The sequence below is a fragment of the Elaeis guineensis genome, chromosome 13, assembly GCF_000442705.2.
Source record: "Elaeis guineensis isolate ETL-2024a chromosome 13, EG11, whole genome shotgun sequence".
NCBI lineage: Eukaryota > Viridiplantae > Streptophyta > Magnoliopsida > Arecales > Arecaceae > Elaeis > Elaeis guineensis.
In genome coordinates this window covers 48674999-48747087 of record NC_026005.2, presented here as the reverse complement: position 1 = coordinate 48747087, position 72089 = coordinate 48674999, and the positions used below count along the sequence as shown (strand labels likewise).

Here is a 72089-nt window from a genome sequence, read left to right as displayed (position 1 = left end):
CCTGACCTCCAAAATATAATGAGAAAAGTAGAAGAGATAGAGGTGATTCATCTCAATAATTAAAAGATAAAAATTAAAAAATTATAAATATAAAAAATTAATAATTAAAAATTTTATTAATCATCGTATATTGATAGTGTTTATGTCATCTTCATCATCAGATGTTGTATCATGTCCACCTTTATCTTAAAGTTTTGTCTCGACATCTAATCAATTTTTGAAGTAGAGCAGTATCTCAATTATTTTATAAATTATTTTATTTATTTTTTCATCTAGAACATGTCGATCAACAATAAAAGTAGATTCTGATGTTACTGTGGACATCGATACGATTAAGATATCACGTGCAATGACGAACATTACAGGATATTAATTTTTAACATTTTTCTACCAAGCTAACACATCAAGACTCTCTATTTGATTTTTATTATATACAGATTGAAGATTATTTCGCAAATAAAATTTAAGTTTACTACTTAAAGATGAAGATGTAGATGAACTTGAAGAAGCATGTGTATGTCTCTTATATGCAATGAATGAGAAAATAGATGATGAATAAGAAATACTAGAAGAAGAGACAGAGGTTTGTGAATGAGAAACACTAGATTTATAAATCTTTTCATCATATAAAGCATAAATATCATAAAGAAGTTGATTTACCTCAGCTTTAGTGGATTCAGGTTCTTGATTCATATTTTCACAATATACATTAAATAAAATTAGCACATCACTTAATTTAATATGTGGATCAAATACAGTAACTAAGTTATGCATAGAGCATATCCTGTCCCAATACTCATTCTATTAAGATTTAATTTCATAAGTAATAGGCTCTAAAATATCATCATATCTAGGTTATATAAATTTTTGGCTAATAAGATATGTTTATTGTAAACATGAATAAGAGGTTGGATAATAAATATCAGAAAGAATATTAGTAGCATTATAAAAACTAACCAAAAGTTCTTCCAAAATTTTATCTTTGTTCCAATCATTTTCAATCAATATAAAATCTAATCCATGATCATTAATATATATAATTAATAAATTTTTATATGGATATGTATTATGTATCATAATATATATTGAGTTTCAATGAGTAACTATATTAAGTTTAATTTTTTTAAAGCATCTACCATGATCTATATACATTTACTTAAATTCTTAAAGTCTTGCTCTTAAAACATGAATAAAAAAAATTATATTTCTAATTTTTATCATAACATCTTGAACCATACCCATGCTAGATTGAATAGATAATTTAAAATATGATATGCACATCTAATATGTAATAAATTTTTATTTAGAATGAGATGTAATGAGTCCTTCAATAATCTGATAGCAAAATTATTATTAAATATATTATCAAAAGCAATAGACATAATTTTATCATTAATACCATATGAATATGCAATTTGATAAATAGCATTAGAAATTTGTTGCCTAAAATGTAGAAAATCAAAAGAATGAAAAGCAAAAATAGATTCATTTAATAGCCAATCATCAATATAATGAGCAGTAACAGCAATAGAATAATACCTACCAATAGATGCTATCTAAATATTAGAATAATACCTACCAATAGATGCTATCTAAATATTAGAAGTTAATGATACTTTTGAATGTAGGATAAAGAGAGTTTTAATTAAATTTTATTTTATTATCAAAAAATTAGTCATAGCTATTTTTCTAAATATATGTCTACTAGTTCTTTTGTAAGTAGCTTATGGAGCTAATTGAATATACTCTTCAAAATTAAAAGACTCACGTAAGTTAAAAAATAATTCATCCTTAACTATCTATTTTATCAATATATTTTTTTTAATTTTTATGATTATGTGTAAAATTACCTACAAGACTATCCCCTTGTATATTAAGGATGCTTTGAAGATGAGCATCATTCATCATATGATTCTCTTGATGTCTCTTTAAATGGTCAGTTTCCCTGCTACTAGTACAACTATATAATTTGACATATTTTTTATATTTTATTTTTAAAATTATATCTATCATTACTCTTTCAAAATCATTCCATACAATACTAGTCCTCTTATAGGAAGAAGAGGTAGAGCCTTGACATTCGATATTGGTTTTAGAGGAAGCAAGAATAGTAATTTTTTCTCCCTCAAAAATCAAGAGAATGCCAAAATGACTCTCATCAAAAGATACCATATCTAAATATGAGTTATACAAATAATAAAAATTAATCAAATGAAAAAATTGCGTAGAGATAGGCGAAGATTTGTGAGCTTCTTCTTGTGCTCCTTAGGACCTCAACAAGAACCTCTAAGGCTCCAATAGGTGGACTAATCTTTCTCTTGTATAGTTCTTGAACACTTGCTAATTACTAATTATTAAATATTGAATACTTGCTAAATATTGCTAGAAGAAGAGGAGAAGTAGTTGAGAAGGAGAGAAAAATTGATTTGTTGTGATGAAAATAGAAGAAGAGGAGGATATTTATAGGAATCTTAATATTTTTATTTTTTTAAATGATCCTTTGGCTTAAATGGGCCTGCAAGGCACGGCCCGTTTGGGCTATTTTTTTTAAAAAAAAAGAAAAAAAAAAGACCATTCATCAGGCCCGCTGGCCTAAGGGGCCATGTGCCGTGCCTAGCATGGCCTGCCAGACCCCGAGCCTAAGGTCGTGCCAGGCTAGGGTTCTGGCTAAACAGGCCATGCCTGGCATAGCCTATTTGGATATTGGCTCGATGGGCCTGGGTCAGGCTGTGCCAGGCATGGCCCAGTGCCCATGACTAAAGATGAAGTGGCAAACTAAATAGTAAATGACTTTATATTTGTAATAATTTTAATTAATATTTAATATTACCCTAAAGTCCTCCCTCCCAATCAAATGGTAACGAGGGTTTCTTCACTCATCCACCAAGGTTGCCACCTGGTTGATGAATTTCCCCCTACCTATCCCCTTCTGAAATGCAGCCATTGGCGTAAAGAAAGGAATGGCACCATTCATTATTGAGTTTTCACAAATCAATATGATGGCCACAACAATATCAAAGTTGAAAGGTATGATGTCATGGAACAAGTAGGATTTATCACTACATATATAGTTTGAAAAAGTACCATAAATATGTAGCATAAAGTGATATTTTGCAATATCCTTGTTATTTACAAAAATATATTTTTCAATTTAAATAGGTCATTTTATAATTATTTAGCAGACCCTCTATGTCTAGTTTAGGATCCTGCATTAAATGCTGACATATATGCTAAAAAATTCATGATATAATTTTATAATGGACCCCTTATTTCTAGTTTAAGGCCCTATATTAGATGCTGATGTGCTAAAAAATTTTAAAAAAATTATAAAAATACCCCTCCAAGTATGATTGTTTTATATTTAGACTCCAAAAGCTTAAAAAGTATCAATTAGCCATCAAAATTTTAAATTTTTTGTAATATGATCCAGTTATCTATCTCTGTTATAAAATATTATCATGTGAGGATCACATGATGACTAATTCTTTATAAAATTTCAGAACTGCCTTTTCACCTAGGGGCTCTTATTTTGGTAGGAATTAAAAGGAAGAAGAAAAAAGATAGTACTTTGAGATCTATGCTAGTAGATGAATGACTTCATCTTTTGAGATCTATGTAGGCAGATGGATGATAAAGTATGAGGTATTTTAAGATCTGTGCGAATGCTTGAATGATAGAGGATAGAATATTTTGAAATTTGTGCATATAGATAAATAGTAAAGGATGGAATGCTTTAAGATCTGTGCAGGTACATGAATGATAGTAGATGGAGTGCTTTATGATTGGTGCATGCCAATAGATGATAGATGGTAGAGTGCTTTGAGATTTATATAGATTGATAAATAATAGAGGATATAGTACTTTGAGATCTATATAGATATATGGATGGAGGATAGATCATTTTGAGATTTGTACAAATAGATAGATGACAAAAGATGGAGCACTTTGAAATCCATATAGATGGATGAATGATAGAGCATGGAGTGCTTTGAGATCTATATAGATGGATGAATGATAGAGGATAAAGTACTTTGAGATATGTACAGATAGATAGATGATAGAGAATGGAGCGCTTCGAGATTTATCCAAGTAGATAGATGATAGAGGACATAGTGCTTTAAGATATATGCAGGTATATGAATACTAATGATAGAGTATTTTAAGATATGTGCACACTGATAGATGATAGAAGATGAAGTAAGTTAAGATTTATGTGGATGAATAGATGATAGAGGATTAAATGCTTTGAGATCCATGTAGGCGAATGGATCACAGATAGAGTGGCTTGAGATTTGTGTAAGTAAATAGATCACAAATGGAGTACTTTATGATCTATGCAGGTGGATGAATAACAAAGAATGAAGCTCTTTAAAATTTATGTTTGTGGATGGATGATTGAGGTTGGAGTACTTTAAGATTTGTGCTGGCAAATGTATGATAAAGGATGGGGCATTTTAAGATCAATGCACATGGATGAGTGATGGAGAATAGAGCACTTTGAGATTCGCATAGACAGATGAAGGACAAAGAATGGCCTCTCTGAGACAAAGATATTTTTATCTTTTTTATTCGATTAATGGTGTTAGGATCTAGATAGACTAGAGGGCCATATTGTAATAAATTTGAATTTTTGGTGGCTAATTGATACTTTGAGATCTAAGTATAAATAGCTCAAACCTAAAGGGATGTCCCTATATTTTTTTCAAAAAATTATTATATAATAGTTTAGTGAACCCCTAATGTCTAGTCTAAGGTTTTGCATTGAATGTTGGTCAATATCTAATGGTTTAGTGGACCTATTATGTGTATTTAAGATTTCCTTTTGTGTTTATATATATAGCTTTTATGTTTACATGAATTTCTTTTATCTTTTGTAGCATGGATGCAGTTATGATTGTTGTTATACATCATGGTAGCCCATTTGTTTCAACCTTCCTGCATTCCATTATGTAGGCCAATCAATGATAGAGGTAGAGAATATTGATATAGATAGTGTATCAAATCTTGGCATCATTTATAAGTTAAATAAGCTAGGTTACACTAATGTGGCAAAAGTGTATTATGGGGTATCAGGAAAGACTTTCAACATAGCTTTAGAGTTTTATATGATGACCAATAGGTTTTTGAGATATTTAGCTAAGACAACTATAGGGGTATAGTACATCTTTATACTAAACATTACATGGATACATCTAAAGTTATAGACATTACTTAATGTGCAAGTACATTTGGGACGACAAAGAATGTGGGTGCTAGTGATAATGTTGGTAATGCTAATAACATCGATAATGCAAATAATGTTGATGATGATGCCGATAGTGATGTTGATAATGATAGTGATACTGATGTTGATAGTGATGTCGATAATACTGTCTTTGATAATATTTAATGGTTGTGAAGGGAATTAATGACAGTAGTGACTGTGATAGTGATTTTGAGTTAGAGATGCATAGCTACAAAGATATAGGCCTTTCTAAGGATATGAAAAAAGAAAATATGTTTGGATTTGATTTTTTCTAATTTTAATGGTGACAGTGATGGTGTTACGAGAAGTGGTAGAAAGTTTGAGAATTTTAATATTAGGATAGATTTGATGGACCCAAAATTCTCAAATAGAACGAAATTCAATAATCATAAGGAGTCTAGATGCTGTAAGGATATACGAGACATTGAGTGGATATAATATTAAGTTCAAAAAGAATGCTAATTCTTATTGTTGTTGTATGTGCTATTGGGTGCTTATGGAGAATATTTACTTCATAGATGAGTACAAAAATATCCTTCCTAGTTAAGTACTATTGTCCTGAACATAAATACTGTAGCAACTATAAAAATAGCTAGATAAAGTGATCATGACTTGCTAGGAACTATTTAGAAAAGTTAGAATAAATCTTGATTTTAAGGCTAAGGAGCTACAGGATGATGTTCACAAGAATCTGATTGTCATCGAGGAAAAATGAGGGCACTTAGAAAAATTCAAGGATCTTATAAGCTATAATATGTAAAGACTGCTTAACTATGCTCAAGGATTAAGAAGGTTAAACCCTAACAATATAGTTACTATGCATGAATGGAGACCAGAAGTTGAGGTAAAGCCTATGTTCCAAAGATTCTATGTATGCTTTGAAGCTTGTAAGAAAGGATTTCTTACTGGTTGCAGGCTTATAATATATTTAGATGGATATTTCTTTTTAAGTTAGTTTACTAAGGATATTTTTTGGTAGCGATTAGTAAAGATGGCAATAAGGAGATGTTTCTGATTGTTTTGGATGGTAATAAAGGTAGAAATAAGAGAGCCATGGGAGTGATTTCTAATTTTGCTCTAAAAGAATATTAGCTTTGCATAGGAGAAAGGTTGGGTGTTCATGTCAAATCAGCAAAAGTTAATGATATGACTTAATTGCTTGAACTATTTTTCATATGGTAATAAGTTTGTTTATTACAATTACATAATTTGTGCTTTTTCTTACAATGTAGGGTGTGGCTCCATACCTCTAGCAAGTTTTGGGAGGTGTTAAGTACAATTTGTATGAGGCACATGCAAAGTAATTTTCAGAAGAAGTATAAAGACGAGATTCTTAAAAATATAATATAGAAGGTAGTACTTGCCTATACAACATATGAGTATGAGATTGTACTGAAATACTTGAAAAAACTAAGTGAAGAGGCCTACAAGGATGTTCTAAATAATAGGAATGCTTCTCCTCAAATATGGACTAGTGTTTTTTTTATAAAGAGATTATATATTGATGTTGTGTAAACAATATGGCAGAATATTTTAACTCATACATCTTAAAGCAATAGCCAAGCCTATTATCATGATACTGGAGTAGATCAATCTTTATGATAATCAAGTTCAGACAAAAAAAAGAATAATTAAAAAATTACAGTAGTGATTTCATATGTTCGAACATTTAAATAAAGATAGAGAAAGTCAATCTGGATAGTAAATATTATCTTTTATCTATAATGGGGCAAGTGATTATGAAGTGAGTTATGGGGTTGATAGTTGGATTATAGATTCGATAAAAAGAATTTGCAGCTATATAGTGTAACAGCTTTTTAGAATTCAATGCCCTCATGCAGATATTGATATGGTTCAATAGGCAAAGTGTGAAAGATTATGTGGTACATTGGTTTAAAACTAAAACTTATATGAATATATATGATCATACAAAAGAGTCAATTAATAGACTAAAACTATGGTAAAGTTTAGATGTGATCCACTATAACCACTACTACTTAGAAGACCCTCTGATATACACAAAAGGTAGGGGAGGAGAGACCTAGATGAGTCTAAAAATCTATATCCGTTGCCTAAGAAGAAGAAAAATTTTTTTGCTCCAAGTGTCCATGATTGGTCATAATAAAAGTACATACAAATACTACTATAATTTAGATTTCTAGCAACAAAAAATTTGATCACAAACTTTTCTACTTTCATCAAAATTTTTAATGATCACAAATATTTCATCACTAGATGGTCATTAAAGGTATCGTGGCAAAAAATTTTAGTGATGTAAATATAAAATCATAAGAAAAAAATTACTATATTTAATGATAAAATATAAATGATCATTAAAGATAAATATTAGTGACGATTATATTGTAGCAAAAGATTAAAAAAATAATTGTTAAAGTTTTAAAAATGATGACTTGATAAGAAATTAATGACCAAAAATAAATTTTAATATCATCACTAAAATATCTATTATAATGAATTTTTATTTAAAGATAAGCATTTGTAATAATTTTTTTTTGCGATAAAAGATTTAAATTTTTTTGAAAATAATCTACTAAAATAAAATTTATTTATTATAAATTAAGATTGTACCATCTCTATTTGTATTTATTTCAACTAGATTTGAATAGAGATCTAATTAATCTATTATACGTTTATTTTTAATATATAAGTCTCTATAAAAGATTGAACCGAAAACCTATTAAATATTTATCTATTACCTAACTATTATGACAATGTTAGCTTTTGTTATGAACTCATGGCTTATTATACTTATTTAAATTTTTTATATTATAAATACTATCATTTCAAATATATTATGATAAATTTTATTTTTTACTAATTAATTTTTTATAACAATTTAATCATTTTTTTCAAAGCCCTTTACAAGTAGATAATTTATTACTCTTTTTATTTATGCTATAATTAATAAGGAATAGTATTTAATATAGAATACTTTTTAATACTTTGTATTATATATTTTATTTAAGTTAGATTGATGATCTAAATTCTTAATTTAATCAATCTTCATGAAAGATTTTAGTAATTATGTTTTAAACTATTACATGATTTTTTGTGCATTACTTCAAATATTGATGGTACATTTTATAGTAAAAATTATATTTTTTTAATTATTAAAATATAATTTATTCATTAAATAGATTGGATCAAATTAAGTTAAAAATAAATATTTGATTCATCAAAAAATACTAGCTAAATATAAATATGTATTCAATTTTATTAAATTGAATCCTGATAGGTCATATGAATTTTTATAGTTTAATATATTTAAAAAATCTATCAAGTTTTTAGTTAAAATTATATGATATTAGGTACACCTTATCATTCACTAATTTTACTCCAATTTTCGTGATGATTGGCTTTATTTTGATAATATACTAAGTACAAAGTTAAGATCCACATATTATTTTAGTGATTAATATATATATTATTTAAATATTAATATAATTAATATTTTTGTTAATGATATCATTATTTCATCATACTATACAAGATTATAGTAATAACATAATAATTAGTACTAAATTTTAATTTTTAATGATCACTACATAGTTTCGTCCTCAATATTATATACTTACAGTGACTATTTTAAAAAATCATCATAAAAAAATATACTTTAGTGATGAATAATAATATTATTATTAATATATTGATCAATATTTATTTTGATAATCATTTTATCAGTTCATCATTAAAAGATATATACATATAGTAATCATTTTAAAATATCATCATTAATGACATAAGTTTTAGTGATGAATTGTAAAATTATCATTAGTGATTTGACCAACATCGATGTTGATACTAAAATTATGATAATATAATATATTATCACTAAAAATATAGACTTTTAATGATTACTCTATAATTTTTGTTATTAAAAATATATATCTATAGTGACCATTTTAAAATATCATCACTAAAGAGAAAAGTTTTAGTTATCTCTTTAGTGATAAATTATAAAATTATCACTAATGAATTGATCAAAATTAATTTTGATGCTAAAATTATTTTTCATCATAAAAAATTTTATTTAATGATGAATTATTTATGATAAATTGAATCATAGTCACAAGAGATATATATCTTATGATAAAATCTTATTTCATCATTAAGGATATTAATTAAAATATTTTTTTTGACCATTTCTTATTATCGTCACTAAATATGAGGCTTTAGTGACTAGATTTATATTTTACCACTAAAAGTTCGTCAATAAAAGTCTAAATTCTCGTAATGAAATATCTAATTGAAGTTATTATTACTAGCCAATGGAGGAAGAAAAATCAAGATGTAAATAATAGAATATGTATCAAGAACTCTCATAAAGCTAAAAATGCAGTAGTCCACTAGTCTTAAGAGGTAGTGCATGTGTATGACTATCCTTTTCAATTTATAATAGTGTGGTATGTATTTTAAAATTTATCTGACTTATGTATTTTTGTTGATCAACACCGCTACAATCTGGACAACACCTATCTCTGATACCAATCACACACCCTGGTACCATCTGGCCTGAACCAATTGTCGGAGAGATTTGGTACCAATTGTTGCAGCAGAAAAAAAGAAAAAATAAAAGAGACACAATCAAATATGCGGATCAGCCCAAGACTTACCTCCATAGGGCTTACAAGCTTTATTTATGAGAAAGAAAAAAATACAAGAGAAGAACACACACTCTCAACTCTCATATACCAATTCTCTCTCTCAACCTAGAAGCACTCATCCTCACAAAAGCTCTCACAAAATCTCCTAAGGAGATCCCCTCACAGACTTACCGAGTCAGGATCTTCGATGCCCCTAGATACTTTCTGTGATCTAAACCGCAACATTATGCCTCAGCCTCTGCCCCTACACTCATGGTCACTCCCACGACCATTCCGAGACACTCTTGGCTGCCTCTACAGCTGCTCACGTCAAGTTGCTCTCGATTGGTCAGACTGCTGCTTATGCCAAGCCACTTCCTCCTGACACTCTCAGGATACTCACGGTCTCTTTTTGTCTCTTACTGAGATGCGCTGAGACATGCTCTCCTTCACAGATTGTTAGGTCTCTTTTATAGAGCTAGAAATCTAATCTGGATCGAAATCATCCTTTCAAAAGGACTCAACACCCTTTCTGACCGTTGGATCTTCCCCACAGAGCCTCTTGAGCCATCCGATCATGCTTGATCATGCTCGCACCATTGCCTGCCGTCCGATCATGACGCGAGCCCTCTTGGCTGCTGGATCGTGCAAAAGACTTTCGTGCACCGTGATTTTTTGTATGTAGACCGCGACGATCCACGACGGATGCGTGGCTCGTGATCCACCATGGATCATGATTTTTCCTACGATCCACCATCGACCCCATCACTTGTTCGCGCACAGGGTCGTGCATGCCCGTCTGGACTGCCTTTTCATGCCTAGGCTGCATGACTGCACGCTGGCCTAGTGCACAGTAGTGGCCTGGGTCGCGTGCTGCAGGCCCCCCTGGGTCGGGCGCTGTAGGCCCCGGGCCATGTTTTCGGACTCCTCCCATTTGGATTTCTCTGCATCTGAACTTCTCTCTTATTGTGGGTCAAATTTGAGGTGCCAAATTCTAATAATCTCTATTTCAACTCGACATTTAGCCTCTACCTGACTTTGAAAATTTTTGGATCTTCTCGTCCTCATGCTGTGGGGTATACGCCTGCTACTCATGGATGGACAAATATGAGAGTCAAGCCAGACCGCTCGATTCCATTTTCATCCTGCATGACCTAAGACCTGCTCGAAGTAGCCTCCTGGCGACATCGCATATCATCCTTCCGAGTCTCTCGTCGCATGCCCGATCCATCTCTACTTGGAGCTCCACCTTACACTGGACTTCCACTGGCATCCTCCATGATAGACAGCTACTTGCATAAGAGAGTATCGATTAACCCTCACGGTTGATCTCCATCTTGATTACGTCTGTTTTCACCATCTTCTTCAATCTTGATCAATATTGTTGGGACAACTTGGCTTTGATACCAAATTATTGATCAACACTGCTGCAACCTGGGCAACACCTGTCTTTGATACCAATCACGCATTTTGGTACCACTTGGCTCTGATACCAATTATCGGAGAGATTTGGTACCAATTGTTGCAACAGAAAGAAAAAAGAAATAAAAGAGACACATAATCAAATATGTAGATCAGAAATCAAGACATACCTCCATGGGGCATACAAGCTTTACTTATAAGAAAAAAATAAATACAAGAGGAAAATATACACTCAACTCTCATATACCAATCTTCTTTCTCAACCTAGAAGCACTCACCCTCACAAAAGCTCTTATAAAATCTTCCAAGAAGATCCTCTCATAGGCTTGCCAATCCAGGATCCTTGATGCCCCTGGATGCTTTCTATGATTCAAGTTGTTATATCATGTCTCAACCTCTACCTCTATACTCATGGCCACTCTCATGATTGTTTTGGGATACTTTTGGCTGCCTCTATAGCTGCTTTCAACTGGTCTGCCTATTGCTTACGCCAAGCTGCTTCTTCCTAGCGCTCTCAGGATGCTCACGGTCTCTCTCTGACCCTCATTGAGACGCGCTCTCTTCCATAGGCTGCCAAGCCTCTTTCATAGAGCCAAAAATCCAATTTGGATCGAAATCCTCCTTTCAAAAGGACTCAATACCCTTTCTGACTGTTGGATCTTCTCCGTAAAGTCGTAGAGCCTCCTGAGCCATCCGATCATGCTTGATCACGCCCGTGCACATTGTCTGCCATCTAATCATGACCACGAGCCCTCTTGGCCATTGGATCATGCAAAAGACTTTCATGCACTATGATTTTTTGCGTGTAGACCGCGGCAGTCATGACGGATATGTAGACCATGATTTTTTCCATAGTCCACTGTGGGCCACATCACCTGTTCGCGCATAGGGCTGCGCATGTGCCCGTCTGGGCTGTGTACCCTTGTTGGGCTGCACCCCCACCCAACATGCTGTGGGCCCCCTGGGCCCGTGCTGCGGGCCTTTGGGCTGCGTTTCGGGCTCCTCGTGTCTGAATTTCTCCACACTAGGCTTCTCTCCTGCTGTAGGTTGATTCGAGATGCCAAATTTCAACAATTTTCTGCATCAGTCTTTTTATCAGATTGAACCTCAGAGCATTTATGATAGGATTAAATCAATGCCAATCATTCAAGCCAAATATCATATACAACTGATCTAAAATTTTCAGGCTTTTGATTTTGTCACCGTATTAGACTTTTGTTTATCTTAATATGTATGAAAGGTTTTAATTGTAGTTGAACTTGTATCTTGAACGTGCTTTTATTTAGATGGCACTATTATATTTTGCCAATTGATATTAGAGATATGTTGATATTTAGTATTAGAACTATAACCATGGTTCATATTATACGGTTCTTGCAATAATATGTGAAACTCCTACTGTATGGTTCAATCTGTAATGGAGTTTCTCAAGAATCATTGTGAACTACAGTATGCCTTTAGCAAGAATTTGATTCAATTTATATGGTTTAATTGTGATTATGATGTTGATGGATTTTGCTCAAAACTTTTGTTCAATCTATAGTATTAAGGTTTTCAATTATTGTGAACCATAATATATCTCTAGCAAGTTGAATACTTTTTCTAAACTTAGTGAAGGTATCGATATAGGGTGTATGGCTGGTGCTAGAGTCCGCTTGATTGGACGTACATACAAGTTCTTCACTTTAGAGTTATTGCAATGAAATAAAAAAATCGATGGACAGATTAAGCTCATAAGAAGAAACAAATTAAGCTGACAAGAAGATTAGTTGTTATATTAACATTCCTTTTCATAAGATTACATTCAAGAAGATCTATCTATCATAAATTACAATAACTCACCCCTTGGACATTCCTAAGTTCATGAATTACACCATCATACTACGATCATCATTCCAAAATAGGATTATCACCCAACAAAATACAACTCGTGAAAAAAATTACTGCAAGTACAGCCATTTTCCTGAACCTCTTATAGTAGGCATTTGATTTTTGCACTTTTGAATCAAGTCTTTCTTAATTTTGTGAAGTCAACTTCATTCTTGACTGCAACAAGCTTTGTCTCATCAGCAGAAGCTCATAAACTTGTAGTTTGTCTCTTTAACCTTTATCTTATCATGAAGTTCAGAGATCACCATTATTAATCTAGCATACATGAGAGGGTTTATCTAATTGAAATACACACCATATGACTCCACATCCTATATAATCAATCCATTCAATAACTAAAAAAGACTGAACATTTGACAAATAGATTCTTGAGTACCATTAAATTATACTTTTATGGTCGTTGGGGCAGCATACAAACCTTATACTAAGATTACCAGCACTTCATGAGGTTCATTATAATAACTAAGGACTTTTGTCAAAAGACTAGCTAGAAAATATTATTTAAGTTTATTGATCTTGTATAAGTATCTAAGATCTATTAATAAATAGTCGATGCAAGACTAAATACATCTCGCATGGCTCCTTACATATTCTTTCCATTTAAGTCACAGTGTCCTTGCTAGAGTAAGAGTCCAAATCCATTCAAAATCTAATCATAAGTACAATAATTCAATCTGGATTTGTGTTGCAGTATTTTCTAGTCCATATGAACTATGAGCTAGATCTGCTTTGATATCATTTGTAAAATTTTAAAATTTCTTATAAAAAAACTAGCCGAAAGATATTATTTGAATTCTTTGGTTCTGTATAAATATCCAAGATCTGTTCAACTAATAACTGTGGAATTAGATACATGTCTGCATGGGTCCTCATATTCATGAGTCTTTTTCTATGAGTTTAATTGTTAGTACCTAAAAATTTATGATGCAAATATATATATATATATATATATATATATATATATATAATTTATATTAAACAAATTGTTTGATCATTTTTCATTAGTTTGAGCTTTTAACCATGCTACAATTATCACCTATTCATGATGTGTTCTGCATCTCATCTTTCTCACAAAAATAAATTATATTTTCTATAAAAATATAAGGATTAAATATATTTGTTAAAACTTTGATCATTTCATGTCTCTAACTTTAACTTTCAATTAAATTTTATTATCCTTATCAAAAAAAAAAATAAATTGTTATCCCGTTGGGATGAAACTATCTATCGAACTGCCGATCCACCAACAACCAACCAGCAAGGCAGGTGCTAGAGTTTCAGAAAATTAATGCAAGCCTTAGCTCAAGGGTAGGCTGGTTGTTCTGCCTGCAATCCCAACTACCAATATGATTTGAAAGCTACCCTGTTAATGTCCTTGCCATTTGGTCTAATTGTTATGCCCCTCACCGTACGGTGACACGATCCGCACACTATGATGGGCCTGAAAGCGGGCACATGGATGGGAGGTGAGAGGATCCCGACGCCCGAGAAGTCGACACGACGGCAACCACTGTGCTCCGCGAGTCATTGTACCACAAGAACTCTTCCCGAAAAAGGCTCGCCTCCTTTTACGTTGTCTCATAAATCTCCTGCGGCCCCCCTCATTCGGCAATCATAAATAGCGCATTTTGCTTCCGAGCGGCGACCGCGTTGGTAGCGGACGCAGGGCTGTGAGAGCCTCCCGAATCTCGATAAAAACCCTTCGCGAAATAGAGGAGAAAAAGAACCCAAATTCTTATCCGTATTCGTCCATTTTCTGATTTTCTCTCAACAAAATCCCTCTTTCTCCTCCTTTCCTCTCTCTCGGCTATGGCGATCGTGGCGGCGTTGGTGGTGGTTCCTCTCGGCCTTCTCTTCCTCCTGTCGGGTTTGGTCGTAAACCTAATTCAGGTAGGAGATGGAGCAATTTTAGTGGGAAAGAAGGCCCATTCTGTATTAGATAATGGATTTGGTTGTTTGACCTCGTTTTGTTGGTTCACATGTCCATGATTGCTTGTTACTTGAGATTCTGGGGAACTTGGTGGTTTCCTGGATCCATGGATATTTCGAATTTGTAACGATTTTTCGATGTCAACTGTTCCTATTGTTCGGTTTTGATTGTCAGCATTTGGATGTCTAATTTTTTGTGCTCAGATTTGCCATTTTCAGGTTATATTTTTCCCTTTTTGTTTCCCATTTCTGATACTTGAATCAGTATTTTGTTCAGCTGTTATCTCAGTATCTTAGTGTTTGATGAAGTTATGATTTTGATTTTGATGTTTTGATTTATGGCCTAATATTGATCTACCCTTGTGTAATTTTTCGAAAGATCTGATCTGTTGGGCATTTTCCTGGCATACTAAATTTTCTATTTTTGTTTTGTTACAGGCTACTTGTTTTGTTATGATAAGGCCTTTGTCAAAAAATCTCTATAGGAGGATCAACAGAGTTGTGGCTGAATTGTTGTGGCTCGAGCTTGTTTGGCTTCTTGATTGGTGGGCAGGTGTTAAGGTAAATCTCTAAGTAAAGAAAAAGTAACCGTTGTATTACTTCCTGCTGTATCTATTGTGGAAGGTATTAATTGTATGCCCTTTTTGATCTCCATAGATCGATAGGGTTTCTGTATGACCTACTAACTATCCCTGCAAACCACCAATTTACAGCCACATCTTGATTTGGTTGATATGCAGTGTCTAACACAGGCAGCGCTATTATTAATATTTGGGTTCTTGTTCCCATCACTAGAATTACATGCTCCAAATTGTGTATAGTTGATTTGTCAACTTAGAAAATGTTTTAAAAGATATTGGAAGTTGACAAGATGTCTGCTGATACTATATATTTCACCAAGAGTTTGAAGATTAATATGCTGCTGCTCTTTGTTGCAGGTACAGTTATATGCTGATTCTGAAACATATGCATCACTCGGTAAGGACTGAAATTTTCAACTTTGGTGCAAACTAAATGTGATTTGATGTGGAGGGATATTGTTAATCAAGCTGACCTTTGAACATATTCAGTTTGCAATTTGAGCTTATATGGAGTCTTTTATAGGTAAAGAACATGCACTGGTCATTTGCAATCATAGAAGTGACATTGACTGGCTCGTTGGGTGGATTTTAGCTCAGGTGCATACTGGAAATGAGCATTAGCTTATGTTCTGAAATGTAGTTGACTCATGCTTATTTTCTTACCTGATATTTTGATTTGCCGACCCCAGCGCTCAGGTTGCCTTGGTAGCACGATAGCTGTCATGAAAAAATCATCAAAATTTCTCCCAGTAAGTCGTTTATGGCACATACCATTATTCTTTTTCTTCTGGTACATCCACCATTTTTTTCTAAAAAAAATTAAAGGGTTATTGATCGGAAAAGATGATTCATTTCAATTATCATATAATTGCGTTGTTCATTTAGTATTCTAGTTTTTATGTTTTGCCCATTAAATTTGCCTGCAGAGTGGAGAGCTATTTGGCTATTTATGCAGCCAAACATTTATGTATTTATAATGCACCAATATATTGCATATAGTCTGTACTTTATTATAAAAAGAAAATTTGAATTTTAGAAATATTTTAGGGATATCCAATTAGTCAACTCTTGTTTTAAAATACTTAGGCTCCATTTCATAGAGTTCCTCATGTGAAATAATAACAGGTTTTCTGTAATATTATGTTTTTTCTATGAATAATCTCTTTCGTCTGCACTTGATTAACTGCCTACTCGTGTCTCTTGTGAATCTGGTCAGATTAATCAAGGAATTCTGCTGATGAATATATCTTTTTCTTAAGGGAACTGGAATCTGAATGCTTTGGACTTGCAATCCATCTCCTAAAATAAATCTCCTTCATATATATCCAAACCAACTAGGCATCTAATTAATTTCTTCCCTGAGAGGGGAGTTCCAATGGTTCCCATTCAGAATCTCTCTCTCTCGCATGCACACACGCATGCATGCACATGCGTGCACGCATCTTCCTAATGTTTCCTAGCAAACCATGTTTTATTATGAGCTTTTTTCACTCAAATATGTTTTTTTTTTTAATTCTTAATATCTCATTTTGCTAATAAAATTATGCTATGGATTTCTATTTTCATGTTGTGCAACTCGCCCCCCTCTTTTTCCTTGATTGTTATTTTGCCATTCTTAAATGTTTTATCCACTATCTTTCTTATGTGTAGATTACTTCCTTTCGATATTTAGTATATCGTTGGTCTGCCAACCACAAGCTACCAAATGCATTTAAGATTTGTTTTAAATTATTCACTTACCTGTTTCATGCCAGTCTCATATGCATATACACAAACACAATCACAATCACAGATTTGTATGTATATGTGTATATACTACTTATATATGTATGAATCCATACACACACACACACACACATATCTATAGATATTGTTGCTGTAAGACTTCGAGCTAAGGTGGACGGGGTTGGTCTCCTGCCGACCTGGAGTTTGGCGGCGATCCAAAGACGGATTCTCCTTGAAAAAATCTGTAAAGGAAGCCCATACTCACCAAAGATTTTCTAGTGGGGGATCCTCTGATGCTTAAGTCAGTCGGAGCTTGAGAACCGCAGAGGAAAGAGAATGGGAGAGAGAGTGCTTGTTCTCTTGGAGAAGAATTTACTTATGAGTCCCTTGTACCTCCCTTTATATAGAGGGGAGTAGTTGTGTATTACCTCCAAATTCAGTAATGAAAGTGGAGAATCAATATTCACGATCTTAAGGATCTCAGATTGTGGGTTACAGGCATTAACTGCATGATTTTAGCTCACATGCCCATGGTTAAAGGAAATTGCCTGAGATTCTAGGAGATTTCATTGGATCAATCTTTCTTTAACGGTTTGATGGCTCAGGGTTTGTCTTGTGTCGTCGGCATGATCCTGACCTCAGGGCCGGTATACGTTCGAACTCAGGATTGGGTTATAGCTGATGTTAGGGACTCATTTAGGTGGGACAATTTGGTTGTCCAATCTTCTCATCCCGATGTTTGAAGAGGTGCTGCAGCATTGATGTGGTCTTTCTTTGGGTCGTCGGCATTAGGTCCAAGGTCAGTGTTTGGTCATAATTCGAGGTGAGGGACGTCGAGGTTGAGTGGTTAATTTTCCCCATAACACATATATATGTATGGATATATACATACATACATACATATATGGATGGATATATACATACATACATACATATATGTATGGATATATATGTACATACATACACATACATATACATATAGCGAAAAATCGATCTAGCCACCTTCAAAACCGTGTTACGATCTAATCATCAAAACCTAGTGAATTTAATTTGGCCATATTACAAGATATGTAGATCATGATCCATGAAGTGGATTTTCAATTTATATGCCCTATCATGTATTTTAATACATTACTGTAATTTATACTGTTTATTTTGGTATCAACTTAATGTATAGGTTAGAGACCAGCAAAATATATGAATTTTGGTTTCTAGGCCTCTTTTATAGTGTAGATTATGTTCAACAAGTTAGATTTTGAATATAGCCTCTCATTGATTTTGAAGGTGGGCGGATCGATTTCCCAATCCATTCAAGCATACAATAGCATATACATATACGTATATATACATACATGCATACATGCACACACACACACATATATGTATGTATGTATGTATGTATGTATGTATGTATATATATGTATATGTATGTATGTATATATATGTATATGTATATGTATGTATATGTATGTATGTATATATGTATATGTATATGTATGTATGTATGTATATACATGTAAAGCTAGACAATGGAGGTCCTATATTGATGATCCAAGCGGTTGGATATGATCTACTATCTCAAAACTACTTGCACACCAAAAGCCATATGATTTGAAGGCTCCTAGCTTATGCATTAAGTGATCAAAAAATATATCTAATTCAATTTTATTGAGATTGTCCAATCTTTGACTATTTGATGCATAGGCTAGGGGTCTTAAAATCATATGTTTTATGTGCAAGCAGTTTTGAGGTAGTAGATCATATTCAATGGCTTAAGATCCCTATTATAGAGTTTTGATATGATCTGAGTTCCAATTCGATCGATTTGATTGTAGCTTGGCTTTGTATATATATATATATGTATGCATATATGTATGTACATATATCTACATCTATACATATACATATATCTATACCACACACATATACATAGACATATACATATATTCATACATAAATATGTGTGTGTATATGATGTATGTATGTATATGTATGTATGTGTGTGTGTGTGTGTGTATGTATATGTATATATGTGTGTGTTTGTGTGTGTGCGCGCGCGCGTGCATCCATATACACATCCATATATGCACATGCATACACATGCACATACATATGCATACACATACATATTCATATGCATACACATACATGTTCGTTCATACATGTACACATAGATATACATATATATATCTACATATGTGCAGGTGCATGTATATATCTACATACATGCATAGAGAAATATATACAAAGATAGATATACATATACATAGATATATACATATATATGTATATGTACATATTTACATACATATTTAAGTGCTTACATTATGTTTGGATGTGGTGGCCCAAGATTGCAACCTTCCAACCATTGAATGTGTAGTCATCATGGAGCCAGTAAAAAGTACTGTTCATTGACCTCCACATCTTTTTTTTAATCTCTCGTTCTCTTTCCCTTGTGAAAATGTTTATCTGTCCTGTGCGCTGTGTTGAAAATCTTCCTGCAGCCTCTTTTCTCTCTTATTGGAGCCTTCTTACACCTATTAACTATTAAAAGGAAGCTTTGGCTGCTCATATGACATCTTATGTCTCTTACTTCAACTCTCCAGTCTATTCCAAGTCTCTTGCCTCTCTATCTCTCTACAATGTACCTGCTTCCTGCATGCTATCCTAGGTTGGTCATTGCAATTGGCCCCTGCATAAATTTTATGGGCATCTTTAAATATCAGAATAAAGTTAAGATACATGTGGGCTTCGCATAATGGATCTAAAAACAATGAAACTTGTTTTCCTTTGTTTTCTATTTGTAACTCTAAGCTTCACTTTAGTTCAGTGCATTTTATATTTAAGTACATTTCTTCAACAGCTATTAATCTATACCATGTTAAAAAGAGTGAGCATAGATCTATGGATTTATGAAATTTCACAGATTGGAAAATACTTATTGCTGAAAAATTATATTATGTGGATTGTGACCATGTGTAAATTGGGAATGATACATGCATTTGTTATTAGATAAGAATCATATTGATTTCAAATGTGGGTTGGGACCGTTTAGGCTGTCTCTTTTCCTCTCTTAGAACTTCTCTAAGTAACTTTGTCATGCTAGTCTGTCCCTCTCTTCTGACTTTATCCCAGTTCAAAATTTATCCCGCCAAACCAAGTCAAATTTTTCATAAATCACTTTTTTCCCGTAAACATGCAGCATGCTAAAGTACTAGTTTTGTAAAATCATTGAATATCTTAAGATGTTTATTGATATGATTTATATTGCTTCAGTTTGCTTGCAACAAATATGGTAAAGTTATGATTGCCTACTTAATATATTGCTTTCACTTGCAAGGATGCATTGGAATGAACCCTCATGGAACCAAAGAAGCAGAAGATATTAAATTTCTTAATTTTTTAAATTTATTATAAAGTTTAATAAAATGGAATTTAAATACTGTAAAAAAGAAAATTTAAATGTACATATTTGTTACATAAAAATCAAAATGATTAATTTTAGTTGTTAACCATTAAGGAATACATCAAGAGATTTTATGGAATTGCATGATGGAGGTACCTTGTCTATATATATGTGTACTATATGTTGCCAGTCTGTTTATAGGGTTGAAAATTGGCACATTACTTGTATATGTATATGTGTACTATCTGGTGCTGGTTTGTTTATAGGGTTGCAAATTGGCTGGGCCTGGGCCAAAATTTTGAAAATTTACAATAGGTCACCCAAGTACCTGGCCTGATAAATGTAAGAAAAAATGCTTGGAGGATGGCCTATTTTCATCCTTATTTGTTTGGTTTGATTACATTTGATTTTGGCACTTGGAATGTGCCAATAATGCCTCTTTTGCTTTTTGGAATGTTGTGTTGCTATATTGGTTTAGGTTTAGTTCATTGGGATTCTCTTGTTATATGCCTGGTCTTGAATCAAAAATCTTTTCTCAAGTCTGACAAAAATAACTTTATCATAGTGGAAAGTGTTCGTTCCTCAGTAGTTGATTAGGTTTCTCTCTCTCTTTTCTTTATATTAGAAGTTTGTTCAACAATCAACATGCTTACCGAGACAACAAACTTGAACCTGCATGCTATGATATTCAAATGCAACAAAATAGGGGAGCTGTCTTTTTACTACTGGATGAAATTGTCAGGCACAAGCTGCCATTATATTCTTAAATAACATTTAGATTTTTACATTTACATGAGCCACTAGCCCAATTTTGAGACCAGTATGTTTTGGATGATTTTCAATTTTTGCAAGGGTTTCATCCAAACAAGCCAAATCACTCGAAAAAAAGTTCATTAAATAGAAGATGAGAAGTAAGGTAAATGATATATAAAAAGAAAAAGTTAGGAATGTACAAGGCATTTTCTTTAGCAGAATTTGTATAACTTCTAAAATTGATCTATCATTGTGTTCTAGATTGGGAATTGACTTTTTCATGAAGTAATAAATGCTGATATGCTAAAATAATTGCAATTAATTAAACATAGGTACATTAACAGATGTGCATTACTGGATAGGATATGTTATGCCCTAAACCCAGCACTTGGGTTGGATACATGATGGCTGGAGACTCCTTAGAGTAAGACCCTAAAGAATATGCAAGACCTAATAAATCTGACCAAAACATTTAATTTTGAGGGATAAATAGCTAAGGCAAACCACATATTATATTCTTTATTGGAAATTAAAGTGATCCAAAAATACATGGTTCAGATATATCTAGTATCAGTTACAGACTTAACTACTACTACCTTTCACCAAAAAGTTCTAACTCAACCCGATTTGGCTAGGTATTGTGCGGCTTTGAAAAGAAATGAAAATAACCATATGAGCTAACAACTCAGTAAGGATTGTCTAAGTACACACCCTAGCATGAAAAGATAATAATTCTTTAATAAACATACCCATTGAGATACAATGGTTTAAATCTCAAAAATTAATAATTAAGTATTCATATGCCTATTTCAATAATGATATCAGGATGTTCATCAAATTTCAAAATATAACAAGTTATATGTATACAATACTTCATCAATAACAACTCTAATATGCTCATCATATCTAATCAGGTCAAAAATTTCATTCAATCAGGATTTCATTTTTTTTAACTATTATTTCTGTTAACATCAATACCAAACTATTATTCTCATTCATTACTTTATTATAATATGTGTAATATGGTTCGGATTTGAATTTCTGGCATTTGGATTGTTCACTGTCACATTTCTACTCGTGATTTGCCATACTCAAATACCACATTCCTACACATGATGAGGCCATACTGATAAGAGTACCACGTTCTTGCCCGTGGCGAGGCGATACTGATAAAAGTACGATGTTCCTGCTTGTAGCATCTGTCCATGGCGAGGCCGTACTGATAAAAGTGCCACGTTCCTGTACGTAGCGAGGCTATACTGATAAAAGTATCATGTTCTTGCCTATGGCGAGGCCATACTGATGTCATGACTAGTCCAGATGTCCTAATTTTAAATTATTATAAATCATTCTTTTCATTTTATTATTATTATTATTATCATTTTATAAATTATTTATATATGATATACTTATGCAATTGGTATAATTCAGGATCATAAAGAATCAAAGCTTACAATACATACGAGTATGCAATGCCATAATTTTTAGTATATAATAATAACCATTTATAATCGATGCAGGTGGTTGTGATTAAAGATCCTTATCTCTAACAACTTGCAAAATTTAGCCAATATGCTAACTTGAACCGCTGCACACCTAAAACATCCATTTAATCCTAAGTCAATATTTGGTGTTAAGAAATTCAGAAATCACTCTCTTTTCTAACTTATATGATTATGACCTAATTTTTTTGATTTTTAAGATTCAATCTATCATTCTATCCTTATCACAATAATCTACAATTAGTTTAAGAGATTAATGGACTTTACCTCGATTAGTAGGCCTAGAAGAGACTCCACGTTGATCTTCTTCGACCTCAAGATGTTGTCTACCTATAGATACATCTAACCTAAGTTAGAAAATTAGGAAAGTGAATAAAGTCAAGATTAGTCTTTGGTTAAAACTAATCATCAGCACAAGGATATAAGGGTAGATTAAAGAAGGATATAATGATGTAGAGAGATTATGTAATGATGTAGAGAGATTAAGAGGGAAAATAGTAGAGGGCTTGGTCCATCCTTGAGAAGAAGAGAAAAAGAACAAATAGATAACTAAGTTTACAGCCAAAAGAGAAAGGGAAAAGAGAGTTATTCCTCCCTTGGTGAAGAAGAAAAGGATGGCCATAACATCCTCTATTTGGCTGCAACTCATGAGGAGGGTTCCATTCTTCTTCAAAATTGAAATTAACAAGAATAACATAAATTAACAAGAAGAATTTGAAGACAAGAAATTAGTTTTAAGGTTTTCTTGTGTAGAGGATGAAGAAGAGATGGGCTGGCGTCTAGCACGGAGGAAGAGAAGAAGAAGAAGAAGAAGAAGAAGAAGAAGAAGAGAAGAGAGAGATGTGGGATGGGAGAGATCATGGAAGAGAGGGGACATATGTAGAAGAGAGGGAGAGCAGGGAAAAAGGGAGAGAGAGTGAGAGCTTATGGCATGTGGGAGAGATATAAATGGAAGGAGGGAAGTTGATGGGGGTTTTAATTGCACAGAACAGGGGATGCATGATGGGAGAGGGTGGCAGGGTTTCTATTGCATGAAACAGGGGATTTATTTCTCCTGTTTCAGTTCTTATTTGGTGACTGCCTCAACAGGTGAGCCAGCCAAGTGGACTGGCTGGGCCGGGCCTCACATTGATAATGTGTCAAGGCTTAATCATTTCCAGCCATAGCGTATGTATATTCTGGATGAAAAATCGTGTTGGTTTGACTAACAATCATGTATTTATAGTGGAAATTGGTAGATATCCATAGTGCACTGATTTTTGTTCACCAGATGAAAAGATAAAATTTTAAAAAATGTTAGTTGAAGTGTGTTCTTCAGACAAGATTCTAAACTGTGTTCTGTATGCATGCTACATATAAATATTATCAAAAACCAAAAATTTATTGAGCAACATTTTTTAAAACGTTCTCTTTTGTATGTGACTTAGCAATTAAATGAGTCCATAGGTCAATAAGAAATATGGGAATACCGTTTTTCCACAAGCTTGCTTTTTGAAGTTAGTTGCCATAGCAGTCACAGAGAAGGAAGATACTTGGAGAAAATTGACATATTGAAGAATCTTGCATGTAGATACTTGGTGCAAATTCTTGATACTTGGGTGGAGTACTCCAAAATAATCGCACATTTACGAGGAAAAGCATAATACTCGGATTGTAATATTCTAATGTCACATCTCAAGCTTATTTGTCCTTCAATTTCTAATAAAGTATCCTAGAAGTAGAGTACAGCATATGTAATGCACGTGATGGAATGTCATGAAAATGTGAATCTTCACTGATGCTCTTCCTGGAGTTTGGGTCGTACAGTAGACTGGATATGATACATGTGATGCATGTGAAGGAGAGGCCTGAAAGCGGAGGTTCACCAACAGTTCATTCTCAATTTTGAGTTCTACAGTAGAATAGATAACATGAAACCTGAGCATCTATCCACATTGAATATGTTTCTTATATCCATAATAAGGAATGATGATCTTGGTTTTCATGATAAGCATGATGGCTGACACTCGTTTGGGTTAGTCAGCATTGCCTCTTTAATAAGACCTCTTGTTCAGTTGGCCTCCTTCTAGAATTAAAACGGTTTCCTAGGAGCATGAACGTTATATTGACTTGGTAGGGATTGCCCAATAATACTGCTGCTTATTAGGTGCTCTAGAATATCCTCCCTGGAAATCAAAATAAACACATTACTTTGGTGGAGATAAAATTATTATCATGAAAGTTAAAAGGCCCCCTACTGAGTTTAGGAAGAAGCAATGCACTTCAAGAGGAGCTTATGTTATGATGATAAAAGAACAAAGGGCAGGTATAGGTTTGAAGTTGTTGGAAAAATTATGTTTTTGAAGCTATATGACAAGATGCTTGCATCTGAACCAATGAAGATGGTACTTTGTAAGATGGAGATGATGAATGAGGAATTTTTAGAAGAGGCAATTGAAGTTATTTAATAGTTAATGGGTTCTACAGTAGAACCTTCATTGGCATTCTAGGATATTTTTGCAATAATTCTTCCATGATGCTTTCACAGAACTTAGTATGGCTATTCATTCTGAAGGCACGGCCTCCTTCAAGTATAACAAAAGTTCAACTCTGTTAGGGGGTGTGTAGTAATGATCTGTGAAAGGTTGGGTCTTCATATACGAGTTGTCGTATGCCGACTCAACTGATAGCGTGTTGGGATTGTTAAGCTGATTGGCAGCCTATAACTTGGTGCTAATGCTGCTAGTAATACCTTCTCAGAGGAGTCACTGGGAAGTCCTACCACTATTCAACTCATTACTTGGTTTTTGATAATGATAAACTGTCTAATGCAGATGAGGTAGAGCTATGAGGGGTCCCTAAAGTGATTTTCTAATACTCTCTCTCTTCCTTTGAAGTGGTTCAGAAAGTTGACTTTTTGTTTTTGGTGGCAATAAAGGCCCTCATGGATTACATTATATCTTTATATAATTTACAACATAACCTTTTCATGACCTGAGAGGCTGTGGAAGTTGATGATACAAAAGATTGACTCTTTGTTCTGATCTTGATCATGCCTTCCCATGGTTAAACCTTTGTTTCATGATCGAATCAACAACATCATGTGTGTCCTATATTCTTAAATAACTTTGCTTTTGTGGTGAGTTTGGTATCCTGTTTGGCGGATGTCAATCAGTTGCCTCCATGGACTGAATGGTCCAATGATTAAGCAAGGCTTGGATAGGATGTGCAAGGTCTGAGGTCTGCAAAGAACAATGAAGCATGATGGGTCTAGGGGATTTGCCCTTTGAATTTTGAAAAAAAAAAAAAATCTTGTCCCAGGTTCAGGAGCGACTGACACACTCCTATGGGTCTTTTCGGTAGCTGGAGAATAAATTAGATTTAAATATAAAAAGTTTGCCAATTAAGAAACTTGTATCAACTGTTGAAAATGGGCAACATTCACATACAAATGCTAATTAATTATGTCACTTTCTTGTTTAGGGAGCTATGGGGATTGTTAATATTCTCTTCATATAAATCCAACCTAGGAAACTGAGGGAATTTAAGAATAAATGTGGTTGCATCTAGGTATCCAGAATTATCCTAGTAGCATGCATGATACTTTCAATGTATTTGCACAAGAAGTTGTGGCTTGCTTAATCAAGGGATGTAATATCATCGCCCTTCCATCAAGCCACCAGGTTCTCATTTTTTTCTTTTAGTCTCTCTTCCCCTGGTCATGATACTGGTTTTGTAATTTTAATTTCATTCTGGTGAGTGAGTTGTACTGGATGGGCTTGGCATAGAGTTTGTTTATTTTTTGCCCATTCACTCACTATATGCTGTGGAGGTTTCGGAGAAGAATGTTCTAGAGGTGGCTACGGGAAGATTGAGGTTTTTTCTTTTGCAATACCTATTGTAGGAAATACTCTTACACTTCAGATCTTTGATGCTGCAGTTTATAGATATGGAAAAAAAATTGAAACATATATTTTGAGGGCTGTGCAGACATCTTCAACACCATCACCCCTCCTCTCTCAGTCAGTTAAGGTTTTTTCTTGCACTTGACTCGAGATACAAGGGATTTAGGTTATAGTAGAAACAGCAGTATGATAAGTAGTTCTAAAGCTTTTATGATTTGTCTACAAGGGATTAAGCTTGTGGACTATGGTATACATATGATTCAGCACACTGGTGGCTGTAGAAATGGGAACATAATTAGGAAGTGAGCTGTTGGAGCAAGAGGTCCTGTGTGTTGGAATTTATCATCAACTGCCAATAGCCAGTTTTTTTGTACAACCTTTCAACTACAACCAATTCAGATTGATAGGAGCAAATGACAACTGGTTATTGTCAGAAGTTGATGACATCATTGGGATGGTCACAAAAATGTATTTCCTGAGTTCTAGCAGATTAAAAGAATTGGTATAATCCGATGATGTATTACATGAGGCATTCACCAGGTATGACAGAAGAACCGATGTGTTCAATAGCTAAGTAGATTCAATTATATTTGATGGGTGAAAAGGGGCTCTAAGTTCACATTATCAAATTTTCAGGAGTGGCAGACTGTTTTCAAGATCAATCTAATTTCTTGCCACTTCAAAATGCAGTCCAGTTTATTCTTCTCTGTTAATTGTCTTGTTTTGGTAAAACCATATAATTAAATAATGTCCAAGGTACATTCTGATTCCGATTTGCCACCAGATTTGTAATCATCAGTTAATCTTCTTTTAAGGTAACCTCCACCCTTCTTCCCCAATTCATACTGGTCTTGTTCATTCTTTATTGTATGTCAAATTTAAGCATGTTTACTTGCAAGCAGTCATCTTTGCTGATTTATTACATAGGGATGATTGTTCTTTGTTCATGTTACCTTGCTTCTTTAGAAGCTGTTCGGCCATGGTTCCGCTGCCCGCTATTTTTATGATCTGACTCTTAATTCATTCATATTTTAATATGAGCCTGTATTTAGTGTATGAGATGTGCTGCTTTTCATAAGTTGGATATGGGATCACTTGGGTGCAGGTTATTGGTTGGTCAATGTGGTTTGCTGAATATCTCTTCTTGGAAAGAAGCTGGGCCAAGGATGAGAGCACGCTAAAGGTATCATTTACTTGCTGATGAGTCCAAGTCTGTGCCTCAGTCTCTGTGTTCTTCTTCCACCACCCCCCCCCAACTCTCTTTTTTCTTGATTTTGTGTACATGATTGTATCTTGCAGTTAGGTCTGCAACGATTCAGGGACTTCCCCAGGCCATTTTGGCTGGCTCTTTTTGTTGAGGGTACTCGCTTCACTCCAGCAAAGCTCTTAGCAGCACAAGAATATGCAGCTTCACAGGGTTTGCCTGCCCCGAGAAATGTTCTAATACCTCGTACCAAGGTTAAAAATTCCACAATTTTGCTCCTTTTTTTTAAAAAATGTTTTTCTAGTTAAGCATATTGTTTCTTGCTTCTTTTTTTTTTCTGCTAAGTTTATCTGCTTGTTTAAGAAACTTCAAGTTGCTTGATGACTTGCTCAAGTTGTTTTATATACCTTGCCTTAAATTAATTGTATGGCTCCTTCAAGAGGCTTATCTAATTATATCTTAGTCTTATCTGCTGAATGATTTGGAACTCAATTATATGGTTGACTTGGATATGGGTGATGCATGGTGACATGGATAGGGGTGTCAAACATCACATTTTAGAATGTTAGAGGAGGTGTATATAAGTATTGATGTATGGTGATTCATGTGTATTACAAGTAATGAAAATAAAATTAGTCCTTATGCTATGTTCGAGAAAAAAAAGGAGAAAATAGAACTTATTTTTGAAATGAAGTGAATACATATGATACAATGAGATGTCTTGAAATGGGAGCATGTTCAGGTGAACATTTTCATGTGATGTCATAGGGCATTATTAACATTAGCTCAGTTATTTGATTATCTAGCAAAACACTGCTACATTCCTTAAAAAAAAAAGGAGATCTTTAACTAGTACTTGGTATCTTTGTGAAGTACCTCACTTGGTAGTTATTTCTCCTGGATAAAAATTTTGGGCTATGTATTAATGTGCATGTACCTCCAGAGGAGCCCTACTGTCTCAAAATGACATGATATACATTGTACACATTATCACAGGTGTGGCCAAACTTTTTCACCATTTGTGGATGCCCAGCTGTTTAACGTGATTGCCTGATTGTGTAAATCTTAAATCTTAATGTAAGCTCATCTATTTGGTTAGAATGATATGATGATCACTGACTTGATCATTGGAAAAAAATAAAATTGGACTGCAGCTTTAGACACGATCAACTCTTCAGCATTTTTAGATTTTTCTTTTAAATCTTCCATATGTATAACTTGCTTCTTACTATATGTCACAATTATTAGATTAAATAGTTATGTTTATAAATTTGAATGACAAAATAATGCAGAACATTCTTTCTAATAGTTTTATAAAGCTTCGCACTTAATTTTATTTTCTTATAATTTAAACTGAAATCTTGTGGTGGTATATTGACAATATTTCTTTTGATAAATTTCAGGGTTTTGTTTCAGCTGTAAATATCATGCGCTCTTTTGTTCCAGCTATATATGATGTAACTGTAGCCATTCCTAAAGGTCAACCTTCACCTACGATGCTTAGAATTTTGAAAGGGCAATCTTCAGTGGTAAGCCTTGCAGATACATCGTTGCCAAGTTTATTTTCTCCCTCATCTATGTTTGGCATCCATAATTTATTTCCAAAAAATCCTTATATCATTGCATTTAGTTTACCAATCTTGAAGTGTATGTAATTGTCATCCACACTAATATGTTATCTCAGACTGCTATGATGGTTTCTCCAGAAGAATTGAACTTGTTATGAATCCTACAAAATAATCAATCAGCTCAACTCTACCATGCCTACAAGTAGATTACATTCACCTCGTAACACAAAAGCAAGACTGCGAAACTTAACATCTTTCCTCTCTCTCTCTCTCTCTCTCTCTCTCGTGTGGGGAACATCGATCAACTCAATGACTCTAGTGAGAGTCGAGAATGGTTGGAGGAAGGGCCACTGCCTTGGAGGTACGACACTTCCAACACTTGCAACACTTGAAGCTGAACTTGACTTCCACTTCTTCTAAAACCCTGTTTCATTTCTTTCTCCGGCCTCTTCCTCTTTCTTCCTGTTTGCCCCTTCTTCATCCTGCCACAATAAATTCAGAGAAATACCCCAAGAATCTGAGTAATTTCTGGTTAATCACGAAACTTCCAATAACCATCAGCTATATATGGCCTCGCTCTCGCTCTCTCTCTCTCTCTCTCTCTCTCTCTCTCTCTCTCTCTCTACACACATGCACACATGTACATCCATATATGTCCATATGGACCCAGAGTTAAGGTGTCTCCTAGTTATATCATTAACGTCTGTTAAGTATGTTTTGGGAAAACCTAATTGATGGAGATGCAAAAAGAAATTTGTTTACTTTTAGATTTTACTATAGTTTTCTTTTTCTTTATTTGGCATTGATGTTCCCTAGTTTGAGTAGGACTAGTGTACAATGGTCCAACTTGAGTATTTATTGGGTGGGAGTCCTAAGTCAACAGGAATTAGTTAATTGTTAGTTCCACTTTTGCTTGCTATCTCTAGTCTCGTCCTCCCTTCAGTCTATTTCTATTATTTTTCACTTGCTGTTGTGTATTTATTATTCAGTAGAACTCCAAACATAGATCTGCCTTGCCTTAGTTAGATAGAATCTTAATCATAAGCCTTCATTAGAGCCTATCATCACTCTTGGAGACAAACCAACACCTATTACTTATATTTCTTTAGATTTATCTGTACATCAGTTTAATGTCATTTTATACTGAAATCAATCTCCTATGGCCTGAGTTCTGATTAAAAATTCACTATTGATAATCATCAATCATCTAATCTACTGTAGATTCTTTTACTTGGGACTCCATACTTCTGTACAAACCTAAAAGTGGGTTTGCCGAAAACCGGACCTTGTATGGGTATCATCCTGTTATTGTGTCGGTATGCCTGGTATGGGGGCCGGTTTGGCGTTATCGATGCTCGGTACACCCCTTGTACTGTGTACTAGTTTGGTATAGGTACAGTGCGGTATGGTTGGTATGCACTGGTATTCTCCAGTATTGCAAACCATGCCTAAAACAGTTTTTTTTACCCTTTTAATTTCCATAATTGCCAAAAATATATGTTCTTTCCCTTTTTTCAAGAGGACAGCGATATGATCCTCTTAATCCTAATTCCTCCTTACGTTGAGGTTCATCTGGTATGCAGGGAATCCTTTAGGTGGTCCTGCATCACTAATGAATTTAGTGGCAAAAGAATATCAAAAGCTACCATATGTATATAGGATCCTGATTTTCTTTCCTATCAGATTCTGTGTGTAGAAGAATTTGTAGTTTATATTGGTATCCATGACTGTTGATACTTGACCAACAGTGGTACCTCATTCAAGTAGAAAACTCCAGGTAATGTCATTGTTGTCCGGTTCTATCAGATCCTATGGTTGCTTTTTGGCTCATAATGGAAATTTAGTGTTTGAAAGTGCCCTGATGTACTGCATGAAGCTAACTCAAACTAATGGAATCAGATTTATCATTTATGTTTTCTGTCTATGTTTTGAGTTATTTGGTGTAGTTTTCTAGCAACTACAAAGGTGGGATAAGGCTAGTTCTTTGTGTTGATTGTCTCATGCTTTATGTTGTTATATCTTGTTGATAATCTTATATTTGTAATGTCCACCTGATTTAGATGGAATTCTTGAATTATCACTTTGTTACTGTAAACTCGCATCATACATTGTTGGTGTTGCTATGTTGCCAGTTGGTCATACTGTTCCATTCTGGTGGTTTTTGGTTTTTGAATTGATGGTTTTGTCACTGTTTGCATACACCTAACTATTAGTGTGGGTTAAAACAAGATAACCAAATTTTAGTTAGCTAACTAATGAAGTGGCAAACAACCATTTTTCCCCTTAGGTTAGGTAACAATTGTCTAAGATTTTAAGCTGCCCGACAAAAACCTTTCTATTTTTCCCCCTTGTACTTTCTGCTCCTCCCTCGCATCTTTGTATTTGTCAAAGGCTTTCTTGGATGACAGCTCCCCTCTCATTCAATAGGACTATGGTTGGTATTCCTATCATATCTTTCTATGGTACTTAACGGTTTGATTCTGGCCTTTGATTGATGATTCAAGGATTCTCCGTTGCCATCGTAGCATCTATCCCATTGGTATTGACACCTGGGCCTCCTAACCAGATGTTTGCAAGTTTTATGTTTCCAAGTTGATTAAAGTAATGTTTGATCAATGTTTTTCATCAAACCTTTACTTTGTCATGTCTTTTTTCTTACATCTACATTAAAGGCACACAATCATTGTGAATGGAAGTCCTTGCCTCAGTAGCTGAAATTTCCACCTAGGGTATTATGCCCTTGGTATCTAGCTCCCACTGCCACTCTTGCTTCCTAATGATTTGCCTCAAATGCTCCAAGTTTTTCTTCCATATGAATAGACCTTTTAGATCCATGCAAACAATCTTTTCTTTTGACCACAGAGTACCTTGCATTTTTTCATCTCCCTTTGTATGACTCTCCCTTTGCATTGCTCTTCCTTTCCGGAACCACTCTTGCCTGTGCAATCTTGCTCTGTCGTCAGGTTCGCCCTACCATGGGCAGCCCTGAACCCTCCCTGTGGCCTTCATTGTGATGCCTGGACCTCCAGCCACCTCTGATCAGCTAGCAGCATCTTCACCATTCCTTGCCAGCACCTCAATTGTCCTCCTTTGAACGTGGCAGCAGTCCTTCCCCTTGGCCTAAGATGTTATCGGTCTCCACAAGGTCTAAAAATGCAGTATACACGTATAAGATATAAATTCTTTATGCGAGACATTGGGACAAGTTTGCTTGCATTTGGGAAGGATCATATGATCAACATTCTGGAAGATTAAAATCTTATTGATGCTCATTTAGTTGGCTCACCACGGCGAACATTTTAAGGCTGTGTCTTGGTTACTTCACTTTATTTCTCTGATGATGTTGCTTTTGCGTCTGAATGTTTAGAGACTCTAGCTACTATATTGTATATGCACGGCCTTTTTTTTCCCTTAAATTTTGTTCTTTTGTGCAAAGAATATGAACACATTTGCTATTTCTGCCATTCATCAACACGGTTTATAATGAGATTATTTTTTTAAAGCTAAGTTCTATTGAATTTGGGTTCTGTTTAATGTTTTTGCATATTTATTTATGTGATAATGAAAAAGCTTCATTGGGCTTCACTAATTCCTTGGTGAATGTCTACCATAATATTCTCACATGAACCCCTCCCCCTTCCCCCCTGCAACCCAGATAAAAGAAGCTAACTATTGTTCAACATATTCATACAACAAATATATAGAGTTATTGTATTTTACATTTTATATTGGATTTTTATTTTCTTCTAAGATTTCATTTATATACAGGTACATGTCCACATGAAACGGCATTCAATGAATGATTTGCCTCAAACAGATGATGGAGTAGCGCAATGGTGTAGAGACATATTTGTGGCGAAGGCATGTTACTGTACTGTTACAGTGCTGAATTAGAGTTTATGAGGAGCCTCTATTTCTGTTGTGCAGTAAAAATACTAATATGTGCGATGTAATTGGGCAATCCTTTTCATTGCTATGTGAAGATGTGTCACTGGTTTATCTGTAAAAGGGTGGCCTAGTGCATGAGGCTCCCACCATTGCAGGGACCAGGGAAGTTTAGTGCATGAGCCTTACCCTCACATGCAGATAGGCTATTTCTATGTTTTAAACCTGTGCAATGGGGCAACCTTATGGTTGTGCCAATATTCACTGGTGTCACCGCTGTATCTGTACTGTCTTGTTTTCCAAATTCAATCCATGAACTTATTTAATTTCTTTTTCTGCCGGACAGGATGCTTTACTAGATAAACATATAGCAGAGGGAACTTTTGGTGAGGAACTAAGACCAATTGGCCGGCCAATTAAGTCTTTGCTGGTAAGATCTCACTTTCTGAAGGAACATGGAAAGCAAATTTTATGATAATGTTTTTTTGGACTGTAAGGACGCTAACATGTGTAATTTGATGTTTTTATATGCATAGTCATTCTAAATGTTTTTTACTGCCTATTTTTATAATTGAAATTTGTTTCCACAAGCTGCATTGTAAACAACTTCACATGCATCATTTTTAATAAAGGAAACCTAGAAGAAAATATTGGAGAAGGTGAAAATGACCACTTATTGAGGTCTCAGTTACAAATCACGGCATGCTATAATATGACTACAGAAACTTTTGTTAATCATTTCAAGGTAATCTAGGGTCCAGCAGGATTTTTCATGTAAATCAATAGAGTAAGTGCACAATATGTAATTTTTAGTTGAAATGAGATATTTGATTTTTCCAAGCATATGCTGGATTTGCCCTGATTTTCTATTCAGTGCTCTTTCATCCTTTCCTGCATCTAATCAGTTTTTTGTGGCAGGTGGTTGCATTTTGGTCATTTCTGCTATCATATGTTGTATTCAGATTCTTCAAATGGTCTGCACTCTTGTCAACATGGAAAGGAGTTGCATTCTCAACAGCGGGACTGTTACTGGTCACAATAGTCATGCATGTATTTATTCTGTTTTCTCAGTCTGAACGTTCAAGCATGGCCAAAGCAGCACGCAGACGAACACACACAGATTAGAGGGTCAACAGAGCTTACAGTGGATTCTGTCAGTCCCATAGGGAATTGCGAATTCATGTACCCTTTGGTTATCAGCAAAACAAGAGCCATGTATCTGCTACCAATCAAGTGCACATTCTTGTAAGTACACTATCATAGGAATGTAGGGAATTCGCAAACTTCATTTATTTTCTATATTTTGTTAGTGGGAGAAGCATTTGTAGCAGGATACACCTCACACGTGTATCAATTCTTTACTTTCTTTGCCATGAATTGGGTCTAGATTACATTTTTATGGTGTAATTATCAAATTACAGTCATCCATTAACCTTCAACTGCATCCGGAAAACTTCAGGGTGAATGGGTATGATTGTAACTATCTATATGCGCCTACTAACCCGCCGATTGCTTAAAATTATACATTGCTATGATGCAGTCCTGCTTACCTTGCACTTCCTGTAAATATCCTTTGTATTTATTTTCAGAAAGAGTCCCATTGGTTTAACCCTTGAATTTTGCCTTAACAGGCTGAGGATTAACATGTAAGTGTTTCATGACGTGCCTGCCCTGCCCTGCCTTACAATTTCGTAAAGCATGATTTATATTTCTGCAGAAGTAGTCTATAATCAAACCCTTGGATTGTGCCTCTAGCTAGCTGAGTATCAACACAAGCATTTCATTATATCATATGATTTGGCTGGAATTGCCTCTTGAAACATGTTGAAGGGCATATATTCAGCAATCAAAAAAAGATTCATTTGCTACGTAGGGAAAGAACCCTGAAGAATGAGGTTTATTGCTTCAGAACTGGTATGGGGGTCGTCACCCATGAAAGCAGTTAAATAGGTGCTGACCTTGATTTTTCAGGGCGGTTTTGTCTGCACTGATGTTGGTTGAACATTCTCTCATTGTATTATCTGCAGAATCCTGCATATAAATGTAGATGGGAAGACCTTTTTCCCATACTCTGTTAACTCATACTTCAGCAACTGTGTTGGAGAAAAATGATGCAGTAGAACAGCCATGATTTCCTCCAATATCAAATAAATAGTAGATTATGGCTGCTTGAAGGATCTCTGGATTTTCATCCATGTACAGTTGCTAAAAATGCAAAACATGAGAACAAATCTTCATAGCTTCTTGGCTCTCATCGTAGTATCTGCACAATCTTTATACAATTCTAGATGAGAAAATTGCCCATACTTTTCGTGAGTTTGTCTATTACCTCTTGCATGTCATTTTCTCCAGCTTTGCAGGAGCGAAATAATGCAGTACAACAGCCGAGCAGGAACTGTTCCGATGCTAAATGCACAATTAATGATGATTGATTGAAGAATATTTGGATTTTTTTCTACATGCAATTACTCAAAAATATAAAACATGGCATCAAATATTTGTGGCTTTTAGGTCAATGTCTTCTTCGTGCCGCATGGCATTAACTGGCAGTAGATTGAAAGCCTATGCTATGTGTCGGAATTGGATTTGGTTGCTTGTTCTAAAAAAGAAATTCATTCCTAGAGATCCAAATGGCTTAAAGTGTGTAAGAGATGATAGTTTTATCTTAATCAGTTATAAGATTTCTAGATGAGCAATCAGTTAGATCTTGGATAGAATTAATCTGAGGAATAATTGGATGATGATTGATAACTTCACTCCAGACCAGAAATGCATGGTAACATTCAATGAGTGCATGCTGAATATCCACACTGTGTTCAAGGTGGAGATCGCAGCATATATTATTATGATGTAAGAGATCTAATGGATAGAAGCAAGTCCTTTTAAACTAAATGTCCCCAGCCCACCTTCCGCAGCAAATCTCTTCTTGGAACCACTTTTAACCTCCATACCCAGCTAAAATAATTCCATCCTCAGGTTCGACTGCCCTGCACATCATTTTATAAATATCTTTGGTCTTCAATGTAGTTGTACGGGCTAGATTCAAAACTAGCCTATCATGGTACTCATTAATAGGCAATGGAATTGATATGATTTGCTCTATTGTTTCATCTGAAGCTCCTGAAGAAGTGTTCCATTCCAGGTTCTATTGGTAGTGATCAAATCATCAACCTTCATCTTATTGTGACATGAATTGATGTTAGTTGGAGTTGATTTCTTAGTCAAGGGTATATTATCAATCTGGGGATCATTGAGTAAATTAACTGCCCTACCATTACAAATTTGCCATTACATGTTTCACCCCAGTAGCACTGGCATAAATAGATCGCTACAAAGGAAAAGCTCTTTTTCATATTTGATAAGAATCTCAACCATCAAAATTATATTCAGTGTATTAGCTTCGTCCAAACAGAATCTTTATGAAGAATTAAATTAACAGCAACCTTTGCAGCAATAGTTTCCTACCAACTTCTTATGTCTATAGATTTTCCTCCAGGGGAATGGATGAATCTTCTTCCAACCAACTTTATGGCCTCATAGAAATGCCTTCAAGATCTTCTCCAACTCATTCAGAGTAGCACTAAGAATTGGTGCTTTAAAAAGCAAGTAGATATAAGTTGAACTCAGAATAGATTAAATTAAAATAATTCTACCTACTCGTGACATATATTTTCACTGTCAATCATTCAATCTTTCATGAATTTTATCATAAAGAGGTTCAAATTCCTATCTTTTGAGTTTGGCACCCGATAATGGAATGTCAAGATAATTCCAAATCCCACCTTTAACTTACATGTCCAAAATTTGCAGAATTTGCTGCTTCAATGTTGCATCCATGCGCTTGCTAAATTGAATAACACACTCAATTTACAATATATATATATCCATCTGACCAGCTGTTCCTTATGAAAATAGGAGAATTTAAAATAGAGGAAATAATTTGTCTTTATACTTTTTCTTTTTAAAGCACAGGCTTACTAAATTTATGAGTTGCATTTTTATAAATTAATAATTTAGTTGACATCAGTATTTATTTAGAGCAAATAATTGATAAATCTAAGAAAGACGAATCATTACTTATCTTGTGAGCACAAATATAAATCCAAATAATTGCTAAAAATTCTATCTTAAAATCTCGATTAAAAACTATAATGTAGTACCTCCTTGTTGGACTTTCTCTTGTCCATATGATTGTACATGCACATAGAATCAAGTTAAATAACAAAAAAAGGTATCGGCAATTGTAGGAAACTAGGAGTAAGAGCTGAAGGGAATAGAGCAGGGTGAGTGGCGGGATCCAGAGACCCAGGTTGGTGTAATTAGGTAATCTAACTGGTCAATTTATGAATGAGAGTCAGATCAAGATAATGATAATACAATAGAGAGGTTGATGATGATAAAGTCTAGTGATGCCCGACAAAGGCTTGCATGAGGACTGACACATTGTGTAGCAAGCAGATCAGCTTACGATCTTTTACTGAGGTTTATTTGAGGACACAGAGAGGAAGAGAGAATGGGAGAAATCCATCATTAGTGGGATCTACCTGTCACAAGAGAGAGATGAAGAGAGAGAAAGAAAGAAGAGGAGAGAAAATAAGAGAGAAAGTGGGTGAAACAGAAGCTTGCATACCACTTAAGGGTATGGAAGAGGGCAGGTGGTGTCTAATAGTGGTACCAAGTCATGACCAATCGACAGGTAGTGCCAGCCGATGGTAGATGGCTAATAAAAGGCCGCGATATAAAAGAAATGAGGAGAATTTGAAATAGAGCTTGAGGATATCTAACTGAGCATCAACCCTTCCTCTCTCCTCCCCCTAGTCTTAGTAGAAGGCAAAGTCCGCCTCTATCTTCAAATTGAATTGGGGTGTTGCCCTGATTAAAATTGGGAGTAGGCCATTTTAGGCCATGCTGTGGCATCAGGTTGAGCCAATACGGCTAGGGCATATCTACCCTTTATGCTGGTCAACAAATTAAGCTTGTGTTTAGTTGGGCCAACCAATGGGTTGAGCCTCATGATTCATAAGCTTGATATGAAAATCAATAATTGGCTTTGCACGTGCACCCAATTTGACACCATTATCTCCAATACATAATATGGATGATGATAAATGGACAATTATGGGTAGAGAATCTCTTATGCTCAAATCAAAGACACCAACAAACCTCGATCACGGTCGACCTGAGGTTGGCCATTAACCCATGCATCAGCTACCGATCCATATCTTGATCGATCTTTATACATTAGTTGCTGACCCATGCTTCAATCGATGTCTGCTTTGATCAATATACTTAAAAGGATTGATCGGGAGCACCCATGCACTCCTTTTAAATCACACGACCATTGGGAACAGCTGGCCATAAGCTAAATAAGACAAAGACAATCACCAAATCTCGAGAGATTAGGCTAGAAATCTTAGAGTAACATGCCCGAAGCAGCTGAAATGGCCCTCTGTGACTCTTCTCTCCCACAGCTTTGACCTCTATAAATAAACCAAATAGGGACCCCTAAGTATGCAATCACTTCTCTTCCAATATGTTCACTCTTTTTTATCTATTCTAGACTTCTGATTTGAGTGTCAGAGGGTCCTGCTAGAGCCAACTCTGACTAGGGACATTCTATAGGTCCCGTCGTCGCCATCCTACCATCGCCATCCTGCACTTGCCGTCCAACTCTAACTAAGCCAATCCAAGAAAGAAATCTGCAGCAATAGATTGGTACTAGAAGAAAGATCATGCCCACTTTTAGGAAGGAATATGAGATCTGCAATAATGTCGCCACATAGAACATCATCACGACATCCCAACACCACGATGGGCCGACTGGCTGAAAATTCGATTGAAAATCATGCCTTCCTCAGTGATCGAAGATACCTCTGTAGTTGTCCCAACTGGCTGCAAGGGTGAACCAGGACCAATTCAATGCATTGATTGACCAAGTATAAGTGCTAACCATAGCAGTCCGCACCAGTCCGCACCAAGCAGCAGCTAAACCATGTGTAGGAGGTGCCCTAGTAGCAATCGCCTCAACCTCCCCTGCATAGTCTTGGGTGGGGAAGGCAAACATGATTTAGTTGACCAAGGAGTCCCAAATGGAGAAGGTGGTCTCCCACCCCACTCTGGCAAGGGGTCTACTTTGAGCAGATCTCCATTGCCCACATAGAGGTCTAACAGTCCATGATGCTAATGTGGACCGCAAACTTCAAGAAATAAACCAACAAATTGAGGTGCTACAACATCAGGCCGTGGACCGAAATGAGGGGGTCAGCTTTCACATTGATCCATCCTTTAGCAACAGGATCATGTAGGAGCTGCTGCCCACCAACTTCAAGATGCCGTAGCTAGAAAACTACGATGGATTGACTAATCCAGTGGATCATTTGGAGAGCTTCAAGGCTCTTATGCTCCTTCATAGAGAAAATAATGGAATCCTATGCCGAGCCTTCCCCTCAACACTCAAAAAGATGGCTCAGGATTGATAATTGGGTTTGAAGTCCGGCTTCATTCATTTGATCCACCAATTGAGTAGGGTCATTTATGGCCCACTTCATCAGCAGTAAGAGGCAGCACTGAAAATCCAATTTCTGATAAACATCAAGTAGAGAAAAGGAGAATCCCTCTGAGCTTATGTGAGCCACTTTAATACAGCCATCCTGAAAGTATGCGACTTGGACCAGTCAGTTGCAATGACTATCTTGAAGGGCAGACTTTTCATAAGAACTCTTTCCTCTTCTCCCTAGAAAAGAAATACCCGAATGACTTCACCGAGATGCTAGATCAGGCCGAAAAAAATGTCCGAGCCAAAGAAGCATTCGAGAAGCATGGGGCCTCAATCGATGTCATGATCGAGAAAATGAAGAAAGACCTTAAGCTCTCTCCAATTTAAGAGGATCCTCCGAGAGGTCGGCAGTAGTCTAGATCCTTGCTCCAATGTCGACGATCTAGAACTCCTCTTAGAGTAGACGACTTAGAAGCCTTTAAGGACAATGGTGTTAGATGTATGCCCTAAAAGCTAATATGACAGACACATTGTAATAATTTTAAGATATATTTTTATATTTAAATTATTGATTTATCAATAAAGAAGATAATTTTATCCATTCTTGTGTTATGTGTCCGAGAATCGTCCAAAAAATTAATAACTTAAAGATACATATTCTAAAGAGTTTAGATTTGAGATATGTATAATTAATTTTAGAATTACTTTCGATCGATGGATCATAATGGAGATGATGATTGATCCAGATAGATCGGTATATAGATTGCTTCCTTCGGGATAGATGAGTTTCAAGTCTATAGTGTAGAGATACTGAGTGATAGTGCAGATAGTTATTAGAGAACATCGGCACTGAGTATGATCATACGAGAGATCACATGGATGTCTACTCACTCATCGATGATCGTCTCGATGCTATAGTGGTGTGAGTGGTTTCTTGACATGTGGTGTCTCGACTGCTTACAGTGAGATTGCTGTAGTTTGACTGCACATAAACATGATCTTCTAGCCATTTAGATCTTTATCGTATATGTTGACTGTAGTAGGTTTACTATAGGAGTAGGGTGCGCACTTAGAAAGGATTTATCGACCTTAGTAGATAAGGAGTAGTCCTATAGAATTTGAGAAGCTAAGTTCATTAGTCTATGGCCATAGCAAAGTGATGGATGGAAAGGAGTTTCCATGAGTATCACATCTGGACTTGAACTAATCAAATTTTTTATATGACAGATGAAGAGGTTTGACAAGTTTTCATAATTCTATCTCGTCGGAACTCACCATAGAGAAACTGAATTATGCGGTAACTATACCTATAGATTTTATTCTTATTCTACTAGATTGCTACCACATATTACTAGACGTTACTAGTGGATTATGAGAACTCACTAAGATCATTTTGAATCCATGATCCTTGATGGATGTGAGTTAGAAGTATTCTAATTTATCAAAAAGAATTTTAATGATACTATAATGGAGATCATGGTATATCTCACTACCAGATAGAATAAAAATCTATGGGGTCACACACAAAAGAAGTTTCTTAATTGATCAGATGGTTGAATTATGATTATGAATCATAATAAGATTTAATTATCAATTTGATTGATAATTAATTTAATGCAATAGTTGCAATATTCAATACACTAAGGGTTAGTGAATTTATGGAGGATTTAATAATTGGATTGCAATAGGTCTCAATTTGATGGAGTAATGGGGTTAGAATTGAATCTAATTGAATAGGATTCAATTTGATTTAATTTGGATTTGATTGGATTAAGTCCTATTGATTATGAGATAACCTTATATCCAAGAAATCAATCTCTAGTTTGACGAGGATTTGATTCAATTAATTCTCTAATTGGATTAGGGCCTAATTTAGATTAATTGGGCAAAAATATAATTAGTTAATTGGTTATAACCAATTCCTAAGTTAGTTAGGATTTGGATCAAGAATTAGTTAGGATTAAAACTCATTTAAAACAGACCCTAATAGGAATCCCAGCTAGACTGGGATTCTCTTTCTTGCACCATAACTACCTCCAACTGGGATTCTCTTTCTTGCGCCATAACTACCTCATGCAATAAGGAGTGCATCCCATATTTTTTGGGCGACAAAACCCATGCTAAAGGCTCCCTTACATGTCCTCTACCTCTCCCCTTTAATCTGATTTAATTTGGATTAAATCAGATATGGTTTTGAATCAAAATAGGACTCCTAGTTTGGTTAGGTTAGGGTCTTTCAATCCTAGTCTAAACCAATCAATTAGAGGTCTACTTAAGGAGGGGTCATGGGATGTTAGAATTAAGTGACCTGGGATCAAACCTCACACACAAAATAGAGAGCTTTGGGGTGTGGAAAAATAGGGGGCATGACTTCCCTTGGGCATGAGGTGTTTGAGAGAAAAGGGAGATAGAAGGGTTCTTCCTCTCTTGTCTTCCTCTTCTTCCTCCTTTCTTCTTCCTTCTTGAGGTTGTCTTGGAGATTGAAGGAGATTCTATTCAACCATTAAGAAAGCATTCTCTGCAAGAGAGCTAGCACCCTAGGGAGAATAAAAATTTTTCAATCAGATCAGGTCTCGTGTGGATATCCGTAGAGGTCGGGCACGTACGCAGCTACAATAGAACTTGAAGGCATCCACAGATTCGATTTTGAGGAGTTTTATGATTCAGATATGTGATTTAATCATAAATTAATTTTTATTATCTGAAATCAGATGCTTAATATTTTATTTTTCATCATATGAACTAGATTCATAGATATTTGATTTAGATCTATGCATGCATATGATTAAATTTGATTTAATCTTGTCTTCCATTGCTTGTATTCAAAATTATTTTGAAATCTGCATACAAAATATCTAAAATTCAATAGTATTATCAGAGCCATGGGTTCATATGCATGAAAATAAGATGTGATCTGGTTTGTAATCAAATCTAAAATTAATTAGATTAATGATCTACATCGATGTGATACAAGGTTGTCGTAGCATAAGGTTTACCCCTTATGTTGTAAATGTTATCCTATATCGATGTTGGATCCTTTTAAAAAATATTTTCAATGATTAAATCTGATTTTATTGATCTGGAAAAGTTGTTTTTAGATCAAATTTTTATTCATGTATGAGATATATGAAGTAATTTTTAAATCTGAAATTGTTTCATGGATCTGAAAATCGAAAACTAGTTTCGATACCATAACATGTTTAGATCTGATTTTTGATTTTTGGATCTAAAATTTGAAATATATTTCGAGATTATAACATACTAAAATCACTCAAATAATTTAGATATGAAATTTAGAATTAAGATCTGAATTTTATGTTAATTGGATTAACAATTGGTCATGGCTAAATGAAATTAGGTCAAGTAATTTGATTACACCTAGGGTAATTGAGTTAAACTTAATGGAACCCAATCAATTTGAGCGGTTGATTGAATCCATTCAAGAGTTGATTAGGATTAGGTCAAGAGTGCTCATGATCAAACCAATAGTTGTAGTTGGTCGGGTCGTTTGAAATCCATTTATTTAATCGATTGACTCAAGGCTCAGTGGCTCGAGCCTCAATCACTTAAGCTAACATATTTGAAACCAATTGATCAATTGGTATCTAAGGCAAGTACTAGATGGTGGTTACTTAATTAGGATACTTGGATTATCAAGAGGGAGCCTCCTACTCATTTTTACTTATCTGGCTAATTTGGTAGATTGTGTCAAGAATCAGGTTACTTAGTGGTTCGATTTAGCCCATGCCAATAGGACTAGTCATGGTAATGACTAATTAGATGAGACCTAATCCAAATCTCTCCAAAAAATATTAAGCCCAAGGTCTTCCATCATTGTAGGAGTGCGGGTGTCCTATTCGTGTTGATTGTTCTCGACGGGTTACAGTGGTTCAGTTGTACCGGAAAGATACAATTACCCTATTAGCATGAGATGTTGCTAGGTAATGATGGAGTTAGGCCCAATAATTAGGCATGGTGAGAGACCCAATGATGGCTTTATTTATGCTTGAATGGTGGATCGGACTTAACTAAGGAGTGGACCAATAATCGGGCATGATGAGGTTCATGAATTAGAGATCAAGTGCTGCAACATGCTTGGAAAGTATCAGAAAATAGTTGTCCACTCATTGATATAGCGTGGCCTAATAACCAGGCATGGTGAGGTGCGATGCATATCGGTGGTACTGCAGTACCCACTAGGAACCCTAGTCGCATAACATTTTTCGCATCTCTACGAGGGAGTGCGAGAGATCCAAAAAAATAGTGGTAGCCTTTTTGTTTCTTAAAGTTTCTAGACTAAATTTTACATCTAAGTATAAATGTCTAACTAGAATCTTTGCTCTTCACAGTTTAACCATGTCAGCTTCAAATTCTTTAGCCTGTATCCTAGAGTCCAACTAATTTGATCGAAATAAATTTCAAGGTCTGGCTCAGAAATCTCAAGATTATCTTTGATATCCAAAAAATTAGGATATATTCTCAACCAGGACCCTCCCCCTCCTTTGCCAAACTATCCTATTATAGAATAGAGAGCTGCACTAGATAAGTGGATGAATGATGACAATCGGATAAAGTGCTATGTGCTGGCTTTTATGTCAAATGAGTTACAAAGGTAGCATGAGCATATACCAATTGTCAGAGTTATGATCACTCACCTATAAGAGTTGTGTGGTGAGCAGAGCCGAACGATGTATTTTAAAGTTTCGAAAAGACTCTTCAACTCAAAGATGCATGAGGGGCAGTCGGTCCACGAGCATTTTTTAATAATGATCAAGGATATGGAAGAGCTTAAGAAGCTTGACCTGATCATATAGAAGGAATTGCAAGTGAATTTGATCCTGCAATCTTTGACTAGTTCATATGGATAGTTTATTTTAAATTACCATATGAACAAGTTAGACTACACTTTATTTAAGTTTGTTAACATGTTGGTCACTATAGAAGAAATCTTGAAGAGTTCAAAGGGCTTCGTTCTTGCTGTGGAGTAGACACATTTTTTCAAAAAAAAGTCTTCAGGGAAGAAGAGGAACAAGCCTGTGAAGAAGCAGAAGAAAGAAAAAAAGTCAAAGAAAAACACTCCGAAGAAGGCTGCAGACAAAGAAAAGAGTTTCCACTGTCAGAAGGATGGCCATTAGAAGAGAAATTGTCTGCTGTACTTAGAGAGCCTAAAGACCAAGAAAGGAGACAAAACTTCGAAAGGTATGTCTATAATGCTCGTTGTTGAATCTAACCTTATGATTATTTGTACTTTTAGTTGGATATTAGACTCCGATTCGAGTGCTCATATATGTACTTCAATGTAGGATCTAATGAAAAGTAGAGGATTGAGGGATGGTGAGATGATCCTACGGGTCGGCAATGGAGCAAGAGTTGTTGCAGAAGCAGTCGGCACCTATCCTCTTCAATCATCATCTAATTTTAGATTAGTTTTAAAAGATTATTACTGTGTGCTTGTAACTAGTCAAAATTTGATTTTTGTTTCTGTACTAGCATAAGATAATTTTATTTTATTTTTAATAAAGACTTTTGTTCAATTTATTTGAAAAATAAATTGGTTGCATGTTGTCTTTTGATTGACAGTCTTTATTACTTGTACGTTGATGCGAATGTGAATGTAAACGAGCAGATAGTCAGTAGTTTCGTAGGTCATAAATGACTTAGAGATAATGTTAACTATAAGTATATATGGCATCTTAGGCTTGGTTATATTGGAGATAACAGGATAAACAAATTAGAAAGAGACGGTCTCTTAGGCTCATTTAATTTTGAGTCATATCCAGTATATGAATCTTGCCTTCAAGAAAAGATGGCTAAGTTATCCTTTGTAGGACATGGAGAAAGGATCACTGAGATACTTGCCTTGGTACACACTAACATGTGTGGTCCATTTGATTGCAGACCAGTAGTGATTATAGCTACTTCATCATCTTTACCAATCTTTCACGGTATGGTTATGTGTTTCTTATGAGACACAAGTCTGAGGCCTTTGAAAAATTCGAGGAATTCAGAAATGAAGTAGAGAAACAAACAAAATTTTTTTTAAGATTTTTCGATCAGATTGAGGAAAGAAATACCTTAGTAAAAAGTTTCTAAGTTATCTCAAGAAAAATGGTGTAGTCTCATAATAGACTCCTTCAGGTACATCTCAGTTCTACGGGATGTCAGAGAGGATCCTATTAGACATGGTCAGGTTCATGATAAGTTTCATTGACTTGCCCTTAAATCTTTGGAGACATGCCCTACTAACCACAATTTACTTATTGAATAGAGTTTTCTATAAATCCGTTCCTATTACACCGTATGAGATATGATATTGTAAGAAATTGAGTCTTGATCATCTTAAGATTTGGGGATGTCTTGCCTATGTCAAAAAATAAATGACAGACAAGTTAGAGGCTCGATCCATGAAAGCTCATTTTATAGGATATCCTAAGGAGTCATTAGAATACTACTACTTTCTAGAAGACCATATTGTGACTATGAGTCGACATGCCATATTTATAAAAAAATAGTTTATCCAGAATGATGGCAATGGAAGTTTGATTGAGCTTGAAGAGAAAATCTCTGAAGAACAATGAGCTAAAGAACTGCATAAACCTATTAATAATGAGCCAGTTGTTCCACCTTCACCTCATAAATCAAGTAGGATCTTCCATCATCTTGAAAGGTACTTGGGTATACTTACTGAGGATGTAGAGGAAATATTCTTCATAGGAGATAAGGGACATGGAGATGATCTTAAAACCTATGACGAGACGATGTCAGACATCGACTCCGAGAAGTGGTTAAGTGCTATGAAGTCAGAGATTGATTCAATGTATTCGAACCAAATATGGACCTTAGTAGATCCACCAGAGGGTATAGTACCTATTGGGTGAATAGATCTACAGGAAGAAAATAGGTGTAAATGGTAAGGTAGAAACCTATAAAACTAGACTCATGGTGAAGGATTATAGTCAGCGTGAAGGTATTGACTATCAGGATACTTTTTCATCTATGGCTATGCTTCAATCCATCCACACACTGCTTGCCAGTGCAGCTTTCTATAATTATGAGATATGACAGATGGACATAAAAACTATATTTCTGAATGGATATCTTGAGGAAGATATCTATATGGAGTAACTTTTGGGTTTCACTTTTAGTGATGAAGATCACAAAGTCTGTAAGCTGTAAAGATTCATTTATGGATTAAAGCAAGCATCTTAGAGTTAGAACACTCGTTTCAATGATGCGATCAAATCATTTGATTTTACTAGAAATGAGGAGGAACCTCGTGTATACAAGAAGGTCAGTAGAAGCATTGTCACATTCCTCGTACTATATATGGATGACATTCTCTTTATTGGAAATGACATTCCTATGCTGATCTTGGTCAAAAGATGGTTGTCTAAGAAATTCTCCATGAAAGACCAAAGGGAAGCATCTTATATTCTAGAAATAAATGTCTATAGAGATAGATCTAGAAGGATGCTTGGTCTGTCATAGAAAATATACATAGAGAAAATGTTGAAGAGGTTCAACATGGAGAACTCTAAAAGAGGACTTCTATCTCTTAGATATGGCATAACTCTCTCCAAGAAGATGTGTCCAAACACACCTGAGGAAGTAGAGCGCATGAGCAGGATCCTTTATGCTTCGACTATAGGGAGCCTCATATATACCATACTTTGTATTCGACCGGATATTATCCTTATTGTGAGTGTCACAAGCAGGTATCATTTGAATCTAAGAGAGGAATACTGGATAGCTGTGAAGAACATCCTTAAGTACTTAAGAAGAACTAAAGATCTATTTTTGATCGATGGAGGAGGATCGGAGTTGCGGATTGAAGGATACACTGATTTAGATTTTATATCTGATCTTGATGATAGAATATCCACATCAAAAAGTGTGTTTGTATGCAATGGAGGAGCCATAAGTTGGAAGAGTTTCAAGCAACCTATCATTGCTAACTCAATGATGGAAGCTGAATATGTCGCTTCCTCGGATGATGCAAAAGAAGCCTTCTGATACAAGAAGTTTGTCGCAGAACTTGAAGTAATGATATCAGATGCCATCCCATTCTACTGCGACAACAACGGCACCATAGCACTAGCTAAGGAGTCAACGTCTTATCAGAAGTCCAAATATATCGAGCGATGATTTCATATTGTACGCGATATCTCGAGAAGAAATACATCGAAATGTGAAGAGTAGACTTCACGAACAACATGACAGACCCACTGACGAAGCAGTTAAACCAGTCGAAGACTGAAGTCCATCTTGAGAAGATGGGACTAAAATTAGTAGCCAATTGGCTTTAGATCAAGTAGAAGATTATTAGATGTATATCCTAGAACCCAATATGGCAGACACATTGTAATAATTTTAGGACATATTTTTGTACTTAAATTATTAATTTATCAATAAAGTAGGTAATTTTATCAATTCTTGTGTTATGTGTCTAAAAATTGTCTAAGGAATTAATAACTTAAAGATACATATTCTAAAGAATTTAGATTTGAGACATGTATAATTAATTCTTGAATTACTCTCAATCGATAGATTATCATGGAGAGGATGATTGATCCGGATAGATTGACACACGGATCACTTCTTTTGGGATAGATGAGTCTCAAGTCTATGGTATGGGGACGTTGGACGATAGTGTGGATGGTTGTTAGAGAATATCGGTACTGAACGTGACCATACGAGAGATCACATAGATGTCTACTTACTCATTGATGATCGTCTCGATGCTGTAGTGGTGTGAGTGGCTCCTTGACTTGCAATGTCTGGGTTGTCCATAGTAGATTGCTATAGTTTGACTGCACATAAATATGATCTTTTAGCCATTTGGATCCTTATCGTGTATATTGACTGTAGTAGGTTCACTGTAGGAGTAGGGTATATACTTAGAAGGGATTGATCGATCTTAGTAGATAAGGAGTAGTCCTATGAAATTTGAGAAGCTAAGTCCATAAATCTATGGCCATAGCAAGGTGATGGATGGAAAGGAGTTTCCATGAGTATCACATTTGAACTTGAGCTAATCAAATTTTTTATATGACAGATGAAGGGATTTGATGAGTTTCCATAATCTCCATCCTATCGGAACTCACGATAGAAGAACTAAATCACACAATAACTATACCTAGAGATACTATTCTTATTTTACTGGATTACCATCACATGCTGCTAGACATCACTAGTGGATTGTGAGAACTCACTAGGATTATTCTGGATCGATGATCCTTGATGGGTGTGAGTTAGAAGTGTTCTAATCCATCTAAAGGAGTTTGGATGATACTATGATAGATATCATGGTATATCTCACTATCAGATAGAATAAAAACCTATGGAATCATACACAAAAGAGATTTCTTAATTGATTAGATGGTTGAATTATGATTATGAATCATAATAGGATTTAATTATCAATTTAATTGATAATTAATTCAATGCAATAGTTGTAACATTTACTTCGCTAAGGGTTAGTGAATTTATGGGGGATTTAATTTATAATTGGATTGCAATAGGGCTCAATCTCATTGAGCAATGAGATTAAAATTAAATCTAATTAAATATAATTCAATTTGATTTAATTTGAATTTGATTGGATCAAGCCCTATTGATTATGAGATAACCTTATATCCAAGAAATCAAACCTTAATTTGATGAAGATTTGATTCAATTGATTTTCTAATTGGATTAGGACCTAATTTGGATTAATTGGGCTAAAATATAATTAGTTAATTGGTTATAACCAGTTCTTAAGTTAGTTAGGATTTGGGCTAAGAATTAGTTAGGATTAAAGTCCATTTAAAATAGCCCCTAATAGGAATCCCAGTACTGGGATTCTCTTTCTTGTGCCATAACTATCTCATGCAATAAGATGTGCATCCCATATTTTTTGTGCAACAAAACCCATGCTAAAGACTCCCTTACATGTCCTCTATCTCTCCCCTTTAATGTGATTTAATTTAGATTAAATCAGATATAGTTTTGAATTAAAATAGGACTCCTAGTTTGGTTAGGTTAGAGTCTTTTAATCCTAGTCTAAACCAACCAATTGGAGGTCTATTTAAGGAGGGGTCATGGGATGTTAGAAGTAAGAGGCTTGGGATCAGATCTCACACACAAAATAGAGAGCTTTGGGGCATGGAAAAATAGTGGGCGTGACTCATCTTGGGCGTGAGGTGTTTGAGAGCAAAGGGAGATAGAAGGGTTCTTTCTCTCTTGTCTTCCTCTTCTTCCTCCTTCTTCCTTCTTGAGATTGTCTTGGAGATTGAAGGAGATCCTGTTCAACCATCAAGGAAGCATTCTCTGCAAGAAAGCTAGCATCTTGGAGAGAATAAAGAGCCTCCAATCAGATCAGGTCTCGTGTGGATATCTATAGATGTCGGGCACATGTGCGGCTACAACAGAACTTGAAGGCATCCACAGATCCGATTTCATGAAGGAGTTCTATGATTCAAATATATGATTTAATCAAAAATTAATTTTTATTATTTAAAATCTGATGCTTAATATCTTATTTATCATTATATGAACTAGATCCATAGGTATTTGATTTAGATCTATGCATGCATAGAATTAAATCTGATTTAATCTTATCTTCCACTGTTTGTATTCAAAATTATTTTGAAATCTATATGCAAAATACTTAAAATCCAACATATGGCATGTGTCACTGAGGAGGTGCTTGTCGCCATATAGGAGGTTCACAAATTACACTCCTCTGATCACATCTAGGACTCAAGTGCTCATAAATGTTAAAGAGTAGCTTTTTAGGATGGAGAGGATGCAGTATCAATCAGATCAGCACAATTGGAATAAGTACTGTCTCTACCATTCCGACTACGACCACCATACCAACGACTGCATCAAACTCAAAGATGAAATTGAGGAGTTCATTTGGTGAGGTCAACTGGATCGCTTCATTCAGTGTAGATGGGAGCAGCATGAGGATCTGCCAAGGGCACCTCGACAAATGAAACCATCTCAATAGGAAGAGCTAGCAAAAAATCAACCAGCAGTTGGCGTAATCAATACTATCACTGGGAGACATAGCGGATTAAAGCTCGGAGAGTTTGTCAAAAGATAGAAGTCCGAGGAAGCTATCACCTTCTCTGAGGAAGATGTAAAGGGGGTTTAGTTTCTGCACAATGATGCAGTGGTTGTATCTTTAAACATTGTCAATTATGATGTATGCTGTATCTTAATGGAGAATGAAACCTCGACTGATGTCTTGTTTTACGATGCATTCTCTAAAGTAGACATTTCCTCAAATCAATTGGGTAGACTAGATTCTCCTCTTGTAGACTTCATCGAAGATGCCATACTAGTCAAAGATGTTGTTACCCTAATAGTCATCACTGGTCGGGAGCCGTGTCAGTCAATTATCCAAATTGACTTCCTGATGGTTAGTGCACCCTTGACGTACAATGCCATCCTTGGGCACTTGGGGCTAAATGCCCTTCGAACTGTGGTATCAATCTACCATCTGTTGATGAAGTTTTTGATGAAATATAGGGTTGGAGAGCTCTGAGGAGATCAAGTATTAGCACGACACTACTACACGATCACCCTTCAAGGAGTGAGACTATCCAAAGCTCTTCCTACTGAAGGGCTAGACACCTACGACAAACTGATCAAAGAATGTAGAGAGCTAGTGGAGGACCTCATCACAATTCTTTTGGAGGATAGAAGTAGTGAGCATATGATTCAGATTGGGTCGAATCTAAACGAGGTAACTAGAAACTAGTTCACTTCCTTTTTGCAGAAAAATATAGATGTCCTTGCTTGGTCACCCACCGACATGCTAAGATCAAACCTGAAGTCATAATGCATCAACAAAATATAGACCCAGTGTATCGACCCATCAAGCAAAAGAAACAAAGCTTTGCCCCAGAGCGGTAGAAAGTGATCATCGAAGAAGTAGATAAATTAATCGGATGGCTTCATCATAGAAGTAACTTACCCAGGCTAGCTCACAAATGTAGTCCTCATAAAGAAGGCAAACTGGAAGTGGCAAATTTGCATATATTTCACTAACCTAAATAAAGCCTACCCAGAGGATAACTATCCCCTACTTCAGATCGATCAATTGATGGACACTACATCAAGTCATGAACTTCTCACCTTTATAGATGCCTTCTTGGGCTACAATCAAATCCAGATAGTGCCTGAAGATGAGGAGAGGACTACTTTTGTTACTGACTAAGGTCTCTTCTATTATAGGATTATGTCTTTCAGCTTGAAAAATGTAGGTGCTACTTTCCAACGGGTAGTAAATAAAATCTTTAAAGAATAGATTGATCAAAATATAGAGGTGTACGTGGATGACATACTCGTTAAAAGTCGAGCCTCGGAGGATCACATTATTAACCTTAAGAAAACCTTTGCCACTCTTTGCAAATACCAGATGAAGCTAAATCCTGTGAAGTATGCTTTTGGGGTCACGTTAGGGAAGTTTCTTAGCCTCATTATTTCACACTGTGGCATTGAAGCTAACCCGAAAAGGATCAAGGCTATATAAGAAATGAGTTCGTCAAAGTCTATAAAAAGGGTCTAGCACCTCATGGGTAAGATAACTTTTCTCAACCAGTTCATCCCTAGATTGGCTAAGTACTGCTTCCCCTTCTTCAAGATTCTGAAGCAATCGAAAAACTTCAAGTGGACTGTAGAAAGCCAGTGGATGTTTGAAGAGCTGAAGGATTATCTCGGCTCAGCACTAAAGAGAAAGAAAGCATGTTTCTATCAAAAACACAATAGATAGCCAGGGTTGCATCTAAAAATTTTCTATAACAACTTAATAAAGATTAGATCTTTACCTAATACACTATGGAATAGGGATCAAATCTTAAAGATTCTGAATCTAAAGCCTCACGTAGGTCTAAATCCATAAACCCTCTACTTCATGCGTATGCCAAATTTCGTAGGAAAATGGGATGACGTCTCGAATTGAAGCACCTTCGTAAGACATCAAGGGAGGGGAGAGAGAGTCTCAGGTGTGATGCCTCACACTAGCAAGAGGGATGCCCAAGTGGCCTTGATGCCGTGGAGAGGTGGGACGCCCGAGGGAGCTCATGCCAAAAGGAAGGGGATGCCCACAACTCCTTTCACACCTCCTCTTTCTCTCTTTCTCATCTTTGCACACAATCTCATTGTTATGCTATGATAGTTAAAGATCCTCCCTATTTATAGATAATTTTTCATGACCCATAAGAGTAGGATTCTTAATTCAAATAGATTTTGAATTAATCCATTACTTATCAAAGGAGTCATAAGGGAGAAAAGATTAGCACCTAACTAGGCGCCCACATGCACCCATGCCTACACCCAAGTGTGGGGTGGCAACAACTAGCACCCCACTATCTCTTTTTTGGTCATGTGGAGAGAGAGTCCCAGTAAAAGTGGACTCTAGTGATCTAATCCAAATATGGCTCAATTCAAATCCAATTCGAACCTGATTCGAATCAATTTTGAATAGGCTGTTAATCCCAAACTATTTAAAATTTAGGATCAAGTCTAACTTGGATTTATGAATCTAATTAAGTGTAATTAAATCAGATGTAATCTAAAATTAATTAACACTTAAATCTAAACTCTCATAGACTCTTTTGGATCAAAGATCAAATCTTGTTCATCCCTGAAATTAAATCTGAACCTCATGTCTAATGCTAGCTAGATACATCAATTGTTTAATCCCGTATGATCCATAACTTAATTCTCAATCAAGTTAATCTATTTATTCAATCAAGTCATGTACTTTCAAATTGAATATATAGACTTAGATCCATTCTTTCCTACATCGCTTGATTTTGTGCGTGACTCTATAGATTCAAATACTAAGTTGGTAGCATCGGAACCATTTTCTGTACTAATCGAAGTTACCATCTAGTAATAATTTTCGATGTTCGAATCGATCGAATTATTGCAAGATAATATTCAAGAACCTATGCATATAGTTATCGCATAATTCATCCCTTTGACCTTAAATACTCTAGGATGGTTTAGGGTGAAACTGTCAACCCTGAAGGATCATCCACATTATATTTCAACCTTTCAAATCCATCACATAGATTGCCCTAGCCAAAATTTTACTAAATTAAAATATAATGATGCATCAACTCCTATAATTCAGAGAGGTCAATTTTATCTGGATCCACATATAGACTTCACAAGTACTTGACTGTACCCAGTAGCCTTCCGTCACTGTATTAAAAATACAAATAGTCTGACATCAAAGCACAGTGAGTTGCTTGCAAGTCATTATAGTGATCTTAGGTCTGAAGAACACTTATGCCCATATGCTTCACGAGCTTCTCTTGACAGTAGACTGCTCAATAGGTGAGTCACTTGTTCGTAATGATGTACTCTTACATCTCACCTGTATGCCATACCAGTATTTTCACACTCCTTGGTTAAGAAGACAACCAACCCATATGGCACACAATGATCTTCACTCGATAAATATCATCATCCTTTAATAACGTATCATTTGGTCACGAACATATTTAAAAACTATACGATAAATCCTCCTTTATCGATCACTTCATAATTCTAAGGACTTCATCACAACATAAGAGTTCTAGCAAGGAAGATATAACTTTATGATGAATGATGCCAAAATAATTTTTATTTATGTAATTAATAATTTATATATATATTACAAAATGAGCACAATCATCTTTACGATTAACTTTAAGACACATTTTCTAGCAAGCACCACTCCTTAGCAAGCCAAAGTCGGGTCAGGAATTGTACCTCTTTTTAGTAGTCTCAGCAACCACAATAAACTCATACTCATCTAAGAAGAAAGCAAGGTCCAAAGGCTGATTTACATTATCAGTAAAACCCTTCATAATATAGAGACTAGAAATTAAAGGCTCAAAAAGTTGATCTATGCTTTTCTCATCCCGGCTCGAAAGCTCTGACCCTACTTTCAGGCCTACACCATAGTACATCTAACTGATCCACCCCTAAAGCTTGTCTTATGTTGATCGAATACGTCAAGTCAGTTGGCCAAGTGGGTAATCAAACTCATGGAGTTTGATATAAAGTTTTGACCCCATTCTTGTTAGAAAATTGGGTAGGATGTATGCATAGATTTCAAAATTTTTTTGAATAGTAGTAGAAATGAATCAGGTTAAAACCCTTTAACCCCACATACATTAGATCTCATCTAATCCTATTCGAACCTAGAAATAAAGACATGCATATAATCTAAAAATTAAAATAAAGAAGAGACCAAATCTCAATGCCTTTGCATGGATTGAAGTACATCGTTATTGATGATCTTAGTTCTGAAGATCCTCGAGCCGCACATTTGTCCGGCCTCTATAGATATCCATCGAGATCAATCTTGAATCTTTCTTTTCATGGTGGATCCTTTTTCTCTAAGTAAGATCTTAGCCTCTTTGAACCTTGATCAACAGTTGATCTTGATTGCAACCTCAACCCTTGAACTGCAGCCTTTTTCTCCCATTTCTTGCTGTAGAAGAGACACCTCTTAACTCAGGCATGTGGGATGATGGACGCCCAACCCTTGGACATGGGAAAGAGAGGAGGGAGAGAGGGTGAGGCATGAAGAGGAGAGAGAGACTTGATTTTAATCAATAAATTTTAATAATTTATATTGAAACCTTAAGAGATCATCTCTTTATATAGACCCTTTCTTGATTCCAAATCAAGAACCAATCAACCTAAAAAGGTTAGTCTTTATCTTATAAGAATTTTTATCTTTTTAATTTGATTATTTTTTAAAAAAATCAGACTTAATTGGTATGGACTTCACCTCTTTTGGCAAGCAGATGGGGTGCCCTTCAGCAAATAAGGCAGACTGAGTAGGGGCCCCTTAACTAAAGAGGCAAGTAGTTGGGGCACCAACTCTTGGCGCCCCTTCTAGGGTTTCGCACACAATGGCACCCCTTTTAGGGTTTTGCACACAAGAGAGGGGGTGTGGCCCCTCTCTCTCTCCTTCCACACCAAGACAAGAGAGGGGCGGGCCCCTCTCTCTTCCTCATGCCACTCCAAGGGGTTGGCACCTCTTAGACCTGCCAAAGGGAGACTTGCATCTCTATTTTTCTTTCCAATCATTCATCGCTTCAAAAGAAAATAACAAGGAAGAAAATAAGAGATTAGTTAGCCAACTCATTTGACTTAATTCAATCCTTTTGGGCTCATAATTAAGTGCCCAGCTAAATCCAAATTAAAATAGATTTAGATTAGGTTCAAGGCTATAGACTTGATCCAATCCTTACCTAATAAGAAATTATAGTCCAAAGAAGAATTAGGTCTAACCATATGCTAGCATGGTTCTCTTAAACCTAATAGGATTTCACTAAATTCTAATCCAATTAGAACTTCATAAGTCCAATTGGTTAATTCAAGATTAAATCTCTTAATGTGTGACCCCATATGTTTCATTCTATCTGATAGTGAGATATATTGTGATCTCCATCATAATATCATCAAAACTTTTTTTGATAAGTTGGAACAATTCTAACTCTATCCTTCGAGGGTCATCGATCATTAAGACAATGCCCGATGAGTCCTACAATCCATCAGTGACACCTAGCAGTATGTAGTGGCAACTCAGTAGAATGAAAGTGTAAACTCCTAGGTGCAGTTATCGTATGATTCAGTCCTTCTATCGTGAGTCCCGACTTGACAGAGGTCATGGAGAACTCTTCAAACTCCATCATCAGTCATATACTAGATTGGCTCAACTCGAGTTCATTTGTGAATCTCATGGAAACTCTTTTTCAGTATTCACACTTGCTTTGATCAAAGACTTTCTGAACTCGATCTCGTGAATCGTATAGGACTTCTCCTTTTCTATCAAGATTGATAGATTTTATTTAGGTGCATCTTACTCCTAACAGCAAACCTAAATCTACTGTAGCTAACATACAGGGCAAGGGCCTGAATGGCTAGGGATCAAGAAAATGTGCAGTCTACTTAGTAGCCTTACTATAAATAGTCGATGACACTACAAGTCAAAGGACTACTCACACCACTATAGCATCGAGTCAATTACTGATGAGTGAGTAGACATCCAAGTGATTTTTCATGTTGGTCACACTCAGCATAAGTTATTCTCTAACAATCACCCGTACCCTCATCCTACTGTCCCTACACTGCAGAGTCGAGACTCATCTGTCCGTTAATAATGGATTGATCACTGTCTTATGTGATGATCCTTTGATTGAAAGCATTTAGAAATTATCCACTAATAATGTCTGTCTCAAATTCTAAACACTTTGAGAATATACAAAATCATCTTTGTTAATTTCTAAGATAAATCATGGATACATGAACATGATTGAATTTTTTTTTTTTATTAATATGAAAATATTACAAGTACAAAATTAAGCCCTAGAATTATAAAATATGTTAGCTAACAATGGGTTTTTAGGGCACATATTTAACAAACTCCCACTTGACTTAGAGCCAATTGACCATATACCTAAAACCCATCTTCTCAAGGTGAGCTTCGATCTTCTGCTCGCTGAGAGGCTTGATCATCGGGTCTGCCACATTATGTACGGAGTCGACTATCTACACCTCGATGAACTTTTTCTCGAGATATTCGTGTATGATATGAAACCACCGTTCTATATGCTTGAACTTTTGATGAGATTTGGACTCCTTAGCAAGAGCTATGGCATCGTTATTATTGTAGTGTAGTGCAATAACATCTGATGGCATCACACCCAGCTTCGTAACAAACTTCTTGAACCAAAAGGCTTCTTTAGCAGCTTCAGAAGCGGTGATGTACTCCGCTTTCATGATCGAATCTGTAATGATCAGCCACTTGAAACTCTTCCAGCTAACTGCACTACCATTACACAAGAAGATACACTCTGATGTAGACTTTCTATCATCGATATCAGTTATGAAGTCTGAATCGATGTATCCCTCAACTTTCAATTTCGATCCTCCACCAAAGATCAACAATAAATCTTTAGTTCTTCTTAAGTACTTAAGAATGGTTTTCACAGTAATTAGTGCTCTTCACCTGAATTTATCTGATATCCTCTTGTGACACTCACGGCAAGGGCTATATCAGGTCATGTACATAACATGGCATACATGAGACTCTCTATTGTCGAAGCATAAGGAATCTTGCTCATGCACTAGATCTTCTTAGGTGTGTCAGGGCGCATCTTCTTGGAGAGATGAATGCCATATTTAAGGGGCAAAAGATCCTTCTTAGAGTTTTCTATGCTGAACCTCTTTAGCACCTCCTCTATATACATTCACTATGAGAGTCCTGTCATTTTCTTAGATCTATCCCTATAGACCTTTATACCAAGAATGTAGGAAGCTTCTCCTAGGTTTTTCATGGTCAATTCTTTTGATAACCATACTTTGACCGATGGCAGTTTGGGAATATCTTTTGTAATCAGGAGCATGTTATCCACGTACAACATGAGGAATGTGATAGCCTCCCACGGATCTTTTTGTACACACATGGCTCCTCCTCATTTTTGATAAAATTAAACATTTTGATCACATCATTTAAGTAAATGTTCTAACTTCGAGATGCTTGCTTGAGTCCATATATGGACCTTTGCAGCTTGCAGACCTTGTGATCACTATCACTGGATGTAAAACCCAAAGGTTGCTCCATATAGATATCTTCCTCAAGATATCTATTTAGGAAGAGAGTTTTCATATCCATCTATCAGATTTCATAATCATGAAAAGCTGCAATTGCAAGCAGAGTATGGATAGATTTCAGCATGACCACAGGTGAAAAGATTTCATGATAGTCAATACCTTCACATTGACTATAATTTTTTGCAACTAGCCTTGCCTTATAAGTATCTATTTTACCATCCGACCCAATTTTTTTTTTATAAATCTATTTACACCCAATAGATACAATATCTTCAGGTGGATTTACTAAGGACCAAACATGGTTGGATTGTATGGAGTCAATTTCTGACTTCATCACTTCCATCTATTTCTCAGAGTCAATATCTAATATTGCCTTATCGTAGGTCTTGGGATCATTCCTAATGTCCCTATCTCTTACAAGAAATACTTCCTCTAGATTTTCTATAAGAATACCTAAGTATCTTTTAAGAGGATGGAAGATCCTACTTGATCTACGAGGTGGAGGTACCATATCTACTGGCTCATTACTGGATTCAAATTCTTAGATTCGATACTCTTCAGAGATTTTTTCTTCGAGCACAATCTTTCTTCCATTGCCTCCATCTTGGATAAACTCTTTTTCTAAGAAGATGGCATGACAGCTCATAATTATATTATAATTTTTAGAAAGATAGAAGTAGTATCCCATAGTCTCTTTAGAATATCCTATAAAGCGAGCCCTAAAAGATCTAGCTTCTAACTTGTCTGCCTGCTGTCACTTGACATGGACCGGACATCTCCAAATCTTGAGATATCTAAGAGTTGGCTTCTTATCATGCCATACTCGTATGGTGTGGTAGGAATGGATTTAGAGAAAATTTAATTCAAAAGATGAATCGCAGAAAGTAATGCATGTCCCCAAAAAAAAATAGGAAGCTTTGTGAAGCTCATCATGGATCAGACCATATCTAATAGGATCCGATTCATCTTTTCGGATATCTCGTTGAGCTAAGACATCCTTGGAGGTGACTACTGTGAGACTATACTATTATCCTTTAGATAGGCCCAAAATTTTTTGCTAAGGTATTCTCCTCCTCGATCTAATCGAAGAATCTTTATAGATTTTTCGGTCTATTTTTCTACTTTATGTCTAAACTTTATAAACTTTTCAAAGATTTCAGACTTACGCTGCATCAAATACACAAACTCATATCATGAATAATCATAGATAAAAGTTATGAAGTAGACATAGCCACCCCTAGCTTGTACATCGAATGGACCACATACGTTAGTGTGTACCAGGACTAATATTTCAGTGGCCCTTTTCCTTTATCCCATAAAGGGCAACTTAGCTATTTTTTTTTGAAGATATGATTCACAAATCGGATAAGACTCAAAAGTCAATGATCCGAGAGACTATCTTTCTTCAGATTGTTGAGTTCATCCTCTCCTATATGGCCTAGCCTAAGGTGCCATAGATATTTTTGGCTAATCCTATCTTTAAATTTTTTAAATTCTATGGCATTCACAGTTTGCTCGTTTACATTGACACTCACATCCATATGCAAATGATAAAAATCATCAATCAGGAAAGCACGTGTAACAACTTTATTTTCAAAATAAATTGAACACATATTTTTATTGAAATAAAAATTATAATTATCCTGTGCTAGCACAGATATGAAAATTAAATTCTTACTAATACATAATAGTAATCTTTTAAAATTAAATTAATATCTAACAGTAATTATAGAGGATAGGTCTCGACGGCCACAGCAGTAATCCTTACTCTATTATCGATCCGAAGAGTGATCTCGTCTTCCCTCAGCCCTCTTACTTCTTCAAGACCCTACATAAAAGTACACAAATGAGCATTTGAATCAAAATCTAGAACCCACTAGAAGAAGAAAAAATCGTTAGATTAGTTTCAATGACGAGCATATCAGACGTATCTTCAGAAGGTCCATCATTCTTTCTATTCTTGACAGTCGCCAGGTAGGTCGGATAGTTTCTTCTCCAGTGGCCTTCGTTGTAATGAAAATACTTTCTCTTATCGTCAACCTTCTTTGGAACCTGCTTTTTGGGCTTGGCCTTGTTCTTTTGTTTCTTTGCAGGCTTCTTTTTCTTCTTGAAAGTAGACTTTCTCTTAGAGAAAGCTCACTCCATAGTTAGAACTGTACCCTTTGAACTCTTCAAAATATCCTCAGCTGCTACCAGTATGTTCAGTAATTTGAATAAAGTACTATCAATTTTATTCATATGGTAGTTCATGATGAACTGCCCATACAAATCAGGAAGCGATTGGAGGATCAAATCCACCTGTAATTTCTTGTGCATGTTCATACCCAGCTTCTGAATCTCCTTGATGTCTTTGATCATTGTCAAACAATGATCATTGACAGACTGCCCATCATACATTTTCACTCTGAATAGTCTTCAAGAGATCTCAAAGCAAGCTGTACGACTCTGCTCATCGTACAACTCTTGCATGTGAGTCAGCATCTCTTTGGCAGTCCTCATATCTTTATGCTGTCGCTGAAGATTATTGGATATGGATGCCAAAATATAGCACTTCACCTTGTTATCCTCATCCATCCACTTTTTAAGTGTGGCTCGTTGATTAGGGGATAGATGAGCTGGTAACATAGGTGCATCTTGGTCTAAGACATGGGTTAGTTTCTCAGAACTAAGAATGATTCTCAAATTCTAGAGTCAGTCTTTGTAGTTTATTTCGGTCAACCTATTGGTATCAAGGATACGGGCTAAGAGATTGACACTCGACATGATTATCTGCAAAGAGAATAGTTTCTACTTAGATGTTTGTACTTATAAAAATATTTGTTCTAGGGGCTTTAAAAACAAACAAGGCTCTCACAATTTCTCGAATCTCCCATACTCCTTGGGTGTAGAAACTAAAATCTATACATGATCAATTTTAAGTGGGTACTGCAGTCTCATTAATCTATACACATCTTGTTGGGAATAGTGTCCCAAAGCCAATCGTCAGCCTGTTGACGATTGTGCTCCTTTTTGTATTAGTACATGAATTATAAATAAATAAAAGTTATTTTGGTATTTTTTCATCACAAATGTTTCATCTTCTAATGAACTCCTGTATTGTGGTGAAGTCCTTAGGACTATTTAGACTCGACAAAGGAGGATTTGTCGCTTAGTCCTCAAACATGTTCGCGACCAAATGATACGTTGTTACCAAGGACGACAACGTTTATCGAGCATAGGTCATTGTGTGCCATATGGATTGGTTGTCCTCATAACCAAAGAGTGTGAAGACACTGGTATGGCATACAGGTGAGATGTAATAGTACATCTGTACTGAACGTGACCAACTCCAGAGCTATTTCTGCTGTCAAGATTTGCTCCGATGGGATATGGGTATAAATATCCCTCCGACCTGAGACCGCCACGGTGACTTGCAAGCAACTCACTGCACTTAGGCACTGGACTACCTGAATTTTTAATTCAGTGACGGAAGGTTGCTGGGTGTAGTCAAGTACTTGACTTATCGGTGCGTGTGTCAAGATGGGATTGACCACTCCAGTTTAGGAGCTATGTACAGTCGTGTTTTAATTTAGCAAAACCTTGACCAGAGTAGTCCTAGTGAGGAGTCACAGGACTAATTGAGTTGAGCACGATTCGGATGATATCATCAGGGTTGACAGTTTAACCCTGAGTCATCCTAAACACAGGGGTCAAAAGGGATGAATTATACGGTAACCATATTCACATAGGTTCTGAATGTTGCGATTGCGATTATTCGACCTATCCGGTCGTCGGGTACCATTGCTAGATGGTCACTTCGATTAGTACAGAAATTGGTTCCTGTGCTACCGGCTTAGGTTCGAACCTGCGGGGTCACACACATTAGAGGTTCCTTTCTGATCTGATGGCTGATTATGAGTCTTATCTATCTGGGACTCTATGATTGAGAATTAAGATTCTCTAATCATGAGTTCCACACATTTTGGGTACCGGGGTCAAAATTTTGAATTTCAAATTTTGAATTTGAAATTTGAACTCTTTGATCAGGGTTTCATATCGATGGTCTCTGATGCCTGATTGCCCATCGGATTTGGACTCAATATTTATGAGAGGTTTAATTAGTGATTTAATCACTAATTAACTCAATTTGATTGAGTAATTATTTTTGGATCAAGTCCAATTGAATTGGATTCAGTTTGGATTGACCCGATTAGGTTAAATGTTGACCTAATCGCTAAGGTGGTTTAGTCCCTGATTTGATCAGGGGTTAGGTTTAGTTAATTTTTGATTTGATTAGGATTTTATTGAGCCTAATTAAGCCTAATTATGTTGGGTTTAATCTGGTCTAATTGTGCTTAACCTATTTTAAACTAGGTTGGCTCAATTTGAATCAAACCACCTTGTTTTAAATTCCCTGCGACACCCAACTTCCTTGCACCCATTTGAATTCACGAGAAGAAACTTCTCGTGAAATTTTTCTCACGCAAAACCCTTCCCCACGCCCTCATTTGTGCACCATATGGATGGATAAAATAATTAGTTAGCCATTCAAATTCAAAGCATGTTTGAATTTGAATGGATAACTTATCACTTGCCCTTTCATCCTTATCCATTTTGTGCGCCACATTACTTACACGAGAAAAGGTTTCTCGTGAAACATTTTCTATGCACAAAGAGCCACGCCCCTTCTCTTCTCACGCCTAAAAGGATAGGGATAAGTTGGTTTTCATTTGAATTCAAATTTGATTTGAATTCAAATGTGTAACCTCTTGTCTTTATCCTCTCACGCGGATAAGACACGTTCGATGTTGTTTTAAAAAGAGGAGAAAGGTGGGACGTGCGTAAAAATTTTAGGAGAGAAACTTTGAGGCGTGAGGAAGGCTTCTGCGCAAGGTGAAGGTCAAAAACCTTTCGAGAGAAAAAGAAAGAAAAGAGAGAAAATTGGGCGCAGGGTTTTTGGTGTGTACCCTAAGGTTTCTACCTAGGGTTCGGGAAGTGAGATTGGTGTGCCACGAGTGTCGTGAGTCCACCAAATTTTAGAGAGAGATCCATCAGCCTCTTAAGCAACTGTGCAGATGATCCAGAGCATCTAAGAAGTCAGCACACATCGATCGAAGGAGTTCGATCAACATCTGCCATCAAAAGGGTGAAATCACGAACTAGCATTCGTGAGGAGCTGATCAGACGGGAGCTTCGTGTGGATGATCCACAGAGGCTAGATATTTATGTGGATGCAACATGATGATCAGAGCCCCCCGACAGTGATCAGATTGCGGTGATCGACTACCCACAAAAGGTGATGTGTTCTGAACACAGTACTGTAAAACGTTTACTGATTCAAATTTGAATTTCAAATTTAAATGCATGCTGTTGTATCATATTTAGATCTTAGTATAGGATTAATTAGTATTAATTAATAAGATTAATTAATAATTCCATTGTAAAATAGTAATTTTGAAAAAGTTTTAAAATTACCATTTTGCCCCTGCACTAAATTTTTGCATCAAATGGTATCAGAGCATGGTTCTAGAATATGATATACATATGCATGCGTAGATTAAGGTGTAATCTATAAGTTTAAATTCAAAATTCAAAAAGATTTAAAATTTGAAATTTGAAATTTGTTAGAAGTTTCAAATTTGAAATTCAAAATTTGAAATTTGAAATTTGGTTGAAATCTCAAATTTGAAATTTGAAATTCAAAATTTGAAATTTGAAATTCAAAATTCAAAATTTGAAATTTAAAATTTGGTTGAAATCTTAAATTTGAAATTTAAAATTCAAAATTTAAAATTTGAAATTCAAAATTTAAAATTCAAAGATTGAAAATTCGAAATTTGAAATTTGGTTGAAATCTCAAATTTAAAATTTAAAATTTGAAATTTAAAATTTGAAATTTGAAATTTAAAATTCAAAATTTAAATTTTGAAATTGGTATATTTAGATATACTTGATCCAAGTAGCAAGTAATCTAATTGGGTTGGTTGCCATGGCCGTCCGGTCATGGGAGAAAAGTAGGGTTTAAAGGCCCTCTCTTCCCATTCGATGGGGTCTCCTATGGCGGTAGGGGTGCCGATGCAATTATATCCCATGCCGATGAAGCAGCGAAAGGACATAATTAAGAAATTTATCATGAATGTGTTAGATTAGATCTAAAAAAAAATTTATGATTTATTTTGAGTTATTTTCTGTTATGAAATAAGCAATAGAATTGCTGTTTATGAAATGTGCTGACCCGTTTGTGAAATGAGTTAACACATTTGGTGAACAGAAAATAAAATCTTTCAAATTTGAAAATTATTTTCGAAATGCCAAACCGTGACCCATCAGCCCAAGTACTTAATTAAAAGAATTAAGTGTTGTCTAGTAGGTCTAGAATTGTGAATTAAGACCTAAGACAATTGCATAAACTTGTGGGTCAATGGGTTAGATGAATTAGGTCCATAATTGGGTTAGACCTAAGGTTAGTTTAAAAAATAGACTAAATGGAGTAATTGGTCAAATCTAATCAAAAGTTGAATTAGATTAGGTCAAGGATACTCTAGACTCAACTTCAATAGTTGTAGTTGAATGGGTCCATGTCTTTAACTAGACCAAGATGGACTTAATTCATGGCTACGCGGTGGAGCCCTATTTACTAAGTTGATCAAAATTAAAACTAATGAACCGGTTGGTGTCTAAGGTAAGTTCGGCAGTTTTGACCAGTGGTTCTTAAGCGGGAGCTACTCGCATTGATTCGATCATTGACGAGTTAATGGCAAATCCCCACCACTGATCTCACTTACCTGGCCAATCTGATAAGTTAGATTTTGATTAGATCACTTGGTGATTAGAGCTCACCCATGTCATTAGGTAAATCAGTGTGACTGATTTAGGTGCTCCTAATGCCAGCTTTAATTAAATCTTTTTTTAATCTGACTTGATGAAGTCAGTGGGAGGATTGAAATTGGCTGGATGATTTCTTCTCTACTATTCTTTAATAAAATCCTCAAAATTATTAGGTCCCTAAAATGATTAAGTTATAATGATAACTAAGTCATAGCCTCCCATTAAGTGAGTGATAATGAGTCCATTAGTTCAATGATCATTGGAGGCCTAAAGGCATGGTGCTCATTGGCTAATGGAATTATTATTCATAATATGATAATTTGATTAAGTCTTTCTGATGGTGGTTAGGTTGGCCGGCCAAAGTCGGGCCTGATCATTTATTGGTCTGATTCACTAAATTAAGTCATGTTAATGGTTGGACCTAACCAGATCTTTTCAGTGGAGGCCAAAGCCTACTGATTAGGTTCTGGGGCAAAATCAATTACTAGAAGTTGTTTAGAGAAACAGCTGGTTAAGAACCTACCCATAGATGCACATGGGTTGACCAACCAAAGTTGGGCTCGTGTGTAGTTTGTGTGGATTCTAGTACCCATTAAGGAATTAAAGTAATTTCTCGAATTGGAGGATGAGGCTACCAGTTTGTAAAAATATTAGAAAAAACTTTAGACTAAAATCCAAGTCTTTAGTATTAATTTATGTACTAATAGAGGTCTCGTTTTCCTTTAAGCAGCTATGGCCACTACCCTGTCGCTCCGGTCATTATTAGATAATGACAAGCTCATGGGACCCAATTTCGATAGCTGGTATCAAAAATTGAAAATCATCCTTGAGCATGAGCGGATCCTTTATGTAGTAACGGATCCAGCACTTGAAGAGCCAGCTCCGAACGCTAGTAAGGCGATCCGAGACACTTACTTGAGGTGGCTCAATGACCGCACCACCGTTCGATGTATTATGCTGGCAGCAATGAATGACGAGTTCAGCCGAAGGTTTGAGAACGCCCAGCCACAGGGGATGCTTCAAATATTGAACGACTCTTTTGGCACGCCTGACGATGTTGAAAGGCACAAAACTAGTTGTGCCATTTTCAATGCTCGGATGAGGGATGGGGCCTCAGTCACTGATCATGTACTGTACATGATCGAGATGATTGAGCGCCTAAGCAAATTGGGCTTTCCTCTGCACGAGCAGCTCGGTAAGGATGCGATCCTTAATTCCTTGCCCAAGTCCTTCCTCCCATTCCTTACTCATTTTCGAATGACAAAGCCTGCAGTAAACTACCACGGATTGTTGGGGTTGCTGCAGAACTTTGAGAAGGATCACCAACTCCATAAGGAGTCGGTGAATGTAGTGGGAGGGTCTTCTTCTCGTCGTCAACCCTTTGGGAAGGGGAAGAAGAACAAGAAGAAGAAAAATAAGAAGGTGCAATCTCATGCTGGGACAGTAGCACGGGGTCAGACCAAGAAGCGCAAGCACGACCAGAGTCAAGCGGAGTGCTTCTTTTGCAAGAAGCACGGGCATTGAAAGAGGAACTGTCCTCAATACATTGCCTCCCTGGACCCGAACAGGCCAAAGAAGAAGCAAGGTAATTATATGATAACTCCTTGCAACTTTTCGATTTGTGATACTACTGCCTGGGTATTGGATACCGGAAGCCCTTATCATATTTGTAATTCGATGCAGGGTCTGCAGGTCAGTAGGAGATTTGATGAAGGCGAGAGGTTCCTGAATGTTCGAGATGGAAGCAAAGTTCCAGTTCTAGCTTTAGGAATAATGAGTCTTGTAATCAATTCTCGTAATGTAATTCTGAGTGAATGTCACTATTATCCAAGTTTTTTATTAAATATTATTTCTGTAGGCCTTTTGACCATGTACGGTTATGATTTTTTAATAAAAGGAAATATTTACAATATCATTTTGAATGGTGTTACAATATTTGTTGGACAATTAAATAATAGAATTTACTTACTATCACAGCCTATTAATGTGGTTCAAAAATTCGATAAACGCTCTAGAATAGATAATGTGTCAGAAGTCTACCTTTGGCACTGTAGGCTAGGTCATATCAATAAGAACAGGATAAACATGTTGGCTCAAGAAGGAATTCTTGAAGTTAGTGATTGTGAATCACTTCCAACCTGTGAGTCCTGTCTTCTTGGAAAGATGACCAAGTCACCTTTTACTGGAAAAGGTGAGCGAGCCAGTGAACTCTTAGGTCTGGTACATTCTGATGTATGTGGACCCATGAGCTCAAGTGCAAGAGGTGGATTTTTCTACTTCATAACCTTCACAGACGACCTATCTAGGTATGGGTATGTCTATTTAATGAAGCATAAGTCAGAATCATTTGAAATATTCAAACTATTCTGAAATGAGGTAGAAAAACAAACTGGGAAGTGTATTAAAACTCTTCGATCTGATCGAGGAGGTGAATACCTTTCCAATGAGTTTCTGACGTATCTAGGGGAGAATGAGATTCTCTCTCAGTGGACTCCTCCTGGAACACCACAGCATAATGGTGTGTCTGAAAGGAGGAATCGGACCCTGTTAGACATGGTTCGATCCATGATGGGGTTTGCTGGTCTGTCGATCTCTCTCTGGGGATATGCACTCGAATCAGCTTGTTACCTTCTAAATAGAGTTCCGAGTAAGTCTGTAGCCAAAACGCCATATGAGATATGGATAGGACGTAAGCCAGTACTCTCGCACCTTAGGGTTTGGGGGTGTCCGGCTTATGTTAAACGTTTAATTACAGACAAGCTTGGACCTAGGTCTGACAAGTGTAATTTTATAGGGTACCCAAAAGAGACCAAAGGGTATTATTTCTACCTTGCTGATGAGCAAAAGGTGTTTGTCAGCCTTAAGGCAATCTTTTTAGAAAAGGAGTTCCTTAGTGAAGGAACTGTTGCCTCTAAAGTCGAACTTGACGAAGTTCGACAGGTGGAAAAAACGACACATGTTACTGAACCTGAACCGGATTTGATTAGATCAGATCCAGAGCCCATTGATTATGCACCCTTAAGGCAGTCTGGTAGAGTACCACATCAACCGGACAGATATTATGGTTTCTTGGTCCGGGATGGTGATCCTATCGAACTTGATGAAAACGATGAGGATCCGATCACCTACATGGATGCAATGCAGAGACCTGACTCTGAGAAATGGCTAGAGGCCATGAAATCCGAAATGGAGTCCATGAAGGTCAACGATGTGTGGACATTGGTTGACCCACCCGAAGGAGTAAAACCCATAGGGTGTAAGTGGGTCTTCAAAAGGAAGAGGGGCGCAGACGGAAAGGTGGAGACCTATAAAGCCCGTCTGGTTGCCAAGGGATATCGTCAACGTTATGGTATAGACTATGACGAGACGTTTTCTCCTGTGGCAATACTCAAATCCATTCGGATTATGCTTGCGATAGCTGCCCATCTGGACTATGAAATCTGGCAGATGGATGTGAAGACAGCTTTCCTAAACGGAGAGCTGGACGAAGAGGTGTATATGATACAACCTGAAGGGTTCACATCCACAGATGAGTCTAAGGTGTGCAAGCTACAGAGGTCCATTTATGGACTTAAGCAGGCATCTCAGAGTTGGAACATACGTTTTGATAGGACGATCAAAACGTATGGCTTCGTTAAGAACGGAGAAGAACCCTGCATTTATAAGTGGGCTAATGGTCCAGTAGTAGTATTTCTTGTATTGTATGTGGATGACATTCTCTTAATCGGGAATGATGTCCCTGCATTACAGAGAATAAAGATTTGGCTATCGTCATAGTTCTCAATGAAGGATCTGGGAGAAGCTTCCTACATCCTAGAGATGAGGATCTATAGGGATAGATCCAAAAAGTTGCTTGGCTTATCCCAGTCCACGTACATTGATACTATGCTGAAAAGGTTCAGCATGAAAAATTTTAAGAAAGGCTATCTACCGATAGGCCATGAAATTTCTCTCTCGAAGAGGGATTGTCCGACAACACCTCAAGAGAGAGAGCGTATGGGTAGGATTCCATATGCTTCGGCAGTGGGATCTATCATGTACGCCATGACATGTACACGACCAGATGTGGCATACTCACTAGGGGTAGTGAGTAGATACCAATCTGATCCAGGAGAGAATCACTGGAAGGTTGTTAAAACCATCCTGAAGTATTTAAGAAATACTAAGGACCAGTGGCTTATATATGGTGAATCGGACTTGAGACTTATAGGGTTTACAGACTTTAGTTTCCAGTCTGATCGCGATGATAGCAAGAGTGTGTCAGAATTTATTTTTACCCTTAATGGTGGGGCTGTCTGCTGGAAGAGTTCCAAGCAGCACACTGTGGCTGATTCAGTATGTGAGGCAGAGTATATTGCTGCATCAGATGCTGCCAAAGAAGCGATGTGGCTGAGGAAATTCATCACCGAGCTCGGAGTAGCACCCTCCCTTGTTGGTCCAGTTCTGCTCTACTGCGACAGCTCTGGAGCCATTGCTCAGGCGAAGGAACCAAAGGCACACCAGCGGAGGAAGTATATTCTGCACCGCTACCATCTCATCCGGGAGATCGTGGATCGAGGTGACGTCGACCTTCAGAAGATCGACGGAAAGGAGAACCTGGCCGACCCATTCACTAAAGCCATTGCGGTGAAGGAGTTCAACGACTACAAGTCGAAGATGGGTATTAGATACTGCATCGATAGGCTTTAGGCCAAGTGGAAGATTGTTGGGAATAGTGTCCCAAAGCCAATCGTCAGCCTGTTGACGGTTGTGCTCCTTTTTGTATTAGTACATGAATTATAAATAAGTAAAAGTTATTTTGGTATTTTTTCATCACAAATGTTTCATCTTCTAATGAACTCCTGTGTTGTGGTGAAGTCCTTAGGACTATTTAGACTCGACAAAGGAAGATTTGTCGCTTAGTCCTTAAACATGTTCGCGACCAAATGATACGTTGTTACCAAGGACGACAACGTTTATCGAGCATAGGTCGTTGTGTGCCATATGGGTTGGTTGTCCTCATAATCAAAGAGTGTGGAGACACTGGTATGGCATACAGGTCAGATGTAATGGTACATCTACATTGAACGTGACCAACTCCGGAGCTATTTCTGCTGTCAAGATTTGCTCCGATGGGATATGGGTATAAATGTCCCTCCGACCTGAGACCGCCACGGTGACTTGCAAGCAACTCACTGCACTTAGGCACTGGACTACCTGAATTTCTAATTCAGTGATGGAAGGTTGCTGGGTGTAGTCAAGTACTTGACTTGTCGGTGCGTGTGTCAAGATCGGATTGACCACTCCAGTTTAGGAGCTGTGTACAGTCGTGTTTCAATTTAGCAAAACCTTGACCAGGGTAGTCCTAGTGAGGAGTCACAGGACTAATTGAGTTGAGCATGATTCGGATGATATCATCAGGGTTGACAGTTTAACCCTGAGTCGTCCTAAACACAGGGGTCAAAAGGTATGAATTATACGATAACCATATTCACGTAGGTTCTGAATGTTGCGATTGTAATTATTCGATCTATCCGATCATCGGGTACCATTGCTAGATGGTCACTTCGATTAGTACAGAAATTAGTTCCGGTGCTACCGGCTTAGGTTCGAACCTGCGGGGTCACACACATTAGAGGTTCCTTTCTGATCTGATGGCTGATTATGAGTCTTATCTATCTGGGACTCTATGATTGAGAATTAAAATTCTCTAATCATGAGTTCCACATATTTTGGGTACCGTGGTCAAAATTTTGAATTTCAAATTTTGAATTTGAAATTTGAACTCTTTGATCAGGGTTTCATATCGATGGTCTCTGATGCCTGATTGCCCATCGAATTTGGACTCAATATTTATGAGAAGTTTAATTAATAATTTAATCACTAATTAACTCAATTTGATTGAGTAATTATTTTTGGATCAAGTCCAATTGAATTGGATTCAGTTTGGATTGACCCGATTAGGTTAAATGTTGACCTAATCGCTAAGGTGGTTTAGTCTCTGATTTGATCAGGGGTTAGGTTTAGTTAATTCCTGATTTGATTAGAATTTTATTGAGCCTAATTAAGCCTAATTATGTTGGGTTTAATCTGGTCTAATTGTGCTTAACCTATTTTAAACTAGGTTGGCTCAATTTGAATCAAACCACCTTGTTTTAAATTTCCTGCGACACCCAACTTCCTTGCACCCATTTGAATTCACGAGAAGAAACTTCTCATGAAATTTTTCTCATGCAAAACCCTTCCCCATGCCCTCATTTGTGCGCCATATGGATGGATAAAATTATTAGTTAGCCATTCAAATTCAAAGCATGTTTGAATTTGAATGGATAACTTATCACTTGCCCTTTCATCCTTATCCATTTTGTGTGCCACATTACTTACATGAGAAAAGGTTTCTCATGAAACATTTTCCACGCACAAAGAGCCATGCCCCTTCTCTTCTCACACCCAATAGGATAGGGATAAGTTGATTTTCGTTTGAATTCAAATTTGATTTGAATTCAAATGTGTAACCTCTTGTCTTTATCCTCTCACGCGGATAAGACACGTTCGATGTTGTTTTAAAAAGAGGAGAAAGGTGGGACATGCGTA

The 72089-nt window shown here is 36.1% G+C and overlaps 1 protein-coding gene across 1 annotated transcript; it reads left to right on the top strand.

The window, feature by feature from the left end:
- Positions 1–14804: 14804 nt before the first annotated feature.
- LOC105033594 (1-acyl-sn-glycerol-3-phosphate acyltransferase PLS1) lies at positions 14805–35037 on the top strand. The gene is made up of 11 exons (XM_010908457.3): positions 14805–15051; positions 15529–15651; positions 16029–16068; positions 16195–16268; positions 16361–16420; positions 28047–28124; positions 28241–28399; positions 29549–29674; positions 33482–33574; positions 33945–34028; positions 34517–35037. The coding sequence occupies exons 1-11, from the start codon at positions 14971–14973 to the stop codon at positions 34721–34723; spliced, it is 1125 nt and encodes a 374-aa protein (XP_010906759.1). The 5' UTR covers positions 14805–14970; the 3' UTR covers positions 34724–35037.
- The last annotated feature ends 37052 nt before the right edge of the window (positions 35038–72089 follow it).

Bases quoted from the DNA above. Each gene is read 5' to 3' on its own strand.
- LOC105033594 (XM_010908457.3), top strand. From the start codon at position 14,971: ATGGCGATCGTGGCGGCGTTGGTGGTGGTTCCTCTCGGCCTTCTCTTC. The intron at 15,052-15,528 runs GTAGGAGATGGA...GTTTTGTTACAG, and splicing joins TGGTCGTAAACCTAATTCAG to GCTACTTGTTTTGTTATGAT. The intron at 16,421-28,046 runs GTAAGTCGTTTA...ACTTGGGTGCAG, and splicing joins AATCATCAAAATTTCTCCCA to GTTATTGGTTGGTCAATGTG.